Genomic DNA, 71,107 nt, shown 5'->3' with positions numbered 1-71,107 from the left:
ACACCTGAATGTTTCTGTCATTTTGGGCTGCGCTACTTCCAGCCGTTAGTTCCTGCCATGAAGCCACTGAATATGTGGCTGCAAGAGCAGAGGAAGAAATTGTTGTCACTGCTGTGCTTCCCAGTGGAAGAAGCAGTGTATGGCCACCTCCATGGCCTCCAAGTGCTGTGTGTGGCACCACCACACTCTTCTCCCCCAGGCACAGCCCATGAACGGCACAAAAATCCCAGTCTGTGCCAGCCATTGCAGAGTTAATCTTGCACAGTGGTCCTCCTATTTGCACACATGCGCAACAGATCACATCTTGGCTTCAGTGTTTTGCTAAATCCCTTGTGGTCCCTGCACCAGATTCAGACCTCATGTTTTGATGTCAGTTGTGAACCATTGCAAATACATGAGATAATCATCATTAACACTGCCATGGGATCAGAATGTGGATGTATTTATCAGTGCAATACCCTTTTAGCCTATAGTTTTGCACATATAGCAGCACTGGCCTAGCTTCCCCCATTAACCTCTGAATTAATTTATTCAGACCTGACTTTTTTTTTTTTTTTTTTTTTTAATATCCCATCCCATGCAGTAGATTTGATAAATGGAGCAGGGAATATATGTGCATGTACATACCACACTAATTTCCAATAAAGCTGTAACATCAGTGCTCTAGGTCTAACTTCAGATGTCTCATTTTTAGTTGACAAAATATTTAACCTTTTCCCTGTTCGTATATTGTATGCTTTTAAGCCTTTTCATAGGGGCACTTCCAACTGTATGCTGTCCTTTTTGAACACTCTTCATCTTTAAGAAAGTTAGTCTTTCTTTAGTCTTCCACAAAAGTTTGTGCTTAGAAAGCCGGCTCTTGAGTAGAACATAGCAGCTTTTTAGTCAGTAGTATTGATACAAATATATCACCTTAGGATGGTTGAGAACAGAAAATGAAGGCAATTCTCTTGTTTAGCTTACACTGCAAGAGGGAGCTACATCCACACAAGGGAATGCACGTGCTGGATGGTGGTGCCCTCACAGGAATAGTGGAAGCAGCATTCTCCAGATTTTTATGCCTTTGTAAGATCATTACCATGGATTTGAAGTTTGTGGCAGCATCTCTGGAAAATCAGTTCTCGTGCAATACACTATCCTGGGCAACCTAACTGGTTTATTGGGTTGCTGCAGATTAAAAAACATCTGATTCTAAGCTTTGCTGTGAGTTGTTTGAAGCCCTGGTCTTGGGCTTCAGTAATGCATGCTGTGCCTGCTCTTCTGCCATTGGCAGGCTGAGCCAAATGCCAGGGATTGTCACCAGGCACATCCCAGCAAAATACAGCGAATCGGCGCAGTTAGTCTCACTAGGGTGCTAGATTCCTTGTCATGTCCTTGTTTTGTAATGTAAATCTGTTACATGTCATTGTTTGAATTATTTTTTGTTGTGCTGAAACTCAGAATTTTAGTTCACAACCTGACATTTCAATATTTTTGTTTGTCTTAGAATGAAAGGTTTTGGTCAAAAAGGTGTCTAACAATATCCTTTGGAAAAGTTGAAATGATTTTATCACTTCAATGACATATACATCCATTTTAAGGGCTATATTATATTAACAGTGATAATGTTGAAACAGGTTCATTGTAGCCTCATCTCTGGAGGTAGCTGGGAGGAAACCCATAACACACCGAGCTGCCACTGCAACATTTCAGAAAGAAAAAGAATTGTCCCTGGCACATAGCAAAGCCCTGCTAAGCAATCAGCTTAAGCCTTGGAGCATGAAATTTGATTATCTTCATCACAGATGAGTGCTTTTAACCTCCCTTGAAAATGGAAGACAAATATTTCTCTTTAGGGTGCCAGGTCTCTATGCAAAAATGACTTTTTCAAAGGTTCCTTCATGGTAAAGCATCTGTCATATATCTTTCTAGCTTTGCCTGAGCTATAGTTTCCTCCTGGGACAGATTAAAAGCAATGCACAAGGTGGTAGGTAGAGAACTGAGTGAGATTTCTGCTTCCTCACAGAGAGCCCTTTGCACTCCCGTGTGCTGTCAGTGTTGCATGTGGGGTCCCACTTGAACGTCTTCACCCAGCTGGTGACAAAATGCTGTGGGTGCAGAGAAAGAGGGGAGAAGCACCTGGGAATTATTTTTACTTGAAAAACTCTTCCCTATTCCTGTAACTAAAAACAACAAACAAACAAACAAACAAAAAAAACACAATGGATTGGACTGTATATTTGTATTATATTAATAAGATGGATTGTTTTCTATCTTATGATTGAAAAAACATGGCATGAAGTTAAATTCTCGGCTCTGTCCAGCAAAATTTGTTTTCCTGCAGTCTTGGTTTGGTTTGTCCTGCAACGTATTTAATCCATACTGAGGACATGTAGATTTGGTTTTGTATTTGTATCAGCAAAACCATCTTGAGGACACAATAACAGAAGTGGGGAATAGTTTCATTTGTATTTTGCACCCACAACACCTCTGCATATGTAGGAAGAGGATCTGACACGTACAGTGATATCGACTGCTGTGTGTACACTTTCTGGTTGTTTTATTTTATTTTATTTTATTTTTTTCCACTGTGTCCTGCTGCCATGGAGGTGTTGGGACTGCTTGGTGGCTGCTTTGTTCAGGTGAAGTGGGCAATACTTATACTGATCTCTGTTGCATTAGCCCAGCACGGACACTGGAGAGCCTTGGGGACTCCTCTGATCTGTGACCTATGAACCTGGAGCTGAGAAGACTGCTGAATGCTGCATATTCTGATCTAGATACTCATTACTTTGAGATACAAAGGTTCTTCAACCACTCATTTTATACATACTGCAAGTATAGTGATTCAGAAAATGCTCTTTTACATCCCGTGTGGTGGTATCTGCAACATCTCAGATGTGGTGTTTGTTTTTGGTTTGGTTTGGTTTTGTGTGTGTGTGTTGTGTTTTTATTGCCTTTTTTTTTTTTTTTTTTTTTTTTTTTCCAGGTTAATTGCTGCAAATTCAGGGGTGCTGTGAGAGATCAGGGACTATAAAAGTTGGTCTGGGCTGGATAGGACTGCCCAGAGTTTTAGAGGGAACCTTCAGGGGTTAATGAATGTGAAATGCATGACAGTGAAGGCAGTGCAAGATTGTGCAGACTGGGAGGAGAACCTGAATTGCTTGTGCATGCTGCTGGGTTATCGGTCATTTGAAGCAAACCTGAAAAGAGACATTGGAGTCAGTGAACATGCCAATGGTATCTCAGCAGTGATAAAATTGTACACACTTATGTTATAGAAGGTATTGCATAAATGTCATGCAAACACTACAATGGAGATGCAAAACTACCTTTTTGTGTACGTGGATATTCAGTGGTCAGTTTGTATTTTCAGTGACACTGAGCAGCAAAGGCACTTTCCTTCTGTCCTGGAAAAGGGGTCACTATATAATGGAGAGAAGAAGCTCCCCACAGCTACCAGCAAGCAGAGTATTAAACTGGTTCTGTGGCCTGATTGCCACAGGGGGGGAGCCTGAACTGTACCGGTGTTGTTTACAGATGGCAATTTTTGCCAGGTGCAAGATTTTTTGGGGGCTTGAACAGAACTGAAGCATAGAAAACAGAAAGGGCAGGAGAAAGAATTGAAAGGGAATCTGTCTCCTGGGTCAACATTCTTTTTATTTTCATCATTCCTATCCAAAGTTGTGTAATATTTAACTGAAAAACATTTATAATGATAGCAATATTTAACTAAAAGTAAACTGCAGTGTACTTCACTGAGCTGCAGTATATTTGCTCTTGGGGCTAAGATTTTCGCTTTTCCTCACTCAAAATTTTCGAGTTAAACTCAAGCTGACATTAGTTTGCAAGACGAGAACTTGAGTGTCTGGGGAAAAAAAAAAGGTTTAACAAACAATTCCTTGGCCTCTTTAAAGAAGGATTTCCTTATTTACATGGGAAGGATGTTGGAAAAGATTCCCGACAATAAATAGCTAATGAAAACAAAACAAAACAAAACTTAAAGTAAACAACAAATTTAAAAAAAAAAATCAATTTTAGAGCAATGACAATTAGTGTGATTGCAGCCCAATACTTCATTCTGAACAACTCACAGCACTCTTTTTTTTTTTTTTTTTTTTTTTTTTTTTCCAAGTGGGTGTGTAGGGTTGCTGGGTCTTCCTAGAGCTGGAAATCAGAGCTCCTCGGATGATGCCCTCACCTTAGCATAGGCAAGGTTTCTGAGCAGGGGAAAAGTTCATACAATGACTCATATCTATATAGTTGACCTTTATTAAAGCCCAGCTCCTAGAGTTGATAAAGGTCCTTAGATTGTGTAAGGAAATGAAAAAAAATGTTAAACTTTTATTGTTGAGGATGAAAGATTGGAAATGCAGCAAAAGCATGACCTGGAGGTTCAACCATAAACCCAGATATTAAAGGAATTCAGACTTGCCTGTAATATGTTTTGCAATCGTAAAACCATTTCATTTTTTTTTTTTTTTTACTGACTAATGTTGAAAAGTTGTGTTGACAGATTCAGTAGATGAGATTGCCAGGGAGAAGGCTGCAGAGGATGTCTGTGTTCTTATTACAGATACACGGACATACGTACAGAGCTGGAGAAGCACAGCTTGAAGTTGACACTGGCAAGAGCTGAGGCAGCTCTCACAAAAGCCCTGGAGATGTTTTGGTACGTCTGTGGCTGGGCTCAGCCATGGCAAAGCACAAGGTGTCAAAGCACATAGTGCCAAAGGATATGGCAATATTTTGTAGTGTGTGTCAGTGCTATCTGACTGGGTAAAATGTTTCATGTCTTTACTCTCCTCTTCTGGATAATTTTGCACTGTGAATACATACCGGTTAAGCTGGTTAAATATTTGTGGGTCTTGGGGAAAGGAAAAAGTGAAAATGTTGCAACAGAATGGTTCTTTGGAAAATTAAATATAAAAGTAATTTATTTGTAACTAGGAAGAACTATCACAAAATGGCACTTGAAAAATAATTGATGACTGCCATCAGCTAATAAAATAGTTCTCTAGCACAGTTAGATTGTAAAACTACCTCCATGACTGACTTAATTAAAACAATTATCTAAGGGCTTGGCTTGGCTTAAAATATGTTCCTTTCTATGTTCCTTTCTATGACTTCTGGAGGCAGCTGATCTTGCTCCCCTTGGCTTTGATAAGGCTACAGTTCTATAATGTCTTTAGGACAATTAAGTCCTTAATCACATAGAGAAGAAATATCACTAAATAAAAGCGTACCTCTCAGCAGAGAACCATTCACCGTGCAGAAAGAACACAGTATCAATGGAACAGGGTGGCCTCGTGCAAAAGGGAGTGACTGGAGGGCTTAATTTTAAAAAGTGGACCTTAATGTTGCAGGTGAAAAACATTAGGAGACAAAGACACAGCATCACAGAAGTGACTGCTCCCTTACAGCACGCTGCTGTTGGCTTCAGCGGTGGGGGCAGGATGTGATAATCAGGTTTGATATGATACCTACACACGCATACGAAGCATTTTGTTTTGCTTCTGCATATCTGAGAGGGGAAGGAGGTACTCAGCTCTTCCTGTGATGGGGTATCTGCTGGGATGGTTAGACCACATATGGCTACGTTGCTCCATGCCCCTTGGAGAAAAGGGTGCTGGCAATGTGTGTCTATTCAATTCATAGCCTGGCCCCGTGATCTCGAGGTTTACTTTGGATCAGCTCTGGTGCTCAGAGCCAATACAGCTCGTTAACCCAGTGAAAAGCCAGGTAGTTATCTTCTGGGCTAGCAAGGAGATACTGGCTCTGTGAGGAGCTCAGGAAGCCCCAAGGCAATGCAAGGAGAGGTGGGAACCTATGCTAGGGCAAGGAGGAAGAGGCATGGAGTCTTCAGCCTTGCCCGGCAGCGATATGAGCTCAGCTGCTCCTCCACCTGATGGAGTCTGGACTGTCTCCAGGCTCTGGTGTCTTTTAAGTTGATTCTTTTGAGGAGAGAAAAAAAAAAAACAAAAAGAAAAAAAAAAAGAAAAAAAGAAAAAAAGAAAAAAAAAGGGGGGAAGAAAAAGTGTTGAATGGCTCTGTACCATCCCTGTCGAAAATTTTTATTGAGTATTTTTAGGCTGCTAAACATCCTCAAACAGATGAAGGAGGAAGATCTGCCTAATGCTTACCTGTAATGAAATATGCATTTTGAAAGACAACTCCTATTTAGGAGAAATCACAGAATCACAGAACGGCTGAGGTGGGAAGGGATCTCATCTAGTCCAACGCCCCTGCCGAGTAGGATCACCTACAGCACATTACGCAGGATGGCATCCAGGCAGGTTTTGAATATCTCCAGAGATACCTCGCAACCTCTTTGGGCAGCCTGTCCCAGTGCTCTGTCACCCTCACAGTAAAGAAATGCCGTCTCTTATTCAGCTGGAACCTCCAGTGCTTCGGTTTGTGCTCGTTGCCTCTCATCCTCCCGCTGTGCACAACAGAAAAAAGACTGTCTCCATCCTCTTGACACCCTCCCCTCAGGTGTTTACACACATTGATGAAGTCAGCTACTGTTTAGAGTAGTAATTTCCTTCAGAAGGACGTTTTTTGGTTTTGCTTTTGGAAGTTGCTGATTGTTGAATTAAGCAATTGAGCCCACTTTTTGTTTCTGCAGCCAGTTACTACTGGAGGTGCCTCCCAAGGCGCTGGGACGGTGCCCGCTCAGCGGTGCCCTGTGGGGAGGTCTCTGCGGGGTCCAAGCAAGGAGTCAGTCAGACACCGCCCGAGAGCCACCACCAGCGGCCTCTCGGAGGTGGTGGTTTGACCCAACGTGGGCACGGTCCCAGTGGCAGTTCAGTTTACAGCTCCCACGCCTTTCTGACTGGATTTGAAAGCAGTGTTCTTCGGTTCCAGTGACTGTTTTACAGTGTGGTGACATGAAGAGTTTATTTGATGCATTTAAGGGGCAAGGTGGTACTGGGCAGGTCAAGAAGCCTTCATCCATGGCTGCGGCCTGAGTTCCCCTTTTCTTCCTTTCAGGAAGTTTTGGTAAGAGCGTATGTGAGCACATTGTTTTCAAAAACCCCCTTTTCAAGCATGGCTTCCTTCCTGGAAATCAGGCTTTGTGCTCTTTTGAAAGAACTGTGCCTGTTAACCCTCAGAGCGGCCTTCCAGAACCTAAAGGAGGCCTAGGGGAAAGCTGGGAAGGGAGGCTTTACCAGGGAGGGTAGGGATAGGACAAGGGGGAATGGCTTTAAACTAAAAGAGGGGGGAATTTGACTAGATATAAGGCATAAATTCTTTCCTCAGAGAGTGGTGAGGCCCTGGCCCAGGCTCCCCCCAAGAAGTTGGTTTGGATTTCAAGTTTCTTTGCATTGAAAGTGAATCACTTTTCTTCAACGCTGAACTGTTTTGAAGGCAGTGAATTGATGAAGGAATTGTTGTCTTACGCAGAAAAGAACCTGTTGGAAATCAGAGTAGGTTTAATGACTTCTCTCCTGATTTCAAAGAGCCTTGCTTCAATCTGAAGGAGGCAGTGTAGCCAGTCAGCTGGCTGCCAGTGGCTCTGGATTATGGTTCTTAAAATGCAATACAGGAAGTTTCCAGAATTTTATAAATGTTCCCGAGGCGAGATTTGTGGGAAGAGAGTTGTAGGAAAAAACAACATCTTTTGCTTCATTAGCACTTTTAAATCCAAACAGGTGCCTGAAGGGTAATTGCATTCCTCATTTGCCATCTTGGTTTGCTGTCTGTCTGACTTAGACTGTGTCTGATTTGCGCAGCCTCATAACAGTTGTCAATCCAGAGACACGTACGTGAACAAAGCATTTCAAAGTTTGCTCTAAGTGAAAGCATGACTTGCAGGCGTACAAGGAGTGGGAGCTGTGTCTGCAGCCTGACATTCATGCTGTTAGTGCTTGTCTTCAGGGGGACCATCAGGCAGAAGAAATCTCAGCACCCATCTCCCCCACAGGTAGATTATGAAGAATGCAAGCCTGAAAAGCACTTTGTGAGAAGTGAGTTTTAAAACTAGACAAACTATCTAAATATACAGATATTCAAACACCTGCACACAGTCTATGCAATTCCTACCGGTGTACAGTAATCTTGAGTTTTGCTGTATCTAGCAAAATTTTGCTTATTGTGCTTTAAATATTCTGGTTAACATTAATCCCCTGATGGAGTACTACTGTAGTTGAACCAGTTATCTCTTTTGCATATAAGATAGCTGCTATTAAATTTTCTCAGCAAAAATATCTTTTTCAGATTAAAGTCGTTTAGCATTTGGTAAGCATGTAGTTCTCCAAAATTGCCATCAGGTTACTTTGTTGTTTCTGATAGCTTGGAGCAGAGGTTTGATGTATGTTCATTGTGGACTTACATTGATGTGTAGACTTTGCAGTCCTTGCACAATCTATTGTACTCACCTTTTTCTTTTTCTCTCATTCATGTAGCATGGCAGGTAGAAGGCATTCAGGTAGAAGCCATCACATCCATGCCATGTGTCTTCCAAAGCATCTCACTAATTTCTGCTCTCTGGTGGAATCTCAGCAGCTACTGCAGAGAGCAAAAGTCCTGTAAAGGTAAGAAAAACTGAGCAGCGTTTAAATGCTGGGTGATCTTGGCCAAGATACATCTTCTGAACAGAAATGTCAAATGCAGAAAGCATTATCTCAAGATAAAGGCCTTAGGTTGTGTTTTGCTTAAGACCCTGTATTAATCTAACAGTATCAGTGCTGCCAAATTTGTGTAGTTGAAAAAATATCCATGCTTTATCCTGACACAGGCAGCACCAGAAGAAAGGTCAGCTGGTGGTCAGCATCGTGCTTCACTTATTTGTCAGCACAGAGCTGAATGTTTCCAGAAAGTGGACATTTGTACCCTGAGGAGCATTGTTAAGGTATGCGTTTTCTATTTGTGAAATCTGGTTTTCCACAGGCAAAATATTTATTTCTGAAGCTTTAATTCACAGTCATGACAATTTAACATCTCTGCAACTCAGCTCAGTGTTGTGAATGTACTGAGCAGAGGAAACACAGCTTGATACTTGGGCTGTACTGCTGGCAGCTGAAAAAAATCTAGTCATGACTTGCAAACTAAGTGTTATAAAGTCACTAATACTGGATAAACATGGAACATCTGGATTTCATCCCTTATAATACTACCTTTTGACTTTAAAGAAGTACTCACAGTAAAACTAATCCAAACTGAAGATTGTAAACTAAATGTACAAGAGTGTAAAGACGCCTCTGCACTTCTGACATCAGCAGGTAAATGCACAAAGGCCTGGCTGTGTAGACAGTCCCTGCAGAAGTCATGGAACAGATGCAGAGGCATGGTTTGTGCTCAGAGGTGCACCCAGGTAATGGGATTACCTTGAAGCTGGGGAGAAACTTCATGCCCTTTGGGAGCTTGTCTTCAACAAGGGATATATTGAACAAGCACTGTAACCTTAGATTGCAACCTTACACTAATGCATAATCAAAGTAATTTTTATCACTCTCAGCTGCTTGCTCCTACTATTTTCCTTGAACTACCTGTCCTTGCCCTGTGCCAGCTTTATATGCACACACACCAAATAAATTTAGGGGCTTGTTTGCTGGCTGGAATTTCCACAGATGTTTTGCTTTTACTGCTGATGACTTTGGGGTTTGAAATGTGCACAAATGTCTTTGGGACCACGCACTGGATTTGATCCTGCCCTCATTACGGTTAATGGCCAAAGTCACATGAACTGCACCAGGAACAGGCTAGTTTAATGGAAAGAAGCCTGGAAATTCTGTACAAAACACAGTGTAGCTTTCCAAAACTGGATGCGATTGACAACACCACTGTAGTGTTTTGTTAGACTAAACAACCAAATAATCTGTGTAGCAGCCAAATACATGTTTTCTTTATAGTCAGAAAATAAATAAATAAAAATAAAAATCCTCTTGAACAGCTGCCAAGTTTTTGGAACTCAGAACGTGCAGATGCAATAAGGTCAACTGTCTACCAGCATTAAGGGTGAAACTCTCTCAAAAGTAACAGAAATATTTCAGAAAACACCAGCTGAGAACATGACCAGCTACGTTTCAGCTGCTGCCATGCAAAGCCCTAGAGAATTGGGCTCCAAAGCCCCAAACAAACTATGTAAGCTCTGCAGTGCTGCTAAGTAGAAGTACCTATTTACTCTGTCTTCAAACAAAAAGCGCATAGGGCTCAGCTAGATGAGCAGATTGCTCTGCCTCCATGACTGTTAGCAGTTTCAAAGTTATTTGCAGTGGCTGTACTTGTAGATCAAATAGTAGAAAAAACACCTTGGCTTAAAACTCCAAGAAAAATATTTTTTTACTTATTTTACCTTGTGACTCAGATGGATTTAAAAACAAGCTGTGGTAGTGTATTTGTGAGTCTAAATCCATAATCCTAGCCCCAGAGAATTTACACTCCAAATCATTGTTCTCTTGCAGCTCCTTGTGTACACACAAAGTGCTGTGCACCGCCAGTTGAAGTAGTGTGATAGTCCACCTCCACATGAATTTGCTAGGCTGGTGTCTTAAAAAAACAGCTGGGCGTGGATGAGCAAATCTGTTGCTGCCGTTGGGCTTGTAGGAAGGTCTTTCTGTTTTAAACGCCTTTTACTAATTTCTCCTGTAATCAAAGAAGAAGCTTTTATTAATGCAAATTCCCCAGCAATTTCTGACAAACGTAGAGAATAGAAAAATACACCCAGAAAGATGTCTCCATCTGATCCTATTCCTCCTCGATCTGTTTGCTTACAAGCTTTCTCACACTTGTGTGAAATGCTAATGTGGAAGGGGATACTGTGGCTCCAGTCCCTCCTGACCTTTTGAATGCACTTCCCAGGCCTGTTTTTCCATCCTGCAATGTGAAATTAATTTTGGCAAAATCTTGAGAGAATTAAACTGCAACATGGTGATCTCCTTGCTCAACTCATATTTGCTGTCTGCCTGATTTATGTTGAAAAGAGGCACTTGGGCATGCCAATTATCCTGTCTTTTATTTGCCTTGTGCATTGAGCCTTTGGCTACTAGAATTAAACTGGAAAATGCAATTAAAAGCATTAGCTGTAGCAAACATACCACAAAATATCATTATATGCTTGACAATGTTCTCCTTCATATTGTTAATCCCTGCAGATCTACCTGTGCTATTAGATTTCATATATGGATTTTATTTTTCTCAAAAGACTAAATCAATTGGGATGAGCAAGTTGTGTGCCTAATTGCGTAAGGAAAGAAAAGGAAGATGTCACCATACTGGAAAAATCTCACCTGACTTTTCTTGGTGAATATGGTCTCAACTTGAACTTGAATAGGAGATCTAACATTGCTGAAGCTTCAAAACTTTTGTGGGCTCCTAGTTGATATTATGTGTCAGATAAACACATATTTGGCTCAATGCACCATGGAAATTATTGTGTATAAACTAAGTTGTCTTCAGGTGTGATGGCAAGTGCGTGAGGGCTTGGGGTGAGGTGGCAAGTAGGGCTGGCAGAGCGTGTCAGGACTGAATTTTGGGGCCAATTTCCTTCCTTCCCTACGTTCTCCGAGGTGAGGCTTAGGAGATGGCTATCTGGATGGATCCTTCCTATGGTGCAGCAAGGCACCGAAGTGGGGAGCGTGGGCTTTTGAGCCACACTGGTGAGCCACACTCATCTGGGGAGCAAACTTAGATGAGGGGAGAACAACCTTCCTGTGCTCTTCATTCCCAAGTCAAAACAGACCATCAAAGGAAAGCAAAATTCTGACTCAGAATGTAGTTACAGTAAGTTGAAAAGCCAGAAATGCACTGATGTTGAACACAGCACCCACATTCCTGTGGTTATTTCCTTGTGTAACAGTCTGAGAAAACAAAAAAGACCGAGATGATATTAACCATATTAACCCTGCAAAGACAGGTTACTGGCTTTGCCAGTAAGTCTGAGAATCCAGGAGTGCCTGATGCTCATACCACAAAGCCCACTGAGCTTTATGGCCTTCCCTATAGTGAGAATATATAGTAGTCATATGAGTTTCTTGGTGAACACTTTTTAAAGGTATCTCTTGGCCTCTGGTAGAAACACCACTGCAGGAGACGCTGCCTCATTATTGCAAAGACCTCCCCCAAATCCTGTTCACCTTAAGTTTAAACCTTCTCTTTATCTCTGGAAAAAGGAGTTTCCACGGAAAACAAGTGTCAAAAGCATGAAGAAATACATGCAGGAGACAGAAAAGGATAAGAAACAAAGGAATCTGAAGTCAGGCTCAGTGGTGACATAGCTACATCTCCAGCTGTGTGATGACAGATGGGTAAGCTGGCGTCTCTGCAGAGGTTATACAGATCAGGCTAGAAAAAGGCAACTTTCCAACCTTACCTTTTGTGCTGCATGGAAACCTGTTAAATACCAGACCCATAAAAACCTAATGATAATGGAAAACTGGAATTACAGGCATAAAGTCATTTGGCAGAACATTGCTTTCAAGAACAGTAATACCAGGAGCGGTGATATCTCTGACTGCGGGTTGTTGGATTGCAACATTTTCCCTGTTCCGGTTAGTCCTGATAGGAACTGTAAAAGGAGGTGGATGAAACCTGGTGACTTTGCCCTGCTGGACTCATTTCACTTAATGATTATTGCTCAATGTGATCAGAGAGAAAACATAAACGGAACTTTCTTCACTCAGGGGAAATGAAACTTCAGATACATAGGATAATTTAAAGCACCTGTAGGTACTCTTCTGCATAATTGTAAGCTTTCAGCTGGTGAAAACTGGAGACCTCTAGCACACTTTTGCTAGCTAAACACAGTGGATTTGCCTGAGCTGGTACCGTTTCCCAAGGTTTATTTTTCATTACTCTGCAGTAATGGTGCCGATGCCTCATTTGCAGCTGCTCCCGAAGAGCCCAGCTGCCCGGCTGGATGCAGGGAGGATGCTGCGGCCAGCTGCCTTCCTCCTCAGCTGTGAGCACCGGACGTCTTCCATGCTGGAAGCACTGCTTGCTCACTGGTCTCTTCAAGTATTTCAGGGAAGCAAGCCTAGCGATAAGGCCGAGCAGATAAAGGACAGTAGCTCTGTGTTCTTCTGTCCTTCCCTGATTAATTTATTGGTCCTGGGGAAAGCACCAAGCAGGAATGTTTTGTCCTCACCTGCCTGCACTGCAGTGACCTCACCTTCCTGCCTGCTGGGAAGGGTATATGGTAAGATCCCATTTATGTCTGGCTTTTTTTTTTTTTTTTTTTTTTCCCATTTAGCAGACTGTAGATAAGGTCCTAACATGCCAATACCTTTGTCACCTAATTTCTTCCTTTCCAAACAGCAAAGTCCCCTCAGCTGCTGCCAGGGGTATAGTATTTCCAGAGGGTTCCCAACGCTGCCAAGCCTGCAGCGACTTCAGTGTTGTAGGAACAGCCAAGGAAATAAATATCAGGGACAGGAACCTGCTTCGGTAGTGCAAGTGCTGGCTCGCGACAGCGTGTTTATGCATTAAAAGCCCTGCCTGCACAAACGCTGCTGACACTGAGGTGAACGGCTGCCTCGTGTGGTGCCTGGCCTAGGTGGGCTGCAGAAAGCACACCAGGTGAAGCCGCAGCGAGCAGCCGAGTGCCAAGCTGACCCCGCATCCAGCCGTTTCGCTGCTGCCAGTCTGCAGAGCAGCCGAGAGGCTTGTGAGGCTGAAGGCTAGGTGCTTTGTTCAAATATATCACCGCTTCCTGCAAGCCTAGATGAGAAAACGCCCTCATTGTTCTATCAAGATCAAGGAGATTTGGCACTCAGGCAAGAGCTGCTGAGAGAAACTAGAAGTGACGGTGGAATTCCCCAGCCCCGTTTGTGGTAAACAACCTCTCCTTTGCCCGGGCCTGGCACGGCTGGGGGAGAGGCTTGTGCTGCTGCTGCCAGGTCCTGCAGGCAGCAGAGCTCAGCACTGCTGGTCTCCAGCGTTTGCTGCTGTTGTTGCTTTTTAAACTTCCCTTCTTCCCATGCCGTGACGATCCCAGGATCCCAAGACAGACAGCGATGTTACTCACGGGAAGGATTAGGTATTAACAGGAAAAGCACCTTCTGTCTTAACTTGTTTTTCATCTGGAAAACTAAGAAAAAATTGTTACAGATCCTGGTACACATTAGCTTTTAATGATTTCTGTGCCTCACCTTGTTTAGAAAGACAGTTTTGCTCCCAGTTGCAGCTCTGGACGCTGAGTTACACTGGGTCAAGCCGAGGTAGATGCCTGCAAGTGGAGTCCTGCCAACACAGAATTGGAGCTGAGTTAACCCAGTTGCCCTTCATTGATTACAAGTGAGTAAACAAGTCTGCTGTGGAAATCTTAGGAGGAAGAGCATCCAGCTGAGTTGGCTCTTTTGGGTTAATATGCAAATAGTAAATGACTTGGTCTTCACAGCTCAGGAGATAACTGCCTGAGCAGGCAGAAAGCAGAATAATCTCTGCTGAGTACAAAGATGCATTTCAAAGTGACACTGAGAAATAAGTTAAAGTTGGAATTTACATTTGGAAGTGAGGGCTCCAGGAGCTGGGATGAGTGGCTGATGTACGTAAGCATGTGCCTGTGCCTCGAGGTTACGGGTTAACAGATCTTTCAGATCTTGCTTAAACTCAGAAACTCCCTTGGAAACTCAATCAGCCCAAGAAATCAAGAAGTTGGCACTCTTCAAAGTAGAAGGCCTGAGCCAAAATTCACTCCAACAGCATCATTTTAGTCTGAGTAAAAGGAATATTGTAAACCAGGAGACGGCCTGTAATCTTTAATGAAGTGGTTCTAGGTTTGTACCATTGCAACATATGTAGTGCATATATGCATACATAAAAGAACATATGGATATAATTTTTAATAAGTAGTTCCTTACAGTGTTTAAAAGTAATACACTGATTCGAGCTGAAAGCCTCTCTTTCACCAGTGTCCACATCACTCAGCCCTGAAATTGCATAGGTCATTTTCACTTCTGTAGCCTCGTCGTTGGTGTTCAGAACTCTGCTGTGGCATTGGGTAACAACATCCAGTGGAGTCGTGTCTGTGCCCAAAGACAGTCTTTATGTGCACGGTGCCCTGCCTATATGCACTGAGTGTTATCCGATAAATCCACAATGTTCTGATTCATTTTTTCAGCATATTTTTTGGGGGGGCAGGGGGGCAGGAGGGTGAGTGGTGAGAATCCATAGGCAGATGCTGAATGTACGCTGCTGCTTTACAAAGCCATTCCTACGTTGCAGTGCTTTACAACCCACAGCACGTTTGCATGAAGGGAATGGAAATGCTGGAGCAGATGATGTGACAGCTGCAAAAAGAATGCAGTGTGCATGTGGCTGGAAGGTGAAAAACATCAAAGGTAACTCATCTTTTGCTAAAATAACTGGCAGCTGCAGGCGCCAGGGCTGCTTTGGAAGCAGGCTTCTGCTCCAATGTACAGCAGAGGGTGAATGAGGCTAGCAGCCATGGCCTTGTACGTGCAACCAGTTGCCTTATGTAGCATGAAGGAGCAGAAACACAAGGCATGAGAGCAAAAATAGCCCAGTTTCCCCAGCTATTACCCTGGGAGGTTGAAATGCAACCATTTCTGGGGCACTCACATCTCTCCATAGATTTTGGAGATGCTGCTATGCCTCCTTTCCATGCATCTGTCACTGATAAAGACATATATCTGCAGACAACTGCAAGTCCTAAAAGTGCAGCACTATACAACCATGCAGCTGCATCCTTGGAGCAGCAAGGCAGACTCTCCCCTTGGTGCACGCACCTACCCTTTCAGATCTGCAGAATAGGAACACGCACAGGTGGCTACAAAACTGAATGTGAGACCTGCACATGCCCTTACCAGCTTGCAAATCTGAACTAATGGCATTTAGGGCTGAAAAAATCCTTATGGTGTGCCAAAGACTGAAAGTGTATCATGCTGAAATAGAAAAACAAATGGCTCTATGCTTTTGTTTTTGTGTCATGTGTCCTCCCCCCCCAGCAAATCTGAGTAACCTCAGATTAGTGTGAATTTTATGCCTTGTCCGTGTGTGAATTCATAAATAAGGGCCTGGGCTGCCAGGAAACTTTTGGCACAATTCTTGCTATAATGCTTTCATTTCTGTATTTTGTTTTTAAAACAAGCTGGACCTTTTCAAGTCTTTGTTTTAAATGCTCCCTCTGCTGGCGATTGCGTAAATTACATTTTAATTGAAAACGAATAAAACTGCTAAAGAAATTAGTGGGCTAATAGCAAAAATTCATTGTCTTTATTCCTCCACCACACTCTGAATCCAACATCTCAAATCCCATATATTCCACTGAGTATACTGCGCCTATCCTGATGCTGCCACGGTGTTTGTGGGAGAGCTTATTTTCTATGACATCAATTATTATTGCTGTTTTAAATCTCCTGATATAAAATATGCTCTCTCCTTTAATGAACTCCTCCTATACCCCTAGACTATAATTTTAAGTGCTGTGGTTTGTTGAAATTCTGCCTCAAAAAAGAACAATCGGCTGTGATGGAAAGATTTAGTGTTGGCTTATTATATGAAACCAGAAGTAATTAAAAATATAAATCTCTGTAAAAGCAGTTTTAAAGGAGACTGTAAGCTTTTTTTTCTTTCTTTTTTCTTTTTTTTTTTTCCTGTCTTCTTGTTGAATAGCTGATAAACACTTTAAAATGCTGCAGAAAATAATGGTGAAAAATGATTAAATTTACATTAGGAGTAAAAGGTAAGAGATGCTTATGATGTGCTGCCAACTGTTTAAATAACATTTATGAAATAAGTAAATGCCGTTGGACAAGTGCCAGGAGAATAAATAAAAACAAGCAGAAAACACGTGCCTCTCCTGGGGGTGAACAACATAATGCCTGATCCTGCTTGAAAGAGGTGTCTCAGTGTGAAGCAAGGAGCAGAGAGCAGACAGGAAGGATCCAAGTGAAGGGCATGGTCAGTGGGATGCCAAGGGGCTGATTTCCGTGGCAGATTAACTGCATTGGAGCGCGTGGATTGGCCTTGTAAATGCAGCGCTGATATGCATTTCTGTCTTTAGACCACCTCCTGCTGGTTTAAATAGAAGCTTCTAAGTCTCTTGAAGTATTCTTATTTTTTTTTCCCCCAGTACTTTTTTTTCAGCAGGACAAAAGTGTTATGTTCTGTGAAAGTCACAGTACCCTGCTGGACAAAGTGACAAACCTGCACGTTATGACAATTTAAAAGTAACGCTGCTGTGACCATTAATAAATGAGAGAGCAGGGGAAGAAAATAGGTAAGAATTCAGAAAGAAAAAAGTGTGAAAGGAAGGCAAATAGGAATGAGAATGGAACTAGGATGTCCACTGGATAAAACTGATTTCAAACATAAATAATCTGTAAGCATGTAAAAATTATCTTTATAGAGCAGAATGAAGAACATGAGCTCAGCTGTCAGTCTTGAGAGAGAGGAACAGCACTTGTGCAGGCATCGTCCATTTTTCACCATAAGCAAATGTGGTCAGCATTAATCATTTGGGAGCAATCAAGTCAGAGAAGGTCACATTCACAGACCATGGACACACCAGCAAGGTTTCCTGCTTAGAAAACAACCACACTGTATTTGATTCAGCATTTTTTTTACCGGAACTCAGATCTCCCATTTTGTTTCCCCGATCTCCGCTAATTGAAAACTCAAATTAGAAGCGTTGCACATCTGGAAAAAAAGTCAGACATATTTCCACTTTATTTGTTCTTCAATTTGATAGCACGTTTGAACCACACTTGCTACTTAGATCTTACAAGATCCTTCCCCTGTAATGGGAAAGAAGCAAAACAAACAAACAGACAAACAAAAAAACACAGCCAAAAAAGTCACACTTAAATGCATTCACATCACATATGTTGTACTTTGTATTCTTGAACATCATAAATAAGAGAACATTAAACCAGCTTCTTAAAAAAAACAAACATTATTACAGGTCATAGCAGCTTAAAAGGCTTAAGTCAGGTTAATCTACTTCTAATAGTTTTATTTGAAAAAGTTTCTCAAAGTTTATTAAGAGATTAAAAACTGATGCACCTAATCAAAAAATAGAGAGGCCCAAACAGTACAAAACGATGTTTTAAAGATAAATAATTTATTTTTAGTTTGTAGGACTTAAGATCCACAATGGCCTTTCTGCTTTGGCTTGGATGCAATTTTGCAATTACTTAGATGAAGGTCAGGAAATTCTAGTTGCTAGTGATTTTCATGAAACATCTTTAATTTGGTCTGGGTTTTCAGAAACACTCAACTCCCATTCTTTAAGATGTTCTAAGCTAGATAAAAACTTTATTTCTGTCAGTATCAGTCAAAACTACTGGGAAACTGCTAACAAGTTTCCAATGAAATAGGATTCAAATGAGTATAGCTTGTTACGCAGGCTTTTTCTTTCAAGCTTACATTTGAATGCTTTGATATTCTTGCAACGGACAGTGTAAGTGTAATTGTAGGAAGGGGAGGGAAAAAAACAAAACAGCTGTCTTCTAAAAGTAGTTAGCCATACTCATTTAATGAATTTAATGAAAAAGGAAGTAGACCAATTTACTGAGCATCTTCTTTTAGAAGACCAACTTTTCACTCTACGTAGGTGAAGTGCTGTTAGGAGTATTTCTGAATCTGAACATGTAAGGTGCTCTGAACTGCTTTGTGAAATAACTAAGGAATGAAGGTGCTACGTACACCCAAGCAAACACTTTTCAGATGAAGAGTATTTAAAAAAAAAATGAATAAAGCTTTTGTAACATGCATTAATCTTAATCTCTTCCTTGCAGGCCCCAGATCTCTGTAAGGCCTGCTGGCCCTGCTGAGCTGAGCCAGTGCGCTGGGTGAGCTTGCAGCAGTTCAGCTGGAAGCAGTGCTGAACTTCTAGCTCCAGGCACAGTGACCGCCTGCACAGGACAACAAAGTAAAAAGTAAGAGGAAAGATGAGAATGTGACTAATGCTTACTTCATGATTTACACTTACTTTTAATCAAGCATCTTGCGTGGCTACACACCAAAAGGTCTTTCTATAGCTGTAACTCAGACCTCTTTTTGTATGTAATAGGAAATGCCACGTATCTTTGCAGCTATTTTGTACTTAACCATACATCTGCATGATAAAGTAATCATGGTATTTTGATGGAACTAATTAATCCTGTAACATCTCATCCAAGTTGTGCTACCATCTTGGATGTCACATCCAGCTGGTGATGACTTAGTGAATACATTCAATCCAGTTATATGCTTACTACCACTTCTTGTGCCAAGACTTTAATGTGCTTCAGTGCATGAAGGAAATACACAGCCCACTCCAGGAATATATATTCCAGCTCTCCATTTCATTTCAGTGAAAAAAAGGTAGTGATTATATTATAGCTTCATAGCAGATATTTATAAATTAGCTATAAACAAATGCTGATCTAAAGCACTGCAGACAGCTCTTAGGTAACTTAATTATTACAGAACTGATAGGAATAGTAACCATTTTTTACCAGTACTCCAACGACTACCTTTTAATGACTGCAGGCTGAAATAAAATTATACCTTTTCTGACATAGCCTTATTGTAAGGGGGAAAGTCAGGAATAAGCCTATTGTTACAACTCAGCGTAAAAGATATATTTTGACTCAGTCATGGTCTAAAGCCAAGTAATTGCAGCTGTTTGCATACAGTGGATTGAATACGAGTACAGGCCCCTTTTCAAGATCAGTAATTTGTCTTTTTGAATAAACATAACTTTAGTTGATATCTGTTTTAGGTGTAAATTGTATCTACTGGACTTGTGTTTATGGGGGAGGGAAAAAGAGGCTTAAATCTGTAAGAAAGTTAAATTCTTCTGCAGTGTTAATTATATATATTGGCCAAACTTTATCCTGATTTGAACTGACACTTGGCTGCTCTAATTCCACCAAGTCTTTGGAACAATCTAAACGGAAAAAGAATCTGGGCCACTGATGAAAAAGCTTTGGCTTGTGACCTCCATGTGAACCCATGCTCAGAAATTAGTTTTGGCCTGCGTGACTGAGTCTACATCAAGGCCTTGTCTCATTAATACATACAGCCATAATAACAAGCTGGTTTTTTAGTAAGCAATGATTCAGCAAAGCCATTCTCTTTTTTAATTTACATATCAGTGAAAGTGAGCTGTTCTGTATACACCTTAAGTTACAGAACGTAACCTGATTTACTTTTTTTAAAATTAACTTTTCAGAAATAATTAAATTGTCATGATTTCCTACAGCTGAGAACCCTTACCTTACTGTACTTTCACACAAGCCAGGAGATAAATCAGTTACCTTCATAAGGAGACGGAGTGTAGCAGCACCGCCAGCCATGGGGTAGACTGCTCTGAGCCAGCTGTTAAAGACTGATGGAAAGTCAGAAGCCAAGGGATCCGTTCAGTGCACACCAGTCAGTAACATATCCATGTCCTTCACTAACATCTGTGAATGCAGTTTCACAACTCCTTTGTGAGGTAGGAAATGACTACTCCCTGTCTTGCAGAAAGAAGAAAGTGAGGCACAAGGAGATTAAGTTGATCTCCTTGGGTCCTACAGGAAGTCTGCAGTAAAGCTGACGATTAATTTAATCTCCTGGTTTAGTCACGGGACAGCCACCTCTCTTTGCCTAGAAAGGCTGGGCATGACATTTTGGTGCAGCCTTCACCTCTGCAATCAGTAAACATCCTGGAAAGAAGTACGTTTACACTGTTGCAAGTGGTTTCACTTCACTGTCCTGCCTCTCTGAATTTTAAAGAGTGGCTCAAACTGTACAGACGTGCTGCACAATGGCTAGATCACGTTACCTCGCAGTTTTAGGTGCAGTCTACAGGACAAACAAGCTATAGCAGCAAAGCTCCAATGTAAATCTCCAGTATAGACTAGAGCCCACTTCTATTTGTCCAATTCTCTCCTTTGAGGAAGGATGAGATACAACAAATGCCATAAGCACAAAAGAAAATCAATGAACAAAAACTTCTACTATTAATTACAAACTTTAGTGCAAACCACACAGCAGATTATTTTTAGTATGCTCAGTATTTTCTGTAAGGAAGTTATAAACTGAGGCTTTAAATGCTGACTGTCATACTCTTTAGCCATGTAGTCATCTTTGAAGCTCCCATAATGAACCCAGATTCTGCAGGTACGCATTTTATCCTCCATATTTGTATGAATGCTATGATTTTTTTTAAATTGAAAATATTTTGCTCTGTGCATTTATAAATAACTAGAAGACCATAAAGCCAAATTCCAAAGCTGAATTACGTTAGACAAGTCTCTTAGCCAAGCATCATCTTAACTGACTAGATTCTTTTTTTTTTTTTTTTTTTAATATAAGAGCCGTTTGTCTATTTGCCTAAAAGTCACCATCTAAATCCATGCCTGACATCCAAATGCATGGTTCCGCTGTCAAAGGTGAGAGTGCTCACACTTTCTTTCCCACCAGCAAGCATGCAACGCTGTTGAAAATTACTTCTCCCATTTATATATTCAAACATAGATGTAAGCATTCAACTTTATCTGGCATCATTTTACAGTTGTGGCCCTTGTGCCTAATTAAGGTTCAAAGCTTGAAAGTTTCAAAGCTTGAAAGTTTCAGCCAGTTAAGAATGAGCCAGTTAAGAATGCAACAGGAATGCTGATCTCCTTGCTCAACATTTGTTTATGTTAGGCAAATTATCTTAAAAGGAAAAAAATCCTGAAATCTGAAGAAATATTTCACAAAATACTTTGCTGGGCAAGGTCAATTGAGCTAGTAAATGCTACAGCTAGTCTGCCCCCCCCACGGATGCAGCTGAATGGATGAAGTCAGAATTCGGAAAAGTGCACTTTTTCATTCTTTGATCTTTTGCAAGAACAGACACTAGAGTTGAGCACCCCGTATCTTCTAGAGACTCTCTCCTCAGAGGTTTTCATCAAGCCATTTTATATAGCTGTTTCTAGTCTGAATTCCTGCAGAGAAATCAGTAGGCCAGATTGTGAATATCATACAGCCATGAAAGCAGTCATCGAAGTGATCAAGGGTGACTTCCACGCCAGCATTCTCTAACCGCTTGGCATACATCACCCCATCATCTCTCAGGACGTCATTCTCACAAGTCAGGATGTAAGTCTTTGGCTGCAGCTGCAAAGTTTCGTTTTCTGCAAGCAGTGGGACTGCTCGTACATCAAGGAGCGCTGGTATCTCCTGAATTATTTCAGCCTTGCCCGTGGTTTGTATTACAGGCTTGTAGTTCTTCTTGAATGACGAAGGCAGTAGAGATGTCCAGTTCAGACGTCCTCTGTAAGAGAGCGCTTGACCAACATCGAGAGCAGTATGGTTGTTAATCAGCAGTGAGTGAGCCAAGTCATGATTACCATTGAAGTAGTCTATCCAATAGTTGATCATGACGTAACGGGGAAGAACAGGCATATTCATATTCTGCTGATACGAAGGGGTATTGAAGTCAAATGCCTGAAGGACTGGATAAATTAAGGCCTGCAGTTTTGGTCTGACGGTCAAATGCTCATCTTTGCTAAGCTGCAAGAAGAACATAGAATAAAATAAAGATTACAAAGAAAATAAGCATTACAATATCAACCCTGAACTTCACTCAAACAAACTTATAGGCCAAATTCTGTTCTTATGCAATGCCTCTGGCGAAGAATGTTCCTCTTTTGTCTGATATACAGCCTTATCTTTTTATTTTCTTTTAATGATGGTCATTCAGGACAGTTTTAGTACTGTTATCAACAGAAAATCAGCAGCAGGCATTTACTGAAGTGTATGAGGAAAGTGTAAAATGATATTCTCTAACACACCATTTGAACTATTTGCAGATGAAGGACTTGAGTCAATGTAGCTATCCAAGGTTTTAATAGCTTTTCGTGCATTTCTCTTCCACAACTGTAGCTTTTTCTTTGAGCCTTTGCAAACTGTTGGCAACTAGTCTTCTACCAAAGGCTCACTGTGTGCAGATGCACCTTTGTGTTGGACTTGAACCTAACATCTGCATTTGATTTGAGCTTACAAAGTTGGCATTTGGTACCCCGATTCTTTTAGTGAAAGGATCAGTAAACACTTGTTTTGCTTCACCTTCTACTCAAGATACAAAGATCCGTATATCTCATCTTGTCTGTCTCTTTCAGGCTGAAGAATCTTAGTGCATTTAACCTCTCCTGGAAACAGTCCTACATCATTGATTTAACCGTGCATCATGGAAATGAGTTATGAATGCTGTTTCCAAAACAGGGCTCTATCATGTTTATCAGTCCTCAAGATGAAGACTTTTAGTGTAATGGTGCCTTATTAATTTTCCCCCTAATTCAATATTGCAAGGTTGTCATGATAATTAGTTGCCTGGTCAGGGTATGTTCTTTATCATCACCAATGGTTATTGGCAATATAAAAAAGCTAATAATAATATTTCACTCAACCATGAATAATACTATTACTTGCCCCAGGCTGCCTTTAAAATCTTTAGTAGATTAAATTCAGATTATGTTTAAACTAGAGATACACAAAAGAAATTTCCTTAATTGTCTTCCTGGAGCATTTCACAATTTAAAGAAGAGTTAAGCTTCACATATTATATTTTTTGTGCTTCATTAGTATTTGAAAGAAATAGCAATCTATTTTCTACGACAAGCATCTGAAAATAAGCTAAATTGATAACTTATGCATGTAGCTAGTTACCTACTTAGGTAAATAAAGAATTCCTCAGCAAAAGAGTTTTTAAAAAATCATTTAGGCATCTGCTCTTAAACTTAGTCCTGTAACAACTCATAACTTTGCAAGCTACACGCAATATGCAATTGACTCATTTTTCTTCTGTAGTGTGACAAGATGCTTGCTTTCAATACAGAGCTACCACTCTAACACCAGCACATCATCTCATGATGATGCAGCATAAAGAACCTGACAACCTATATGCACCACTGAATTAGGGATTGTTATAGCATAATACATAACAGACACTGGATGTTACCTGCTGACACACAGCAGCAGCCAAATTTCCTCCTGCACTATCACCAGAAATTGCAATTCGATTTGGGTCAACTGAATACTCAGCTAAGACATCAGGCTGCAGAAAATGCTTTGTAGCACGAAGAGCATCATGGAATTGCTCAGGGAAGCACACCTCTGGTACCAGCCTGTATCTACAAAAGACGAAAAGAGGTAAGAGACAATTATTACCATTAATATTCTTCTCTCTCATGATTAATAGATGCTATCTGAATGGCAAATAATTATGTCATTAAGATAAATACTATGGGAAAAAATGAGGTGTGTAGTACTTAATCTTTTAATTAACGCTCTAATTCTGAAAGATTTACAAGAACCTATTAGATATGAATAACACCAAGATGCTATAATATCATGCAGCACTTTCTCGGGATTTCCCAACAGAGCATTTCATCACATTATAAAAATGAATGAATATTAGAACAACCCTTGGTGAGAGAGTCATTACTGTTGGCCTGGTTTTGATCGCAACTCCCCACCTTAACTGCTATGACAGAGTAAGTCACATACGCCCAACAGATTCAGCTGAGACAAGCATCTCAGCAGTTCTGCTTCCCAAATTTCTTGTATGCTCAGGAGAGGATGAACGTTGCTGTACCTCTTAGCTTTGTACCAGCAAGCGAACAATAGCCAGGAAGTGAAGTAATACCAATTTGTGGTAATGCAACAGGTTAAATAATTCATCTCCTTTATCAAGGAGAGAAGCAGGAATATATACATTTCACTGACTGAAGCACACACAGATTAAACAGTCTGCCTACAAACAGACAGCTGCTGAATTCTATTTACTACATTTTCTCAGTTTCTAAATAACAGTGCAGCAGCAGTCAGTTCATAATTTACTCAATCATTTGTAATGTAAGAGTTGTTACCAGGCCTCATGGTGCAAAGAACATCTTTCCACTTGCAGCTTTATGTATCCTTAACAGATTTCACATGTTCTTATTGATTAATAATATTTTGAGAGAATGTTTTTATTGTCAGCTTGACAAGCCTAAATCTTTACATAGGTGTCTTAGCACAAACTGAAGAAAAAGGCTTGACACTGCCAGAAGCATTTTATTTTGCCTTAACTTCTGCCAAACAAAATCCTGTTTTCTGGTTCAAAACATTTTCATTGGAATCTAAGCTAAAAAAATTCTCCATGTAAAATAAATTTTAAGCCTAATTTACATCAATTGTTTCCAACTTCAGATCTGTCCCGTTTTCAGAAAGAAATCTATTTTGCTACATCAGCTACAAAGGAACATGAGAGAGGCCTTTGGGAATGCCTTGCAGAACTGAGTAACACTGTGTATAGATCATGAAAGTGAGATGTGCAATTAAACCAATGAAAAAAATCAAATTAGACTTCACTAATTGAGGATAAATGCCTTGATTGAAAGATATAATGGCTAAGGAGAAGAGACAAACAATAACTGAGAAACAGTCACCAGAAAAGGAATATCAAAGAACTTTTCAATACTGTGATTGTTATTTGTATGCTTTTTTTAAAAAAGTTTTTCTACTAATAAACAAAGAAGTAAAAAGCAACCCCTTAATGTACACTAGAATGAGTATTGAATCAGTAGCACCAACTCCATATAATTAAATCGTAATTAGATCACAGAGCTTGGTACGTAATCAACTGCAAGTCAGAAACCTGAGTAGTTAAATTAAGTGATTGGTTTTGCAATAGAAAATATTGAAATTGACAATAAGGATGGTCAAAGTACCAATCAAGTCGGAGTCATCTAGGTAATGCAGTTAGCTAGTTGAGAGGTTTGTTTACCTTGGAATTGTTCAGCTAGTAAAAAAAAGGCAACCCTGCTTCTGTGTTGGCTGGCACCCTGGCAGTCTCCTGCTCTTGAGTGGAGTACAGTGCTTACACGGGAACAGTGGGCAGTTGAGGGAACAGCAGGAACTGACAGACTTCACTGTGTATTTTGGTTAATGAGCAGTGGTAAATGATCTGCTAATTTTTATGTTGCAGACCCTCACTCAGTGGGACATAGAAAACGTGTTTTATAGACCGAGTTGGTGTTTTTGTTTTTAATGTATTATATACTTTCCATTAAGGATGGAATAATTCACTCTTGCTCTGTGTGGGGTCACAGAGATGTGGTTCAGCCTTCCTTCAGGTATATAACATCTCTACACTGCTTGTCAAAAAAAGAGTAACAGAATTATAATGTATGTCATTTGAGTGATCTTAGGTTTTAGACACACTCCTTACATACAGGTCTATTTGCAAAATGCACTAAAACTTGCACTTTAGTTTCTGTCCAACTCATTAAAACACTACTCTTTTCCCACATTTCTGCCTGCTGAAATGGCTTCTAAAATGATTAGAAATTCAAATGAACTTTTGATACCATTCTCATTTGTTGTCATTCTAAAAGGATAAAATTATCAGCCTGGTAAAGAGAATTATTGTCCAAGTTAAAGCCTTATATACAAGTCAGTAACAAGGGAAAAGGGCAAAGCAAGAACTACATTATGTATTTCTACAAACATTAAAGTTATTTTATTGATTTTAGATTACTCACTCAACTGAAACAACCACAGCATTGAGAGATTCAGCCATGATTCTGCAGAGGTTGTTATAAAGGCTTGTTCCTGGAATGCAAGGACAGCGTTAGGGACATGAAAGTCCATTTATGGCAGTATTTCACAAAGCCATACGTAAGTCTTCCCAGAAAATAAAGATATCATACAAATAGAAGCAAAGTAAATGAGATCAGCTTGCAACAGATGAAGTTCCAAATGCACATTCTAGCAGAAGGAACATAATTCATGCCTTGAAAAGATCTGCAGTCTAATGCTTTCTTTCCCATCTGTTTCTTGGTGACCTGGAGCGCATCCTTTCATCCACCTATCACAATTCTCACAACTGGGCAAAATTCAAGGTACCCAGTGGCTTGCGGGCATTAGCATCCAGAAACAGTTATTACTGTATGAGTCACTGCTTTTTCTTCATGTTATTATACCATCTATTGCTTTGATTCAAATGAGCTGCCCTATTAATGTCTATGAACTACTCATTTAAGGGAGGATTAATCACAGCTATCCTATTTATCAGTGGACTGATTTTCTTTAATTTTATTCCTTTCCAATTATGTAGTCGTTGATTCCTGGTACTATAAAATATACTAGGACACTAAGTGTTTTCTAAAGTATCTAGTCTTAGAATTTAGTATTTGGCTGTGACACTTGTGCCATTAACTTCGGCAACTTGGACTTAAGGATAGCATCTGATATAGCTGAGCTATAGTACCCAAACAAAGCGCCATAACTTAATGCAAACTTTTTGCACAACAAATCTTTTGCAAACTGTTAAAGCACAAATGATTTAGACAGGACTAACAAACATCCCTTAGGCAGGCCTAAGAAAACCCATCTCAAAGCCCAATTCCTCTGTAAGAAGAGGAGCACCATAGGACAGAGACTGGGATTTCCAAAGACATGTGAAAAACAGATTTTAAGATGTATTTAAGACTTTAAATCTCACTTAATTCATCGTCTAAGTGACTTGCATACATAGACCAAATGCACTTGGTGCAATCTTTGCAGCCTGCACTCCCAGGTACGTGCTGTCAGGAGCCAAACATTAGCAATGTTCTTGCATGCAATTTTGTACAGCCCACTCTGTGTAATTTGATTTGTATACTGTATATTTTATCCTCTCATGATGTAACAAAATTAACTTTTTGGTCCTTTGACAGCACATATCCAGATAAAATATATATTTTTGCAGTGTGTCAATGGTGTGTGTCTATAGTATATATAAACATACTTAAATCCTCCTTCCTTACATCTGATCTATCAGAGACAGTTACTATCTGAGTTCAGTCTTTGAAGAATTGTCATCCCTGACAGGAAAAACAGCTTTTGGTTATTCCTTCTGGGAGGAAACCAGAGGAAAATCCCATTTAGTTACTAGCAGACACATACTTGCACTTGCCAAGGCCCAGCCTCCCCCGTGGATGTAAACAACACTGCGCTTGAGCGTTTCATCTTGTTTTCCAGGAGGTTCAAACACTCTGACTTCCACACCGTCGAAAACAGCATCCGTTATGTTAATGTGTTCAGAAGAGACAGACTTCAGCTTGTCAAATGTACAAATCAAATAGTTCAGAACTATCAGGTGATGGCTGAGTCTCAAATAGTGAATCAGGTGACACTGGAAAAAAAAAAAAAAAAAAGAGATTTCTGTTACTTCAGAGCATATCACATTATAATACACTCATGTTTAATGCAACTCTCTTCAGAAGGCAGTTCCTCCATGAAAAACATGTAGGTTCTTAGAATATTCATCAGAAAATGAATCATTACCAAAGACCCGTAATGCTTTTAAAGCTGTATTAAAACAAAACCCCGTCCATAACAGATTCTCTATTGTCATAATAAATCAAACCATGAGCACTATGCAGATCAAGACAAGTGTGAACGAGAACTAAGATCCTTGCCTTTGAAAGACACCCCCGAAAGAAACAGACTTGACCAGCAGATTCCACTGTTGGACTTGTGAAGCTCCTCAGACCAGTGCCAGTAGAGGGCGATACCACACAATGTTTTAGTGGTACAAAAGGTACAAAATAAAGTATTTCTCTTGTTCCACTGCATGACTTAAGTCTTTCCATTTCCAAATAAAGAAAGTTTCCAAATTAAGAAGTATCTCAGTGATTACCAAGGCATTTGAAAACACAAATGATCTCAAACAAATACAGTGCTTATTTACTGACTTGTCCTGTATTTGCCTGATGAATTAGAAAGGATTTGAAATCTCCAAGACGCATGGCAGGTTTGTAATTTCTTCCTCAGAAACTAATGTGTTACTTCTGTTGTGTGGGTACGTAACACACTAAGTAGGGAATGATCTCATCTTTCTGCATGCTTGTGATAGGACAGACAGATTTTCTCTTTGGCTATCCAGGATTTTATTTATTTATTTATTTTAATAAAAACCAACTTTGCCCTTAGTAGACCTGTTCCTCTCAGCAAACAGTACTGGGACCTAAGGCATTCCAGCCTAAATAAACAGCTATGATTTGCTCCCCATGTATAACTTGTGCCTCATTTGCTGTACGTATTTGTTCCCATCCCCTAGGTGGTGCAAGACGGGTTGCAAAGGGCGAGCCAAAGGATTGCTGGGACTGTGATGCAGAGACTGGCCCCTAAAAATAGTAAGTAGCAGGGGTCTTTCCCCTTTTGCAAAGTTATTCTCTACCCTACAGATGAAGAATATAAATTGGCTAATCAGTTAAGCCTCTGTGTCACGGCAATGGAACTGGGAGGTACAATGAATGCATATACTTGATAACAAATGCTTAAAAAAAAGTGTATTGTTAGGAGCCAACAGGCTTGTTTACACACAGCCATTTTACTATTAGTTCTGCTAGTACCACCAGCACAGTGCAAAGCTGCTAGTATGAATTAAAGTCGAACACCAGGGAGAGATCAGTCACCCAGGTACCAGCCTGACCACGTGTGGTGGTTTTACCGTGCTAGGCAGTTGAACACCACAACCGCTCTCTCACTCCCCCTCCTCAGATGAGGAGGGGAAGAAGTAAAGGAAAGAACAACTCACGGGTTGAGATGAGATAAGGATGATTTAATTAAAAAGGGGAAATATATATATATATATAAAATTAAGGAAATATTATTATTAATTAAACAATTCAACTAAAGGGAAAAAAAGGGAAAGGGGAAAAGGGAGGGGGAAAGGGAATAACTAAACAAAACAAGTCAAGGCTATGTGGAAGTGCAGAGGAAAGAAATTACTCTCTACTTCCCACAAATGAGCGATGCTTGACCACGTCCTTGAAGCAGGGCCTCAACGCACGTAGCCGGTGTTCGGGAGGAGGACAGACGTTTTCGCAACGAGAGCCCACCCCTCCCCTCTTCTTCTTTTTTCCACCTTTTATTGCTGAGTGTGACATCGTATGGTATGGAATATCCCTTTGGTTGGTTTAGGTCAGCTGCCCTGCTGATGTTTCTTTCTCACTTTTTGCCCACCCCCTAGGAGGGTCAGAGAGAGTCCTGATGCTGTGCCAGCACTTCTCAGCAGCAGACACAACACTGGTGTGATACCACTGCTGTTCTAGCTACAAGTGCAGAGCACAGCACTGTATGGGCTGCTGCAGGGAAAGTTAACATCCCAGCCAGACCCAGTACACCACGTTCCCATTGCAGAGAATGGGTAGTTGCTTTAGCTTAGCCTGTACAAAAACCAAGTACAAGCCAAGTTAGGTTCCTTGTGACAGACATGATTTTGCAAGTAAGAGTTTTACAGTCTCACTGTACTTCTGGACTACCATTTTCCACAGTCACTTTCAGTGCTAAATCTCTTCTCAAGTAGAAGGGACAGCTAATGGAGGCACATCGCTGCCAGCAACACATCCTCCAGAGGAAAAACAAATTTTGAAGCACTCCCTATCAACCGAGAGGCTTCCTGCCTTCAGCAGTGTCCATGCCAAAGAGAATCTGTTCCCTAGGGTCTACAGTCCCCGTTCTTGTGTTTTCAATCTGCAATAGTTAGTTTCAATGTAAAACAAACAAACAAAAATGAAATATCCTAGCTTTCATCTGGGTCAGAAAGACCCTGCACAACCCCACTTCAACTGCAGATTTGTGTGGAAAGAGACAGACTTTGAAATTTTTCCCAAAAGAGTCTATGACTGCCAATTATGACGGAATGGTATGTGAGTGGGGAGAGGAATCCACTTCCAAAACAAGAATTTAAAGAGATGACTCTCTTTCTGCTTAGCTTGTGGTAAGGTTACCCTGCTGAGAGTTGGATGAGAATCCCAATTTTGAAATGTTAGCTGCTTTATGGATGGGTTGTCATTTCTTCCAACGGCAAGGTTTTTCTCTGGGAAAACAAACAAACAACAAAGTGGGCAGAAACACTGAGTTCCTGAGACTGTCTGTATCTTTGAGTTTCTCATTATGCTTTTCTCCCACTGTTATTTAAAAAATTCCCCACAGGAAAGCACCATTCGAGCTTAAATGGTGAAGAGTGATACACCTATTAATAATTTGACATGCACCTTATTGAACTGCCACTGATTTACCCAACAGATCTGATCCTCTGTGCACCCCGTGGAGGTTCTCAGGGAAGGTAACCACTGGGGAACTATTACAGAAACACTGCCAGGCAAAACAGCACTTCTGTAGATTTTTCAGCCCGAGTGTGCTGCAACAGGCATCCCATTTCAGTTTTCTCCTACTTAAGTTCACGTTCTTTGTAGACAAGATTACCACACGTTCCCTGGAATCGGAAGTGTTTTATTTCCAAGGCTAGTCGCCGCTGTTTACTGACAAGTGTTTTGCCCTGGTTTTTAAGCTGCAGAGCACTGCGGCCCTCTGCAGGTTTATCGGATGCTTTTTTTCCGACAATAGAACACCCTTTCCAAGAACCAAAAAACAAACGGTCTGGAAGAGATACCTCGTCCACCAGGGCGCAAAAGAAACAGCACTATTTTTTTGTTGTTGTTGTTGACACGGGCAGGTTTTTTTGCCAAGCACTTATCAGGCAGATTCTTTGGAAGTATATCTAATCAGTCAGTTTGGTTGTTATTTACAACACATCAGGATTGTGCTTTTTGCTGGCAGAGAGCTAGTCTTATCCAAAGGTCCTACAAACAAAACCCTTATATATATATATATGCCTTTTTTAAACAAATCTCATCATTTTGCAATAAAGCCACTGACAACAGAGGATGTACTTGGTGGTTGGCAAAGCCTTATCGAGGACTGTGTTGCCACCCGAAGGTCAGAGCTGCCCGTCCTGTTGACTGTGCTTCCCCAGCACCTTTCGGTGTTGGCACGAACAAATGCAAAGCCTTGGAGTATCAGCTTGCTGCACCAGCTGACTACAAACCCAGCGAAAACAAACAGCAAACCTCAGCCAGGTCATCGTCACCTTACTGATAACGCAAGGAAGGAAAGAGGGAATGGGGGAAAAGGACACTCGCCCTTTTGGCAGCAGCCCACAGGTGGATTGGCTTAAAACAGTTACAAAGAAATGCATTCAGTCATCTCATGTAAGCAACAACTGGTTTGAACTTTGCTAGTGTTCATAACTTTACCACCTCTCTCGTGATAGAAAGCAGGACTGTTGCAGGCTATCAAATCTAGCACTTGTACGTAAGGAATTACATGTGTGTGAAGTCAAGTGAATACAGAAAAGAGGAACAGGGATTTCTCTGGTAAAAAGGGAAAACAAACAGTGCTGTAAGAAGAGACAGTGAAAAGGAAGAGAAAGAAGAGGAAACTACACAGTTAAGGGATGACACAAAAGAGGAGTTCCTGTGCCAGCCACAGGCATGTGGCTTTGACCCAAACTAAACAATGTCCCAAGTCTTCCCATTTCACGACCATGTCTTTATACATCAGCCTGAATAAACACTTCAGGTATCAGGGAAACATGGCCCGAGGACTTCATGGGGCTGACGGGTGGGCTGACACGCACCCAGCGAGCTCAGCTGCTACGGAGCAGCACAGAAATGCATGGGCAGGGGGACCCTGGGAGAGGACCAGCAGGGCAGATGAGATTTTGCTGCTACTCGAGCTAATTCAGCAAGTAACTACCGTGGGCAGATTGCAGCATGCCTACTGGCAACCTACTGCCCAGTTCTGATTGCAGGTTTTCATTTTGGGGTTGTTGCCTCTCTGATCCACGGCTGCTTTGGTAGTGGTGCGATTTATACTCACACTGTGATGCATCCCAACTCTCCAACAGCTCAGGCAAAGCAGCCTCTTCAGCTACAGTCTCCTCTTTCAGCAGGATGTCCCCATAGCAAGGGTTGAGGTAGGGACAACCCACAGATGCACTAAAGACTAAGCTGTTTAAGATTAACACCTTCCTCTGGGTAAATTCTTTGGCAAGGGTCCAGAAACTGAGAGATTTAACTTGATGCTGGAGAAAACTGTCCAGAAGTGCAGAAGGGAGTTCGGGTTGTGAGAAAAAGCAGATGGAATGAACAAAGACCTGCTCTCGAGAGAGGCACCATTACTTCACCTTTCATCACCAATCGGTCCCTAAATTATTAGGATTCTTCTGTTGGTTCCTCAACTTCAGGAAGAATCCCAGATGATCACTGCAATCATGCTTAGCCCTCCTTCCTTGTATTTTGCATTAGTTACGTACTCTCTAGTACAAAAAATAATGTTTATTTGTGTTGCTAATTTCTGTTGAACTCCAATAGCCCTCCGCACATGAGGATCGTCTGTCCTCGTGACTCTATTAGCTGACGCTGTCCTAAGGACCACGTGAACCATCCAGCTTCGTGCATATCTGACCTTCAGCCTTGAAATTACTGCAACAGCCTGCATTCAGATGGCACACAACGGCAGCGTGCCACCGAAGCCAAGCTGCTTCCTTCACTGTCTTTGCGGTTGGTGAGAGGCCAGGTTCTGCACAGACCTTCCTGGCCTCAGCTGCAATCAGGAACTGGGAGTTGCTGTAGCTGTTTGCATTTTTACAAACAACACTGCTGAGGACTACGCCAAACCTCACTCGTGACTCACCGAGTAATGATGCTGACAGTGGACGACTGAACTTTTTAAGACTTAGCTTCCTACCTTTAAAAGTTTTATCTGCTCCTGAATGACACTATCCTCAATTCAGCCATCACTTGGCAAAGCGCACTGCTGTAACATTTGAGTTCAAAATGCCAACTACAATAGCTGTAGATAGCAAAAGACTAGCAAAAAAGATAAACAGGCTCATTTCCCCATTTTACTGTGTGCAGAACGTATTGTTCCGACTGCATTTTAGGCAGCTTATCCCATGTAAAGGCTGCACTCTATTTTATTTTGCAGAACCATTTCTTAGTGCAGGTGCATGACTACACAGTATAGAATGTGTACTATGCCACTGGAATTTTCAGCAACCTCAAATAAGGCACTCCATCTCCTCCCATCTCCCCTGAAGTAAGATTAGCGTGCTGGTCCCCTTTTGAAGTACATTTTGAAACCTACTTACGGAAACTGCCGTGTAAGCATTACATGTTTTTAGCCATGTGATAATACATAAACACTCATGGAAGGGTTTTGCTCTGATCCAGGGCACTGAGTCAGTCCCAAGCCTGTAAAAACAATTTATTAGCTGACTGGGACAAAACTCTACATAATGATAAGGTTTTGCGTTTAATATACTGAAAAGCAGTGGCAGCCTTACTATGTTTTAGTGGCAGTGATTATTAAAGTGAGAAAACAAACACACTGTTATCCCTAACAAGAAGCTGTCATGCTCAATTGTCAGAGTCAGCACAAATCTAGTTCAGAATAAGGAGACAATTGTATTTGAAGCACGTGAAGTTTGCTTCATGCTCTTGGAAGAAAGGATTACAGTACACTTCAGAGATTATTTTAAAATAAAAGCCACTTAGTAATGTACTTCTGTCTGCTATCAAACCTACAAAGGAAAGTAATAAATAGCAAGCTGAAAATACATTCTGAAGTAGGTGAAAGTTCAACAATCGCATTGACAGCAGTGTTAAAGCATTTGGTCTTGCAACCTCCGGTAGATAAAGAAAAGGGAAGCTCAGCTCTACAGCAGGACACGCTTGATTTTATATACACACACTAGAGCTGTCTGACGGAGTAAGTGCTCAAGCTTAACTTTTACAATCCTAGCCTGAGCTCACACAGCTCATTCTTAATGGCAGTCACTTATTCCTAACTTCATGCTACCTCTCAGCGTTGGAAAGACTTCTGAGCGCTTAGAAAGCACCTTCTCCTTCTCTCTGGAAAGAAACGCCCCAAGGTTTACTCGTTGTGTGGTTCAGGGCACCACTAATGCCTCACTGCTGCTTTATGCCTCTGTGCAAAATCCACTTGTTCCTCCTTGTGAACTCCATATGGCAGGGACCGTTACTTGTTTAGTGATTTTTGCTACCTGAGCTCACCTTTCTGAGGCCAGAGATGTACGTGGTTGTCTAAGAAGTTACCACTTCCTCCTACCAGAGGTTGGGACAGCTGTGCACACCTCAGCACTGTCTGCCGCCAGGCCCAGCTCTATTCCAGCACCTCCTCTTGGGACGACAGTCTCCCGGATATCCCGGAGGGGTTGCCATGCCCTCCAGCCACCAAGCTAGAGACACCGGAATCCATCTCACTACGCCCCACATACCACAAACAAGCAGAACATGTACATAAGCCAACAGCAATATACAAATATATAGTCCGTCATATGATTTCCTAAAGATAGCTCTCCTTCAGCTAGAGGTTATGGACTTGGTTCAGGTGTTCCTGGCAGACACTATGACGTGCTCCACGGGCAGCACACTGTGGCCATCACTGCCCTTCAAAGAACCCCCTTGAGCTTCTGGTTTAATGGTTACGTTTTTAAAATACCAGCACAGAGCAAATGAAGGGCAAACAACAGCTTTTTAACAGAAACCTTAGGCTATTGCAGGACATGCCTACGTAGTTTCCATGGCACATGAGTATCATATCTTGAAGGGAAGGTATGCAAGCAAGAAGTTTTATTCTTTCATCCCAGAAGCATGCTTTGATTCAGCGGTATGTTCTGACAAGAACACGTCCCAGGGGCTCAGATGAGAGGTCCATTGAGCCCGCAAAAGCAGCGACCAGAAAAGCTGTCCAGGGAGAGAACACAAGTCTGGACATCGTCCTTTCACTTCCACAGTTATTGTATTAGGAATGCGGGAGGTACATCCCCACCTTTCGGCATCTATTCATGGGCCCTCCGCCCATGAATTCATTTAATGCCTTTCTGAAGCTGACGATACTCCATCCACCCAATGGAGAAGTTTTTGGACATTTTATGCACAACTTAAACTGCCGCTAGGGATAAAAAAAAATAAAATACTTCAACACACGCACTACCTTCCATCAGGCCTGACCATGATTGACTCACATCACGACCACCCTAGCAGGGGATCCAGCTCACAGCTCAGGAAGTTTGCGATTACTGATCTGCGTCAGGTCAGCATACAAACACCGGCAGCAAGGGAGAAACCACAAAGTGGCAAAACTGTCACGCATGTCCTTCGATATCTGACAGAAATCCCCCACATCTTCTTTCCCTTGATGCACTAGCTGACGCATGGAAGTAAAAGCCATTAATTTATTTTTACCCACAGGATGGAAACCAGCCTGCAGCACGCCCCACAAGCCCCCCAGGAGGCTCCCGGCAGGCGGGGTGCCAGCCCCAGCCCTACCCAAGGAGCTCCCACGACCACCGGGGCCAGCCCCGCGGCTCACCGCCTGCCCCCCGCCGCCCCCGGGGCCCACCCCGGCAGCATCCCCGGGGCTCGCCTCACCGTCTGCTGCACGGCGCGGAAGGTGGCGTCCAGCAGCATCAGCTTCCACGCGTCCGACACGGTGCCGGGCAGCGGCAGGTAGATGTAGTAGGCGGACAGGGCGGCCAGCGCCGGCAGCAGCACCCACGAGGCCCGCATGGCCGCGGAGCCGGCCGGCCGGCCTCCCCCGGCGCTCCCGTGCCCAACCCCGGCCCGGCTCGGTCCCCTTCGGCCCGGCTCGGCCCCGGTGCCTGTGTGCCCGCCCCGCGGGCTGCCGCCGGCCTTTGCTCCGCGCCCGCGCAGCCGCCGCCGCCCCGCCCGGCGCCCGCCCGCCGGGGGAGGCCGCTCGGAGCCGCTCCGAGGGCCGGGGCCGCCCCCCTGCCGCCACCGCCGGGGCGTTAGGCTGAAGGGACCGTACTGCTGGCCATGTAGTGAGTCACCACGGAGCTCCGGAAGGCAGATTTTTAACGTTTGTTCCGTATTTTGTTTTGGACTGGGATTTTCTTTCCCTAGGTCAACTGCAAGCTTTGGTTTAACGCACAGAACCATTGGTACTTACCTCACGTTTGTACCCAGCACAAGGACGGTTTCTAATCTGGGCTTTGTCGCCCCATAAGCGCTTTCCCCTCAGATAAAAACCCTCTCTTTGCAACATGCAGGGAACAAATACCACAGAGCTCGGTCCATATACAAATTAAATGACTTCTCAAAACTTCCTCACAGAGCCATCTCCAGTAAATTAAAGTATTTATTTAAATAGCTAAAATCACATATGTTATGGACCTGATAAAAAAGAATCAACATTAATTTTAACAGTAACAATGCTGTTAAAATTAATTTGTAATACTAAAAAGCCACATAGAAATTTAAATTCCTGGAAATACAGAAATATAGAGTCCTGGAAAGGACAAACTGCCTTTAAAATGTGGCATTTGGAGAGGTAATAAAAGGAAAATATCTTCCAAAGAAGTAAAAGGCCAGCTTCTAAGCCAGCTATCCTGGAACAAAAGTAGAACCTCCCAGATACTAAAGGTAGGAGAAGACAGTTTCTGGACTTTGTGAGGAAATAAGAGTCTCGAGCATCTTTAACCTTTTCCCCTAACAACAGCAGACCGAGTTCCTATAATTTTCAGAGCCAGCTTTAAGCAGGCTGTGGATGTGAAAGGGCTGTTAAGAAAGCAAGCTTTGTCAACAAAGCAGCATAAGGTGGGATTCCTGAGGTGTCAAGCTGTGAGCCATTCTTGTCTGTATTATTTTGTGCTCATGCTTTCTCTTTTATCTTGTGTCCTCCTCCCCTGCCTCCCTTGCCTTGCATACTCCCATCCCCTTGCTTTCCAAAGCATCTGCCCCCAAACTCCACATCCAGGATCCTATAATTTGTACCTGTCTTTTTCAACAGATACCACTGTTTGCAAACCCAGGCCTAGTCCCACTGCTCTCACCTACTTATCTCTTACAAAAAGAGATAAAAAGGCTGGCTGGATTCTTTTCTCTGGTTTCTCATGCTCCCACTGACCCCCACATACATCTTTGCTTGATCTCCCTCCTGTCCCACTTTCCGAAAGCTACTGCTCTTGCTAAATGGAATAAAGAGCTCTCGAGGAATCCATTCCTTCCAGGAGTTCATCGCAGTTGGCTGAAAAAATAAAAACTTTAGTTCTTTAAGAACAACATCATCAAATCAGATAAAGTTAAAACCCAAAACAAATGCTTGCAGTTTATCTATGGGACAAGCAGTAAGCTACACAAATTCACACCCTGAAGCCAAGAAACTCGGAGGCCGTTGCTACACAGACAATTGGCAGAGACAACACAGGGCACCGACGTTCCCTTCAGGCCTCTTGGGGTTACATCAGATTTTCCTATGTAGCCTCATTGTTTTTTCTACATGGTATTAGATCCCATGAAGATAATGTGATAGGACTCACTGAATGATTGAGTCTCCTGGAATTTTCTCCCCATGGGTGTTACTGCAAGACGAAACTATTAACTAAGTGTTATACTCAGGGTTATTGGTACTTAGATAACTGGAAGGAACAGCAAGTTTCAACTACATGCTAACTTGTATGCAACAGAAATAAAAGGTGTCTGTATTTCAGAGCCTTTTATAAGAAAAGCACTTAGATTTTTAAATGGCAGATATATAAAGAATAGTAATTATTTTCTGTCATCAGGTCTGATCTAAATTTTGGTGGGAAAAAATGTTCTTTATAAAAGCAATTAACAACTTTTCTTAAGTAATTACTACCTAAAATTTGTCCATGTTCTCTCAGTCCCAGGAAAAGGGAAGGATAACTTAAGATGTTTAATTACAATAATTCTAGTTTTATAAACCTATTCAAAAAATGGGTAATGCCCCAGCCACTCTGTGCATTGTATATCGCTATTTATCTATGAAAGTTTATACTTCATTTTTATTATATTTAAAAGTTTGACAAAGAAGTGATGCATCTACCACCCATTAATCCTAAACCTTGATAAATACGCTTTTCCTGTCTTTGCAGGTGAATTTTATACAGCTCCTTTGAGTTTCTAGAGGTCAAGTGGCAATGAATGTACAATTGCCCACATACTCTCCAGAACCTCAGAACCTCAGAACAACAGAACCTCAGTTCTCTTTCTACCACAGAAATGATGAGTCCAATAAAGCAGAACTTGTTCCAAACCTATGACAGACCTGGCCCAATGGCTCAGAGAGTGAGGGAACCTAAAGACCTGGCTGACGATGCCACAAAAGGAGGGAATGGGAAAAAAACAGTGAGGGTTGGCCTCTGTCAGTTGGAACTCTGACAGTTGGAACTGTCGAATTGTAATGAGCCTTCAGGGTCACAGAAGGACTTCAGGTTAGGCTTTACTCTAAGTTGCTGTTGCCATTGCTCTATATGAAGTGCAGTTTCCACTTATGACTAATAATTGGCTGACTGAGGTGTCAAAATTGAAATGACCGCTTTGATTTTCAGACTCTATTCTGATACCTTTTCCTCAAGAATATAATCCTAATTTATGTGTACCTCACCAGCAAATCTTCACACAAACAACACCTGCTAGGTCTTTATTAATACCTGCTTGCTATTTATTTTCCTTTTTTACTTTCTTCCAAATCATAAAAAGTCGATAGACTGTTACTGACACTAATGGCTGCTGGATCACTCATGAAAATACCTGAACTAATCAAAATCTGTAATATAAAAATAAAATGAATAAGAGCAAAGAACTCAAATTGGCATATAAGAATTTAGCATATAATAGGAAAACGTGCAAAACTACTTTTTATATTTCTCGTTCTTTTTACGTTGAGTCTGAGGCACTACGTTAACTCAGGTTTCAGAGTTGCTGGGCACATACAAATGAATGCCTTTCCAGTTCAGCTTTGGTAGGAAAGAAGATTAGAGAAAAAATGAGGGAAAAGCAGTAGGTGTCATCATTTTTGGCTGGTGCCACCGAGTCTTCTGGTTGGCTTGCACCTTGGCCACTTTCACCTCAGCTCTTTTCCCGTCGTTTGCCAGAAATTGATTGTAACAAAACTCAGCAGAATGTTTGCACACCCACACCCTCAGAAAGGCAGACGCGACTCAATTATTAACATTTTAATGATGAACAATTATTTATTAACAACATTAACACTTTAATGATGGACAGTTATTTATCGCCCCTCCAAGGTCGCCCAGAGGTGGCGAGGCGGGCAAAAGGGACGAGACAGGGCAGGGAGAAAGGCGGAGCGACAGCCACCTCCACCCTGAGGCACCACCCGCCCTCCTCTGCCCGCCTCAGGGCGGCCCCAGCCGTTGGTAGCGTTCGAACGGCGGCAGCAGCCAATCAGCGCACGCTGAGCCCCGCCCGCTCAGCAACCTGCTCTCGGGTACGGCCGCGAGGCCCTTTCCTCTCCCACCGCCAATAGGAGGCCGCCTGGCGGAGAGCGGCAGGAAGATCAGCCAATCCGAGAGGGCGTGCGCCGAACCCCTTTCCACAAGACGGTAAGGGGGAGGGCGGGACATCTGGGAGCGAAGCCGAATGAGGAGGCGGCTTACAGGCGGCCGCGGGGACGGGCAGCCAATGGGCGGCGCGCTTAGTGCGGCGGCTCGCTTTTTGAATCTGCGGCGGCGGCCGCTGCTGGCCTGGCCTGGCCTGGCGGTGAGGGGCGTCTGGGGACCGGGGCGTCTGGGGGGCATCGGGCACGGCCCGAGGGGTCCGCGGCCTCTGGGGGCTGCTGGGGACGGGAACGGGCATTGGAAGCGTTGCGGAGCCGCCCCAGGCTCTGGGGGAGGCGTTCTGCGGGCTTTGGTTTCTGCAGAGCTGCTGTGGGGGGTCCTGGGAGCGCTGCTGGGCCTGCGGGGAGCTGGCGGTGGTGGGGTGCGGCCTGCTGCCGCTGTCGTGTGAGGGAAAGGTCCTCTGTCCGTGGGCTCTGCCTGGGCTGGGCGCTGTCAGCATCAATAATCCTGGTGGCTAGGGTTGTTATGGTACTGGTTAACCTCTGGCCAGTGTAATTATGGCACTGGTTAACGTGTGAATATTATGACAGGATTAAGAAATAAATCTGAAGAAAATTCCACAAATAAACTGGGAAAGCCATAGTGAAAGTTGATGCCTAGCCCAAACTATAGGCTTCATAATAAGCTACAGAGTTCTCTGAAAGTGCATGCTCATAGATGTGTTATTAGGTATAATATCAGCAATATGACAGGAATCGCATCAGTGATTTTTCTCTGATTCTTTTTCTATTTTTTAATCTGTAGGATTTTAAAGCAATTTTGTCTCTTACAGGATACTTTTTTTTTTTGGTCTAACTTTGCAAACAACAACAAAAAATATCTATCTTTCCTATTTTGTTGTCATGCCAAAACATACTTAATTTTCTGTCTTCTGGCTTTATTTTTCTCCATAACTGGATGGGCACTGCACAACTTGCAGAACTGTATGTGCTGCTCTCCTCGAGTTTTATTACCTCACAACATTTCAGACAGTGCTTTAATGTGTTATTTGGGTAGCTGCTGTTTGAAATGGGCAGCTACAGTCATGAGGAGAATTTCTTCAGTTTAAATGATACAGGGGGTTTCTAGAGTACAGCAGTTCAGATACACTCGTCATTCTAGGTAGTTTTTGGTATCATGGTGTAAATATTTAACGTGACTGATGAATCACAGGAAATGCATGCTTTGTGTGCAGAAGAAAATGTGCTGCATCTTGGGCAGGTGGCTTAGAACATATTTGCTGGTACAAGGTTCAGGTAGTTAGCTACCAGTGCCAAATATGAAAGGATCAAGGATTCTGCCCTTCCAGTTTGCAGCAAATTTCCTTGATAAGCAAGGAGGGCACAGATATATTCTATCTGTGAGAAGAAGAAAGCCTCTTCCACCACTGGTGGATACTTCTGTGTTATAGTTGATGTAGCACAATAGATGACAGCATATGGATAGATCTGTATATGCTTGTTAGCTTTGTAGAGACTTTGATTCACTTTGAGAAACCTGATTTTAATTTGTGTAAGTACTGCCAGTTCCACTCCCTGGGTGCTTGTTTTCATGTAACCAAAGTAATTTTAGCCTGAAAATTCAGCTTTCTATCCTGTTCACACAAAATCCCAAATTTTGTCAAGATGCTTTGTGTACCCGGATTTTTCTGCTAATGTTTTATGTTAATAATGCTAATTCTGATCTTAACTCTAGCTCACGGTAGTTTATTACTGAAGCACATGAGTGCATTTAGTTTGTCAGTATTCTGTCATGACTTTTGTTTAAATGAGCTCTAAACTTAGTGCTTCCCTGCTGCTCAGAGTTCAGGTATCCCCTCTGCAGCTTTCTGTGCAAAGGAATGATGATGCCTGTGGTAAGCAGTCTGCTCAAAAACATTTCTGTAATAGTTTTGTTGTCAGTCCTTCCACCAGTTGTGTGAATCTTTCAGAACTGTTCCATCAGTGTGAGTGGGATTTTAATGAGTCTGAAGTTATTTCTGATTTCTGACAGCCTTAGTCACATTAATGAGCTCTTGCAACTAACTTAAACCAGTGCATCTGTCTTCTAGCTGTTGAAGAAAGAAAGGAGACATAATCATGGCTGACAACAGTACGCTGATGTCCGAAACCGGGAGGAGCCTCTTGGCTGATTCTTCTGTTCTTGATTCAAAAATTATAGAAACCTCCAAAGAGAATGTATTTCCTGGATCTGTACTGGATGCTGAAGGTGACGTGAGAAGTTTATTTTAAGAAGAAGGTTTGGAAAACTGAAAATGCTTTGCTGAACCACAGAATTGTATATAGCATAGCCAAACAGGTGTTGGTTTGGTATCTTTCCACCAGCAAAGGAGCTGTCTGAATTTTAAACTCATCTTGATATCAAAATTTTGGGTTACAGCCATGGAATCTGAGTCTTCTGACTAATATATAGAAAGCTATCAGTTCCCTTTTATGCATCTTCTGTGGAATAGATCACTAAGTGATATTTTGATACCAGTGTTTGGAAACTACAGTTGCTCTGTTGTATAGGATTACAGGTAACCCTTGAAACGATGAATAGTCTTGAGCTTGAAATGATTTGATTTAATAACTAATCTTAAGATTAAAAAAAGGCAACAAAAAAGTATTTTTGCCTGAAATAGCCAAAATCCAGTAGCAGTCTTCTGGAAACAATGACTGTTGGATGCAGCACTTGCCCCTTCTTCCTTGGATTAATAGGCTTTCAAAATACGTGGAGAAGAACAGGATATCCAATTTAATTTCTGATGTTCCCTTGTGAAACTGAGTGAAACTGAAATTTTGTTTTGACTGTAAGGTACGCGGCCATAAATAGCAGAATCTTGTTTTACAATAAAACTTAGGCTGCATGTCCAGCGAGGTATGTCTTAATGAAAGTGCAGGCTTCTTGAAGCAATGCTTATTTTTAGGGTTGTCCCTGGTAAATGAGGTATCTTGAGAAGGATACAGTCTGCCTATACTAGGCATTGCTCAATTTAGAACTAACACAGATTTTTCTATTGAAATATGGTTATTGTATTTGTTTCTCTATAAACAGAAGAAATGCCTCAAATAGAAACAAGAGTGGTTTTGGTTCAGGAAGCAGGGAAACGTGAGGAGCTTCTGAAAGCCTTGGAGGTATGTGTGTCTAAGGTAACAGTCACTGGAATGAGGTGGTATGGTGTTAGACTTCTGATAACTTTGGTTCTGTACTCTTCTGCAGACCATTAAGATAATGGAAGTGCCAGTTATAAAGATAAAGGAAACTAGCCCTGGTAAATCGGAAGAAAAACTAATAAAAAGTATTGTTCATATGGTATGTCATGCAATTAAGCACCTGTAATTGCATGCAGCATGTTGCACTTCACTGGGACTGAAACGTGCAAATGCTTTCGATGTTAACTGGGGTACTGGTCACAAGATATGCTAATGCTGCTGAGGGTGTCACTTAAATCTCTTCAGTTTCTCAATTTTCTTGAACTTCTTTCAAACAATTTCTCAAATAAGGAAGTAATATCTGCAGCTCTTAATTAGCCGTGTTCTCTAACAAGGGAATAGGAATACCAATGGAGATACCAATTGCATGCTTATTCAGTCAACACATAAGTTTTGCTATGAACTGACTTTAATTGGTTAGCTGACCTCTTTTGATGGAAAGCTGCATTTAAACTTAAGCGTAAGAATGGGTTCCCTTTTTAATGATGTGAAAAACCTAGAAAATACAATTTGGAGCTAGTGACTGAAACTGGGACGAACCAAGTTTTTAAGCGTTTAGAAATATCAAGCAATGAACTCAATTGACTTCTGTTCTTTAGATGATATGCAGCATGAGGCTTGCTGTTGCAAGCTGGGTGCTACTTTTTAATAGCACCTGGGAGTACCTTAAGGTCTTCTGACAGTCTGAAGGGAGAAATTTCATTTCCCTTATGTGCTTATTTTTTTATTATCTGTACTTATTTGCTGATACTATGTTGTCAGTGTGAACTGATGTGTAAACTACTCTAAATAATTAGAGTTCTTATTCTTCAGAAGCAGGAATTACTTTAAAAAAATTTTAGGTGCAGTTCATAGCTATTCTTATGCCATATCTCACCCAGCTTTCTCCAGTCCTTCTGAGAATATGTATGTTGATCATTCTCCTCATGGTCAAAAGAGGTTGAATTTTGAATAATCCTTCTCTTTGCCCTCCTCCCTAGGAAATTAAAGTGCCCTACATAAAGACAGATACGATAGAAGAGCTTGGAGATTCTGACTCCCCAGAATTTGAGACAGTTTTTGTTGTAACAGACTTTCAAGATTCCATCTTTAACAGTCTCTGCAAGGCAGATTGTCGTGTCGTTGGCCCGCCACTGGTACTGCATTGTGCACGAAAAGGAGAGGTATGTGCAGCTGAGTGGTTCTCTCATGCAATGAGTTCTGCATAATGCGTTCAAAACAAAATCTCCTTGGCTTTGTCAATCACAAATATTGGCAGCAAGATAAGTTTGAGGAAAAGCAAGTTTCTTGTACTGTGTTAGAACAGTTACAGTGACTGCATGTGATGGGAAAGCCACGGGTAGCGGTGAGATCACAGCTACTGCAGTAGTTGAGGGAGTTTGTGCCATTAGGAAAGGCAGCATACAAATGATGTGCTAACAGACACTATATATCCAAAAGCCCTCACGTAGAGGGGAGTGGATTGGGAAGGAGAATACATGCAGAGCATTGTCTTTGGGACTCAGTTACTTCATCAGAACATGGATGGGTCTGAAGCTGAGGCATAACTGAAAACACAGGCTTGGACTGTTGTCTAATATATTTTAATACTAGGAATAAGACTGTATTAAATATTTAATAGAAGTAGTGTTTTTAACATTATTATTTTGACTAATAAGCCAACTACCTTTCTTTTCAGCCTTTACCTTTCTCATGTCGTCCGCTGTACTGTGCAAGTATGTTGAACTTGGTACTCTGCTTTACGGGATTCAGAAAGAAAGATGAATTAGTAAGACTCTACTTTTTTTCACTTCCCCCCTTGGATGGGAAAAGCAGCGTTAAGCATATTTTTCAAAATATTCTTCTCTTCTGTCACTCATAAGATTTAACCATGTGTAGACCTTGTATCACAGAAGTGACTTGCTTTGTTTGTTCTTTTGTTGTATTGCATGTACTAAGGCAGTGATGTTTAAGGATGGTAAGAAAACTGTTTCTTTGCCCAAGAGAAACAAGTAAAACTCTGCAGTTTTATTCAGGGCACTTGCTTCTATCATGCTATCAGGACTTCAGTCTTTACATATCCAAGCGTTAAGTGGTCTTATACCTTAGCACTTTGCTGTTCTGTTTTGGTGATGCAGTTGGCACCCAATTTTCCTATTGGATGTCTGGGAAAATCAATGAGATGGCACCACATCTTCGTTAGGACAAAATAAAAATATATGAAGCCTTTACCCAGTGTTAGGGTTATATTTGATAGTTTGGATTCAAACTGGACATCTTGCAGTCTCCTATGTAAATTCTGGCAACTGTCCCTTCGGGCTGAATTGCCAAATCAGTGAGGATAATACATCTCAAATTTATTCAGTGTGAAATGGTGAAGGCACTGGATACGATGTTGACCATGAGAATACCAGTGTTTTGGGCAGCCTTACTCAAGGTGTATAAAATGTTTGTTTTTTTTTTTAAAAAAAGGGGCGGGCTTATAGTTCTCCTGTTGTATCAGCTGTTTAACACGACCTCTTATCACTTGCTTTGTAAACTGTTCTTGAACTATTCTTGTACCTCTCTTGCTCCACACTATATTTCAAAATATATACTTTAAACTTTTGTCTTTATTTTGTAGGTTAAGCTAGTGACCTTAGTTCATCATATGGGTGGAATTATTCGAAGAGACTTCAGCTCTAAAGTTACGCATCTGGTCGCTAACTCAACGCATGGGGACAAATTCAGAGTATGTAAGCTTCAATTTGTACTTCATGGAAACTTCCAGAATTTACATCTTGTAAACTGAGTCCTTAAGTTATTTTTCATCTTGTTAAGTTTACTGGCTTTTTTTTCTCTACCACCGGCAACGGCTTCAATGGCTTCTCATTGCAAATTCATCTCCATCTGATGTTGAGCTTTGACTTTTGTTTGTCTCTTAGAGATATAAATAACTTTAATTCCCTAAATCCAAAAATACCCTTTTGTGCCAGCTCACAGGGGAAAAAGCTGAAAAACTTTGTAGTATCTCTCAAGTAGTCATGGAAGTTACCTTTTGGAATAGTTGCTTCCTCTCTGGTAAAAGCAGGCTGGGATTTTAATCTTTGTACAATTTATAGAAAGCAGAAAAGATTGCATATTCCACTGGAACTGGAATTTGTTTTTATGTAACAAAATAGCGCACTTCTGAGTAAATGTCAAAATAACTATTGGTCCAACCTTCTAGACAGTGAAGAGTTAATACATTTTAACTTCTAGGTTCTGCAGTAAAAGATGATTCTTAAAGGAATATGTTTGCTTTTTGGCAATATATATCTTGAAAAATAAAAAGCTATGTTAAATTTTTTCTTGGCATGAAAGAGACTTAAACAGAAAATTTGCTTGTTACAATTTATGCTCTTCCTATTTTGTAGATTGCTGTAAGCCTTGGTACTCCTATCATGAAAGCTGAGTGGATTTATAAGGCTTGGGAGAAAAGGAATGAAATGTAGGTGTTTACTTTCCTCCAATCCTGAACTTACATCCTGTTCACTTGTAGTGTTTTGACCGTAAGTTTAAATAGTGACGTAGCACTGATTTAGTAACTTTTTAAAATCTTTTCTCTCTCCAGCGACTTCTGTGCAGTTGATGATGACTTCAGAAATCAGTTCAAGGTTCCCCCTTTCCAGGATTGCATGTTAAGTTTCCTTGGATTCTCTGATGAAGAGAAAGCTAACATGGAAGAAATGACAGAAATGCAAGGTTATTGTTTATCAATGCTGACCTGCGAAAAGAATGGGGGTTATAGCTGATAAATGTTTTATTGGTACTAATATTTCACTGAAGCTGAGATGCTGGGTCATGAATCCTAAAAGCATTATTGAAGAGCCTTCAACTTGGAAAACTGGAAATTCATTTTTTGGATGTCATAAGTTCTTGTAGCTATTGAAGACTTGTTGAAACTTCCTAGGCTGATTGAAATCAGGCAGTTTAAAAAGATAATTCCAGGATGCTTGAAGGTGTCATGGAAAGCTTCAACTTCGATATGAGGCATTGCTGGTGAAACTCTTGATTGGAGGTTTTTGATTATCTGTTAGTGTAGTATGATATTAAGACCTGCATAGACAGTCATGATATAACAGATAACTTACTGTCTCCAGCCTTGTATTGCTAGAGCATGCATGTTAGAGAAATGGGAACGGAGCAAGCTTGTAACACCAAGTCATCCTCAAAACAGATGGAAGCTGGCTAATTTTGCCTGCTTTCTCACTCCCTGACCTTTTTACCTGAAGCTATTTTTAAAATTGTGATATATGCAGGTTCTAGCTTGGGGATGTAGAGTTCTTTGAAGAAACAAGACATTTTTCCAAATAATATATTTATTGCTAGACATGCTTTAATGTCCTCTGAACTGTAGGTTCTCTTGACTCTTTGAATGTGTACTTTGCTACTGTATGCTGTATCTTATTTCTTAAAAGCTGTCCACTGGTAATATATGGGGTGTTATGTAAGTTCCTCTCTCCTTGTCTCTTCTGTCATAAAGCTAAGTGTTATAAAACTATCTAGTGAACTAATTTTTAACAATATTCTTCTGTCTTGCTGTTTTACCTCTTTCTATTTTTTTTTTTTTTTTTACCTAGGAGGACATTATTTACCAGTTGGTGATGAAAGGTGTACACACTTAGTGGTTGAAGAAAGTACAGTAAAAGATCTTCCATTTGAACCTTTAAAGAAACTTTATGTTGTAAAGCAAGAGGTTAGTGCTTAAAAGTCCTTGGAAGAATATTTTGTTTATACTACCCCACATGTGAGTTGCTTTTTTTCAAATTAAGCCCCATGTTTGCATTTGGTGTGCGAATCATGTTAGTGCTATGTATATTTCGAATACTTTTAACTTTGTGACTTTAATGTGTTTCTTTTTCCTTTAGTGGTTCTGGGGAAGTATTCAAATGGATGCCAGAGCTGGCGAGTCCATGTATTTATTTGAAAAGGTATGTTGAACTCTTTCATGTAAGACACAGCTTGTATTTCAGGGTAAAGTTAGCACGTGCAATAGTATGTGTGGGGCCAGAAATAAATTTTTTAAAGTACCATTTAAATTCAAGACAATCTGTTATAAATTTAATATCTAGAATATTAATTTGGAAAAGCCTTTTCTGATTTCCTGAAGGTTGAACTTATTTTCAGTCCAAACAGCAACAACAAAAAAATAGTGTGGTTTCAAATTTTTAAAAATAAAAAAAAGGCTTTGTCTGGTTTCTCTGAGAAAAGTTGTTTCGTGTGTTCATCTGACTTACCTTTGCACTGAGTTGATCTGGAAACAGCAAGTAAAAACACTAAACTGAACTTTCTCTTATTACAGGCAGAGAGTCCTGGCCTCAAAAAGTCTGTGTCACAGCTTTCTCTGAATACTCCAAACAGCAACCGTAAAAGGCGTCGTTTGAAAGAGACTCTTGCACAACTGACTAGAGAAACAGACATGTCACCGTTCCCTCCTCGCAAACGCCCATCAGCTGAACATTCGCTTTCTATTGGGTCCTTGCTGGATATCTCTAACACTCCAGAGTCAAGCACTACCAATGGAGGTAGAGTGGAAATCTTCACTCAGTCACACTGCAATGTTTAAGAGCTCTCTGCATACGAGGGATAATGACAGTGACGGGGAAGTCTTACAGGTTTTGCTACAGGTTTCCTGAGTAATTCCAGGTTTTCTCTTTGAAGTGTGTAGGATGCAGAATTGAAGAGTTCAGACACAGAGGCTGTGCTGCCTCTTGTCATCACCGTAAGCATATTCAATGGCATATACAGAGGGGAGGTATCTGGAGTTACGCTGCTCTTTTAAAACAAAAGCTTGCATACAATTCTTAGACTGTACGAGTACTATATATAATATATAATACTTGTATATGAGGGGTAATGGTTTTAAACTAAGAGTAGATTTAGATTAGGTATTAAGAAGAAATCCCTCAATATGAGGGTGATGAGATACTGGAACAGGTTGCCCAGAGAAGTTGTGGTTGTCCTGCCCTGGAGGTGTTCAATGTCAGGGTAGATGGGCTTTGGGCAACCTGGTCTAGTGGGAGGTGTCCCAGCCAATGGTGGGGAATGGAGTTAGATGACTTTTAAGGTCTTTTCCAACCCAAACCATTCTGTGACTTTTAAGCCACAAAGTAATCTCAGAGGCACAGCTTGTAAGTGATAATTCAGAAGGAATATAGGAAGGATTCAGCTGATTCTAAAATTAGCTTTCTTAGATTGTGCTGTAACTCTTGTAACACCTGCTATGGAAGCTGCTTCTGTGTAACATCAACAAACAGTTTCAGGAAGTGCTACTCTGAAAACAACAGATTGGTACTTAACTTTGTAGTAATTGTGACTGTAACTTTATTAAAGATAACACCTCAGGACAAGTGTGTAGAGGTCTCTGCTGTCCAGTACATGTGCAAGGACTTAAAATTAATGGACTGTTCTAGGTCCACCTCAGCTTTAAGAAAAATGACCGTCTCTTCTTCCGCATTGCTCCTACACCAGTTACCTGCTTATGATGAAATATTGTAAATTTTTGCATGTGAAGACTTATCTCAATAAATGGTTTTGGGTAATGTATCTAATGTAAGATGAGGCAGCTGGAAGACTTGCTTACGTGGCAAAGTGAACTTAGAAAAATGATGTGCATTGTATACATATGTTCAGCACCTAACCCTTATTTTCTACTAAACATAGAGTTAAGTTGTTGACCTTCCCTTTAATGGTTTACTACCTAATAGTTTAGGACTAATTTTGAGAAATGTTGTGTTAGTGTTATTCTATAATAAGGTGGTAATAGTCATTTTCTAGAACGAACTCTGATAACTAATGAAGAAAAGCCTTTTTTTTTTTTTTTAAAAAAAAAGACTTCTTGAATTCTCAAGGTTTTTGTCTTGGAGGGTGAATTTTTTGGAGCTTGGAATTGTAATACAACTATTTTCTTTCGGAAATTTCTCCATCAGAAACACCAAAATCCTGCGCAAGGCCTTCGAAAAACTCAACGCCTCTTCCACTAAAGCAGTCTGCAAGATGGCAAGTTGCAAAGGAGTTATATCAGACAGAAAGTAACTATGTTGATATTCTTACAACAATTATTCAGGTAAGCAGGTATTAAAGTGAGAATGGTTCACTTGTAGTATGACGCCTAGTATTTAGATAACTGTCTTCAGTCTGTGATCTTGAGCTTTTTAATGGTTTGGGTCATGAAAGGTTGGTGAAAGATGATGTATACATTCTCATGTCATTTTCCTGGCATATAAAATTGTTAATCATAAAGGCTGGAAATTTCAAATTCTAATCTGGGAGCTGCAGTGGGTCTGTAGTTCGTATGAAAACCCAAAGCTTTGAGAAAATAGGATCTTCATGACTTAGATTTTTAAGATATTTGTGCATAGAGAAATGGAGGAACAAAGAAACCACAAACTTACTATTTCAAGAACAGTCTGCCAAAGAACTTCCTAGAAGTAAAGCTCTTCCTGTAAGTTTTTCACTTTGTTGCAGCTTATCTACCTAAAGAACGAGCAAGGTGTGACTAGAAGAGTAGATAAAGGGGGATTATGCTCTAGTAATGTTGCTGAACTGAGTGTTAACATCTCAAAACCACTCTTCTATAACACGTTCTTGCCAAGTATCTTGCCAAATAGGAACAGAAAGTCTCGAGATTGTGACTGCAGAAAAGTATGATCTAGGAGGCAAACACCATTGCTTTCATCACTATTTCTAATACAACGTGTGGAGGGTGAATGCTTTTTTTTTATTGTCCAATTCATCAGTTATTTCAAGTTCCCTTGGAAAAGGAAGGCCAACTTGGAGGACCAATACTTGCACAGGAAGAGATTAAGACTATATTTGGCAGCATTCCAGATATTCTTGACGTACACACTAAAATCAAGGTAAGCTGTAACTTTGCCACACATGGGAAACTATGATGCAGGCTTTAAATATTTTCTACTTGTGTTACATTCATCCTGGTGAATTAAATTTACTGTTTAACCTTTAAGTTTTAACTTATGAATAAGTATCTGAAATCTAAGTATTGTACATGACATGTACAAAAAAATGTACTGCCATTCATGAGCTGGCTTATTCTTTTCCCATTTTAATCTTTCTTCAAGTAAGAGGTCTTCCTTAACTGATACAAAATTGGTCAAAAGGGCCAGTGGTGCCAAATGATAGCTTAGGTCTCAGGAGTTCTTACAACATACATGTTTCTTTTAACATGGTAAGCAAGGACTCTTGGAAGAATAGCTAAAGCTATCAAATTTGTTTTCTTGATGCTTTGTTTGCTATATTTTGGTCTGGGTTGCAAGCTCTCTGCAGCTAGAAACCATCTATGAGTCTCACTGCAGATTATAATGCAAATCTTCATCAAATGTAGTCATAAAATTTCCTACAAATAACGGTTTGTCTGTCTGTGTCTCACAGGCTTTTAAAATAGATGAATGTTCAGAATATCTTTTAGTTGTGGGGATCCCATCTAGTTAATCACTAACAGATGCTGATGTGGACCTACCATGATTAGGAGAGGAAAGTAGAGTGTGCATGTCCAGGTGGCTGCTAGGATTCACCTGTTGCACAAAGTCACTTATGTGTAGTGTGGCTCTGCTTTCTTTCATCTTTGGTGTAATAAAGATGAGAGAAGTGGCAGAAACATGCTAAGAATACTAGTGGTGAAACCTTTCAACTTAAAGGGAATCCTCAACTTCAGCTGTGCCTTCCTATCCTCCTTATTAGCTGACAGTAAATAAGCTTGATCCTTATCAAGTCAATAAAGGCTTAACAGCTTGCTCTCACTTTTCTTGACCCCTGGTGCACTGAGTGAGGGAAACCTATGCATGTTCTATTTGAATCCCATCTTCTGTTATGGACTTAGAGTCCTGTATTAATTTGTCACTTAGTGACAGTTGGTTTAACTGTCCTGTTTGCACTTTAATAATTGTTTGGGGTATGCTCAGAAGGGTGGTGGATGCAGATCTGTTTTGTTGCAGAGTTGACTAGTGCTGACACACTGCTAGATTGAGTGCATGGTTTCAAAGCTGTGTATTTGGTAAGCCAGAGGTATTTTGCTATCGCTTCTTAATAGACTTAAGAGGGTTAACGTGGAGTTGTACAGCTCTTAGGATCGCCTGTTCTATTGTCTGTTTCTTTAACTGTTTGACACAATAGTGGTCCCATCTACAGCTTTATGCAGCTCACATTTTTTTTTCTCCCAATCCTTGCATGTCATGTAGGAAGACCTGGAAGATCTTATGATAAATTGGACTGAAAACAAAAGTATTGGTGATATCTTTCTTACATATGTAAGTTTTTCTTTTTTATGCATTAGAACTACTATGAGCTATTGTTTTACTGTATGAATAATTCACTTGTAGGAGCTAGCAAGCACACAAGCAAAGCACTGCTGAGTGAGGAAGAATGCTAACTTGTATCATTGAATTTTCTGTGTAGACTTGTTAGTTGAGTTAGTCTTGACATGGATTACTTATGCATCACGTAACTCAACTAGTAAATCTGTGTATGCATGAGGGAGTAAAACTGCAGTAGGTGTGGCCTGAAAGCTTTTAATTCACAACACTATAGACATACTTTCTAGTCAAATGTTAGAAGGGACTCTTATTGTAATCTTGGTTATCTTCTGCCTCCTTTCAATAGTGAGGAACTAAAAAAAACAGCTTTTTGCGGGAACTTCCTGCATTCTCTCTTGAAGAGTTGAAATGTGTGATGTTTTCACAAGTACATAACGTGCAGAACAGGAAGACGAGGTCTGGGACTGCAGTGCTTTTTAACATAATAAGTCTGCTACATATCTTATGCTTTTGCTGACTTGATCGTGCTGAGGCAAATAGTATTCGGCATTCAAACACTTTCTGTCTGAGGTACTGCTTCTTGTGGTGTGCTTTTTTTTTTTTAAAAGGCAATTGCATGCACTGGAGAAGACACCAGTCTGAAATTTCCAAAACTTTCACCAAAAGTATCTTGCTAGATGAGAATCTGCCTTCTACTTTGAGAGCTGTTCAGCAGGTTCTAAGACTGTCACATATGTGCTTGTTTCTGAGATTGGTCAATTTCATCAGTGGTGTTGCATCTTGAACATCTGGCATGCAAAAGCATTTATTCATGTTCATGTAACAAGTTGGGTTTGAAACACTTTTATTCTTTATTAAAATTTGCCTTTGAGCAGCTTCATATGGCTCAGGGCATACAGACATATGCACAATGCTACATAATATGTAAAGCAGAGCTATAACTTTTTATTTTTCAGTCAAAAGACTTGTTGAAAACGTACCCTCCATTTGTGAATTTCTTTGAAATGAGCAAGGAGACTATTACTAGATGTGAAAAACAGAAGCCAAGGTTTCATGCCTTCTTGAAGGTGAGTGTCTGCAGAAATAAGTCTTTGAGCGGAACTTGGAGGCCATCACCAATTATATTATTTAATGCACTCGATGAAAGAATGTGAGATTGTGGAAGCTTGGAGGAATGTTGAACATCTCTTGGTGAGACAGAAATAGGAAGGATTTGAACTTCAATCCCTTAAGCTCCTCATAAGACCGTTTTGTAAGAGGTTGAAGTTGCTCTTTTGTTACAGCTTCCAAGCTAGTTTGAGTATATGTATTCATTGCTGAAAGAGTGCATTCTGATTGTAGTTTTGCAAATACATGCCTTCTCATTCTCTTTATTGGTCCCTCCCCCTGTGCTTAAGACTTGTATTTCTGAAATAGCTTTTAACTCCCTTTTGGCAGCTGTGAAGCTCCAGGGAGGTAAGATGATATCTCAATGTTCTTGTGACTAGCGAATGGGAGCATAACTGTGGAGATTTAAGGGAGAGACTGTCTTCAAAGAACAAATTGTCTGAAGAAGAGTCTTTATACTTGGGAGATTCCAGATAAACACTTATAGTTAAAGTTACACTGCCCTAGTAGTTAACTCCTCCTCTTCTGTATCCAATAAGCATCTCTCAAAAAAGGAGTAATCAGACTAACAGATTTCACTTCTTGTTTTGAGGTGCCAGGAGTTATATCTATATACTGATACTTAAAAGATGGAGAAAAGGCATAAGAACACAGCCTGATGTCCTCTGTCTCGCCACTTAGTTTTAGCATCCAAAACAAGGACTTAGAGGTTGATTATATGGACAGATTAAAACTAATCATTCTGAGCATGTAAATCAAGTGTAGATTGTCTGATTGTCTTAACATGTCTTTTAATGATTATCTGCAATAAATGATTCTGGAAAACTTCTACTACAATGCTAGTTTTAAGGAAGACAACTTTTCTCCTGTTTAATGGGGGAAAAATAAGAATCTTTCTCCCCTTTCTCCCCTTTTCCACCAGATAAACCAGGCTAAACCAGAATGTGGCCGCCAAAGCCTAGCTGAACTCCTTATCCGTCCTGTTCAAAGGTTGCCTAGTGTTGCTCTACTACTAAATGGTAACTAGTGTTGTTGGTTTTCCTTATTAGTTTGTCCATGAAGGTGTTAAAACCAAGACGGGCCACTTTTGGCATGATTAAGAGTGGCTTCTCACATGAAATATACCCATTTCAGGGAGTTGATGATGCTTGCTGGCAGTCAGCAAGACAGCCCTTTTAAAATTGGCCAAAAACTGTAGTAATGTAAGCATAACATCCAGTTAAACTAGCATTTGGAAGCTGCAACCAGAAAGTGCTCTGTGTCACTTTAAACACAGGTGTGTGTAAGCTGAACATTTGAAGACTCTAAGGTGACTTTTAGTGGGCTGTAGTGGTAGTTGATGGGGATGCAATAGATATGAAATTGTTTTACCTTACAAGCAAACTGGGAAACCAAGAGTTAGGAAGACAGATTCTCAAGATCCTTAGGTTTCTAAGGGTATAAAAATCGTAATATTTTTAATTGTAGATCTGAAGAAGCATACAGCAGAAGAGAACCCAGATAAAATCACTCTAGAAAGAGCTATTGAATCGCTAAAGGAAGTGATGACGTAAGTATTACTCATTCTGTGAAACTGTTAAATGTTTAGTTCTATTTGTTCCTTCAAAATTGCTGTAACTGAGAGTATGTTGTTACTGTATACTTAGTCTCTATGTAAGCATACATAATCCTATATATTCTTCAGAGGGTGGTGACTGCCATGACTGCCAAAGGATTCCCCACCTGAAGAATGGGTGGAGGGGAAACAATATCAAAAGCTTCAAAAACGTGTGGTTTTCCAGATTGGTCTCCATTCTGCTGCTGCCATCTTTCTGTACCAGAGCCCTTGTAGGAGTCTGTGGTGGTGATAGAGTGTTCCTACCTGAGGGGCTGCTGACTCCCTGCCCCTGTATGAGGCTGAATGTTTTGAGTTCTCTGTTTTGTTCCAGTTCTTATTTCTGTCCCCTACAGAGTGGAAGAGATGCATTTATCTTTCAATCTTACATATATGCATGTTTCTATTGAAAGGACATGTTATTGGTGGGAGATTAGTTTGTCTTGTGATCCCATATTAGCTATTCTTGGCACCATTTCACAAGTTAATTAGCTTAAAGCTGAAGCTGTTCAGATTATAAGGCTCAGCTCTTTTGAAATGTAGCATATGTCTCCAGCAATGAAGCCTCCTGTATTACTTGAGCAAAAGTTTCTTATTTTAACAACAGTTTGTAATCTGTAACTCTTGTTGTATTCGCTTCCTGGTGAAGTGCATGCTTGACCTGGAGGGGGGAGAGAACTGTAAAATGTGCTATGGGAAAACTGAATTGGACTGGGGTCTAGCTCAAAATCTCCTGGGTGAGGGGGGAAATTATGTATTATGTAATGGTATGCCTGCTAGTGATGACATGACAAGAATATTCTAGTTCTGAAGTTTCCTATACTTAGCATATGGCGCTTAATGAGCGAATGTACTTGCTTCTTGTTTTTTCTAATGCTGCCGTGCAAGCTCTGAATGTTCAGCTTCATTATTTTTGTGAGACTTAAATGCAGTGTAATCACTTATAGTTGCTTGATACTGAAGATAAATATAATGTGCTTCCCTCAGACATATTAATGAAGACAAGAGAAAAACAGAGGCACAAAGGCAGTTCTTTGATGTTGTCTATGAAGTTGACGGATGTCCAGTAAGTAACTTCTCTGAAGCTGCAGACCTGTAAAAATGACTGCTCACTTGTATTGCTCCATCTGCAAAAGTATGTGTAGTTAAAATGCAGTGGTGCTGTTTTAAATAGATTTCCAGTGTTAAGTTGTAAGCAAGTAGTAATCCAGTCCTCGAATTAAATGCTTAATGAGCTTTTTCCTTCTATCACATAGGCCAATCTCCTGTCTTCTCACCGAAGCTTAGTTCAGCGTTTGGAAACTGTTGCTCTTAGTGATGACCTCTGTGACAGGGGAGAACAGGTCACACTCTTCCTCTTCAATGATTGCTTAGAGGTAAGATTACTGTGTGAATACTTCTCGGGAATTGAGTTATAAAATGCTTGATGCAGGATGTAAATATAAACAAGAAAAAAAATTAAACTTTGAAGCAGAATTAAGGATGCTCAACACATCCCAATGTGTTGCTTATACAGTAGCTACTAGAAAGGTGACAAGTAACTGGTCAGTTTTGGATGGTCTTGCAGCCAGATCAAAAAGCTGATACTGAGGAGCAGTGAAAGGCATTCTTGCCTTGGCAAGGGAACTAATGCTGTTTTATGGAAATAAGACCAATATCTCTAAGATATTATAAAAATTGGCACCATAAATGACTGATTGTCTTGTCACTAAACTTTGTTAGTATACGCAGGAATCTCAGATAATGATTAAAATAGCACTTCTGCATTGTATGCCAATGTCTGTTCTCCTCTGAGCAATGAACTATATTTTTTTTCCCTCTGTTTAAAGGAGAACATCTAATTCTCAACATACTCAATTACTTATCTGCATAACACTTTGAATGGTATCAATAGATGAAAAAGCACTGGAGTCCCTGGCTCAGCAGGCTGTTGTTGAAGTTTAATTGTATTTAATGTGAGTAAATAGTGGACCTCTGAGATAGGGATGTATGTGCTTTGGCTACCAAAGAAAATGAAAGTCCACGTATCAAGTGTGTAGAGTAACAGTGTGTTAGGAAGGTCCAGAAGGAAAAGTAATCTGTGTTTTGGAGATTTATGTGGAGAAACTGAGGTTGTAAGTGACTGTCTCTGGAATTCCCTGTTACTATCTGTGGCAGCAAAGAACATCGGGTAGGCGCTCTTCTTCTTCGTAGAAGACCAGGTTTAAAATAATCCAAAAGCAGTGGTTTTGTCTCCCATCACTGGGAGACAAAAGCTTGCACTTGTAACTAGTGATGAGCTCTTCCTGAGAGTAAAGTTTGGAAGGTGTTGAAGCCAAGTTAAGGAAGGAAAGGAAAACAATTCCAATAAAGCTTCTTGACTTCTGTAATACAGAAGCTACTGACAATGCCCTACTTAAAACACCTAAGATACCTATGTTATAATGTAAAATAGAACTGACAATCCTCCTCTGTAAAACCTTCTCCATGCCTGTATGCATGAGCAACAGAACATACCACAGACTAAATTAATTCATTAGTATAGATGTTGTCTTCTCCGTTTAAGTCTAGACTGCTTTATTGTAGGTAGGTTTTTGAGTGTCTTTGCTTGTTCTGCCAGGTAGAATTGAGGTTTGTAATGCAAAATTGCTGTCCCTCTCATTTTTTCAGAGGTGAGGGTACTGCTGCTAAGTAACAAGTATTGCTGTGCCACTTGAACTGTTGATGAGGAACTTTTAACCCAAGATTCATTAAAGATTTCTGTCAGAGTAATGTAGCTCTGTAAAATACTCTTCAGATTCTTTTCCTGTAACAAGGCTTTCTGTGCATCCCTGTATTCTAGAAGGTAAAAGTATAGAAGGCAAACTAAACAGTGGTGGTAGGCTTTCTAACTTTAACTTGTCTTCTATTTAACTGCAGATTGCAAGGAAACGTCATAAAGTTATTGGTGGTTTCAAGAGTCCCCATGGCCATACGAGGCCTCCTGCATCTCTCAAGCATGTTGTTCTGATGCCTCTCTCCCAGATCAAAAAAGTCCTAGACATCAGGGAGACAGAAGGTCTGTATGTTTTAAAATGCCATGATATCTAATGAAAACTCTTGTTCTAGGTGTAAAGGATGAAGGTTTGCCATCATGGGACAGAATGCCAGGGTATATTTATTGTATGGTGTGTTAGGTATGAGACTTTAGTATGAGCTGTTCAAAGCTCTCTATGAGCTTCAGAATTCCTTGTACAAGGCTGAAGGCAGGCTGCTGAATTTGACAGGGCTATTAGATGGCATTAGTTAGCATAAGCCAGCCAAATGGCAGTATGAATTAAAGAAGGTATGAATTGAAGAAGTATACTTCACAGCTCTGAAATTACCAAAAAAAAAACAAACCATCACAAACAACAAAAACAAACAAAAATCAAACTAAAACAAAACAAAAGCCCCGAACTTTAGTCCAAAGTGTTAGGCTGACCAGCTACAAGAACTGTTGCTGTGAAGCTAAATCTTTGTACCTGATGATAATGACGCTCAGGAGGAGCTATACTTAGCTATTTAGGAGGAAGATTTAAATGACCTTAATTTCAATGTCTGCTTTTCAGTACTGAGAGGCCTTAAGGGTTTCACTGAAGTAATGCATTGCTAGACCGGTTGAACTGATGCTGCAATACTCTTCCAACCTCTCTATTGACTTCTAGTCAGACTAGTTTCTACATCTAGAAAGATTTGGTATTTCACTTCAGGTGATAGTATGCACATCACACTTGTTCTGCTTATGTTCTTTAAAGCAGAATGTTATGTCCGTTTATGTTCTTTAAATGTCCTCTAATGTAGGAGCCCAATAAAAAATAGAAATGGAAAAGCAGATAGGTGTAGCTTCCCTGCATTTTTAAAAGATAACTTTGGGTTTCTCTTTAAAAATTCATCTTAATTTATGGTATAGCGCTTATGTTTACTTAGTGACATGGGTGATGGAAGTCATTTATAAACATTCTGTTCAGTATTTCCAAAGAACTTTAGTACACAAATCTTGGGAGAGGTCAGCTACTCTGACTTACAGGACTGCTTTTCCAGTGCTGCTTTTCTGAATTGGTGATATTTTTTTTCCCTAACTGTTCATAGCTGCATCTCCTATAAAGTTTCAGAAAAAGATTAATTTTCTGCTATCAAGTGAGCGGTGTTCATCAAGTTTAAACAATAGAACTTCTGTAACCTGAACACTTGAATGTCATATTTAGTACTGATATCTTTTGTTGTTATTTCCTGCCTTACAAAATAGGGTAAATGTTTTCTTTGTTCTATGTCAACTAAAAGAATGATCTGTTCAACATCTCACAAGTTTAAGAATGAGATTGATATTTACTGCTGTCTCCAGTAAAGGTTGAGTAGTCTGCAGACTACTGCGTACGAACTATTTGGTGAATGAACAACTGACTGCAACCTCCTTGATGAAGGATGCAGACAGAACTCGTAGTGCAACTGCAAGTGATAGAAAACCTATTGTGCAGTAAGTCCATGCACTAAGTCATGTTTCCTCTAAAAGCTCCAGGTAGATGGAAGGTTAACTCTAGAAGATTACCCCCATAATCCTCGGGTATGGCAAAGCATATGAAATAAAACTTTTGTCTTGTTTTTTCATTAATTTGTAGATTGCCACAAAGCTTTTGCCTTGGTTGTGCGGCCACCTACAGAAAACAACAACAAGCTACTCAGTTTCCAGATGACAACTGAAGAACCTCCTAAAGAAGATTGGTTGAAAATGTTGTGTCGGCAGGTGGCTAACACAATTTGTAAAGCAGATGCAGTAAGTTCTCTGGAGTCATGATGTTGACTGGAAATATTTTGCTCTGTTTGGCTTGAAGTACAGGAGGCTAAAGAACTTGTTAATGTTCTAGGTGAAGTAGAGCAGAAAATGTTTGTGCTAGTATATCTGCAAGTGAGTGGTTTAAAAAGTGGAAGAGGAAGCAGCCTGGAAGTTAGTCTGCAGAAGTTAATAAGTACTTAAAATCAAGACTCACACCCTTCCACCATCATAGATTAATGATTTATAATTTAAACTCTGCACTGCAGATCTTCAGTAGGGGCAGGTCTAAATCACATTATTTTTCAGCTTGCTTTCACTGTATCTTAGTTCCGCTTTGTAACTTCATCTAGGGACACAGGAATATGAAACTTGACTTTGATTTTTTTTTTTCTTCCAAGTGTTGAGTGGGAAAAGTACTGATTCAGAAGTTTTAATTTACTTTAATCAATATCAGTCACGTGTCTTCACTCTCTTGATTCTGATAAGTATAACACAAAGGGATGGAAAGGTGTCTTTCAATAGAAATTCAATCTGTGCAACAAGCATTTAATCCTTGCGCAGGACATTCAGAATCATGCTGACAAATTGCAACCTACTGTGCTCAATTCTGTTTACTGTAACTTCTATAGTTATTGCTTTGTAGCAACTAAGACCTTTTTCTTGCTGATTTAAGTGTAAAGTTGAACTTTAGGTTTAGCATGCTTCTGTTCTTCCCTGGTTTTCAAGAACTGTGTGTGAGAATGAGATGGCATAGCCTTGCCACATGGTGGCAGTAAAACCTTTAACTCCTTCTTTGTTAGGCACTAGGACTAGCCATACAGCTTGCTATTTGGTGTACTTAGGAGTTCTCAAAGCGTTTTTACGTAAACGGTCTTTTCCCCAAATAAAGAAACAAAAGCCAAAAATCCCAGCAACCTTGTACTCCCATGACATACAATCTCCCCTCAAGTTTTCCTTTAAGTAGCTATTCAGAGATTTGCTTTTCACTCTGACTTTGCAATCAGAGATTGATCTGCACATGCTAAAATTTGAGTGAGGCATGGAAGGCAAAAAGCAAAGGCTATTCTGAAACATCTATTGGGCTTAAGTTGAAAGGTTTAGCCTTAATGTTTGACAGCTGGAGCTGTTTAGATTTCACTTATGATGAGTCTTAAGTGCTAGTGAACCAGGAGTTTATGTAGTTAGTGACTGTGCTAGTAGTCAGTCTCATGGAACACCATCAATGCAAGGGGAATATGGTGATTAAAAACATCTTAATTTGACCTCATGAACTAAAAATGCCATTTTAATTGCTGATGTGTATCAACCATTAAGACTACTTTTTGTCTATAGGAAAACCTTATTTATACTGCTGATCCTGATTCAGTTGAAGTAAATACTAAAGATATGGACAGTACTTTAAGCAGAGCATCTAGAGCAATAAAGAAAACATCAAAGAAGGTAAGATGAGTTTTACTGTAAAGCACTATCTTTGTAGAATTTTACTCAGGGAATTGTGCTAGTATTCCTGTTTTCAGTTGTTTTGTAGTACTTATGGCAGTCACAAGAAAAACTTAATCTGAATTAAAACTTCAGTATAAGTTCCTTAAAGACAGAAGGTGGGAGTTTGTGTTTTGAACTGCCTAGTTTTGGAGTATTTTAAGTATTGTTGTCATAAATCCTATGTAATCTTTGTATTTCTGAGTCTGTTATGGATTTATGGAACTTAGTTTAGTATTTTTTAACGTTTTAAATACAGAAAAACAGACCTCAGCTGTAACTTTTAGTATATTGAATGGCACCTTAAAGCTGCATGTATTTATCAAAATTTGAGTACCTTTAAAAGCATAAAAGCAGGGTGGGTATGGAGTGTGCATGTGCTATTAATAAAATAGACTTTGAGAATGTAAGAAGTCTTGAAGGCTGATCTCTGCCTGTATATGTTTGCCTTTGTGTATGGCTTAGCTGCTCTTAACTAATTTAAGTGTACCCTGTTTTGCTAGAGGACCCATCTAGGAGGCAGGAGGAAGGCTGCATGTCTACCCTCATGTTGGCTGTGCTCTGGGCTTGGCTCTAGTAGGGCTTGCGGAATGTGAGAGGGGGGTGATGCAAGATGAAGCAAGGAGGAATCTGTTCTCCAATTCTTCTCAGCAGCCTTTAAGCTGTCTTTCTGTGTTCAAGATAATACAGTTTTCTAGAAAAACTATAGAAGCTACTGTAGTGTGGAAGCTGATAAGGACAGCTGAGAGCAATTTAAAGGAGGGAGGCCTGACTTTGCAAAATGCAAGATGTGGGGAATCCTAGTAGACTAGACCTTATTTTGACTTCTCCCTTAATTTTCTTCTTAAAACTTTGATCATTTCCAAACAGAACTAAGAAGAGGAGGTGTAGTGGGGAACCTTAACCTTGTGGACTTGCTTGTGGACTTTTTATTTGCTTTTGATGTGGTCATATTAAGGAAGAGCTACCATACATTTTTTGACTCAGAGCCTGTCCTACAAAGGTTCAAAACTTGAATGGAATCATATTGTAATGGTTATTACAGCCTGGTTTTTGTGAGCATCTAACAGTGTTTGTCAAACTCCCCAGGTTACGAGAGCATTTTCCTTCTCAAAAACACCGAAGAGAGCTCTTCGAAGGGCTTTAATGTCACACAGTGCAACGGAAGGAAGAAGTCCCAGTTTGGCTAATGAGAATTATATAGGCAGCCGTCTGACCAGTACATCGTCATTAGCGGTAAGTGATTTGGCTGTGCAGGCCAAATAAGTAACCTCCTTAAGACCACAGTTATTCTAATATCTGGTGTTGATCTTACTCTTAACAGTTTCAGTGATCCATGGTGGAAAAAAGCTTAACTACATTGCTCAGAAAGTAACACATCTGTGAAAGTTCTTTAATAAGAAGGCTTTGCTGAAAATGCAGAAAAATCTGCTGTATGTACTAGAAACTAGGATTTGCCTTGTGCGTTTAAGCTGGGGGGAAAAAAGCTCTTTTGGTGGAGATAGAATGTGTATCATCTTCTGAGCAAGCAAGAAACTGAATACATTGTAGGTTGGTTCATAACTTTAGTTCTGGACAAAATTTGCAAGTGTGGTGTTGACCCCTGAATAGTGTCATGAAATTATCAATTGAAGCAGTGAGATGATAGACATCCTGTGAAACCAATTGGGAAGGAAGAGAGCTATAGCTGTACAGCCTGAGAGCTTTTGAAATGGCAAGTGAACTATTTTCTTATACATGTTTAAGAAGACTTGGTAAAATGAATTTTACTTTAGATGCTGCAACTCTTCTCTGTATGGCTACCTATTGAAGCTCTCTTCTGCTACATTAGCTCAAACCCCCAAACCCAATTTTCTAGTACAGTCTAGTATATCTGATTTAATTAGAGGATTTTTTTCCTCCTATTCTAGTGTTTGAGTAGACATCCTTGAAGTCTGTAGAACAGAAAGCAAGAAAGACTTCCAAAAGGATTTCCAGTGTATCTTGCTACTAGTGCCTAATATCTGTGCATCTTAATACAGAGATAATTCAGTGGCCTTTAAATTGTACAACAGATCTATATTTCCATAATCTTTCCCCCATGAAATAGGCAGAGAAATACCACAGAGGAAATGAACTTCTTTGGTTTTGGGAGGGTGGCAAGATTTATAGATCAGAAGAGCCATACCCCAGTTCTCTGTAGAGATTTTCTTCATTAATTATGATTGTTCCAGCAGTTATTTTTGATTTCTGATACTCTGTACTCATTTTGATAGAACACATCTATTTTTTTGTGAAAATGCAAGTCATGCATTTTTCTCTCTGCCTCTCTGTACATTCTTTCGTCTCCATAATGGCAGGAATTTTGAAGTAGTAAACTATTTTCCAATTCCAACTTTTTTCCATAATTTTTGGACCTCTGAGAGTAAGTTGCAGCTTGGCAGCAGAGTATATGTGGTTAAAAACACCACCTAACATGAAATACAGATCTCCCACGCTACAGAATTTGCATAAAGCCCTTTTGATTGAATCATAAGGTTGGGTTGGAGTAGAAATACATCTTGCATTAGTTTTTGTTTTAACATTAGTTTTGTATTACATACAGCATAATAAACAAGAAATGAGGATGGACTTTAGTGTAATGAACAGTTATTAAAGATGGAAAAATGAGATTTTGATTCTGACACCTCAAGTTGAGTAGCAGTGTAGTTCCTGAGTAGCAAACTAAAGCTGTAGGAAACCTGAGTCAGCTTAGCAAGCAAAAGCTGTTGTTTGAACATTGTTTTATTTAAGTAAATTCCTGTCACTGTGCTCTTTTTTTCACAGAAAAAAATATGGAGTAAAAGATAATCAAACTTATATTCCTGGGTGTTTTCTTCTTTGGACTAACTCTTGAACCTCTTCCTAATTGTAGATCCCTCGTTCATCTTCTACATGCAGCCTAAACGGATCTGTCAAATGCGTTAATGTTCATCGCTCCAATTCTGTTGATCGGAGCTCTCAAAATTCCAGGCCTCGACCCGTGATGTGTCCTGGCTCTTCAAATAGTCATCTGACAAATCTTGTAGAAGAAAAAACCTCTTCCAACCTGGGAAAACTAAATGGTCATGCCCCAGATAGATCACGTCCTATCCCTATTATCACTACCACTTACAGTGGTGCTGGAGATGATAACCAGTGTGATGCTGAAAAATCCTGTATGTCAGTTCCTGACTGTTAATGCCTACCTTGCTGGACGTGAGCATCCCATCCTGATTCCTATAAATTATATGGAATGGTACAACTAGGTTTGTGCCATCATAGTACCACAAAGTGGGTTAAACGGTGTTGGGTTTTAGTTTTGTCTCATTCTAATGCACTCTGGGTTGGAGTCAACACACACGCATGGTCTAGCGCTATTTCTAGGTCTGAATGCAAAGTTAATTCTTTAAGAAGTTGTTTTAACTTTTAATTAAAGGAAAATCATAAATTTGCTTTAAATTGAACTGCTTCTTGTTTCAATTCAGTTGTGTCCAAGCAGCAGTGTAGCTCACTGACCAGAGTTCTCAGAACTAACATCTTCACTGCAGGGCGGTGGTCTTGAACAGCTGATTTCACCTGTGGTTTTAGCTTTTTGTTCCTGTCTGTAAATGGAAAAAATATTATGTACCAAAGTTGGATAGGGACTGCTATTTAAAGAGGAACATAGGATTTAACTTTCAAATATTGCCTGTGACTGCAAATAGAAGAGATGCTATAAACAGACATTAGATTTCGTAGTGAAATGGCATGTCCTTATCTGCTTAATCTACTTAAAATGTTGCTATTTGAAAGATTCTTGAAGCATGCGGCTACAGCAAGTTACCTAACTACCATGACCACATTGAAAAGCTTGTCTGTGGTATAAAGAGCAACGGAAGATTGCTTGTGAAAGTATTTTAATGACTAATGTAGAAACATAAAATCTGAGCTGATACACAGAGGTTAACTTTTAGTACTGGATATTGATGCGTGGGAGTTGGTCACTACAGTCTTAAGTCCCAGGAGCAGCCTGTGTTCCTACTACTGGAAAAGTCGGCTTTCTGCCTAGCTTGTGTATAAACAGGTGTATTTAAAGCAAGCTTTGACAAGTCATTGAGATATAGTCTATTGTTCTCTGTAGCCAAGAAGGTATGTGTTCATCTAATTTGGGGCTCAAAGCTAGTAAGAATACAGAAAGCTGTAGGGTATGAGGGGAGCCCTGTTTCTCTAAAATTACTGTAATGCATCTCTTAAATTTGGAAAGATTATTGCATAAAGGGTGATGCAAGGTGCACATTAATAATTAACTCAAAACACACAACACATTTGTAAGTTCTGAATCTCTGGTCTGGTAACAAGAAAAGTCTGTCTTCCAGTTTTTATAATCTTTGGATTCTACTTGTTTGGTTTAACTTTGCTATTCAGATTTCAGAAATGTAGAACCATTAATTTCAAAAGCTGCCAATCCCAAACATCTTTTGTACAGATAGGTTCCTTATGCTCCGTATCAAAGTTGGAAAAAGACTACTGCAATACTGACATTGATTAGTAAATGACCAAATGTTTGTTTTTTCCTTCTCAACAGGGTATTCCTTCTCCTTCCTTGGTCAGCCTTCCCTCAATATTTGAGAAGAGGAGTCATACGTTAAGTCGATCGACAACCCACTTGATATGAAGGAGGCTTAAAATGCGATGCCGTATCGTGGTGACTGACAAACAGCTGGCTGTTCGAATGACCTGTTGCTGACGTTAATGGTACCTTAGTCATTAGCACTTAGCAATGATTAGCAAAATGTTAGTTAACACTAAGTTAATCACAAAGGTGTTTTTAGTTGTATTGATGCAGATCATCTAATCAGTGGAATAAGTAACTTGGTCTTCAGCTAAGACCCGGAATTCCCTTGCACAAGTTTATTTTTTCACTGACATAATTGGAATCACTTTCTTTTACGGAAACTGGCTCCTCTAAGCAATAAACTAGTTTACCAGCTTTTGAAGTGAGGATGTTGATCACAATTTACCGCTAGTTTGGATGACTCTCGTGCTCACCAGACTTCATCAATTGGCTGAAGGCTCTGATGTTCAAGCTGTTGATTTCTTAAATGGAGATACATTATGAAGTATCTGACCTTTAAAGTATGACAGTTAACCTGTTGTACAGCTGCTTACTCCAGATATTTTATTATTCCAGATATTTTTATAAACATAGCTGTTTGTGAAGAAATAGAATTGAGTTTCTCTGACTATGGTCATCTGCAGCCTCACTGTAACACAGTGGTATGCTACGTACTTTAATTTGAACAGTAAGCTTAAAGGGTATGGCTAGCTTTGTCCACAACAAGTGATTAAGAAAAAAGACATTTGAGATGTAAGCTCAAGAAAAGTAATTACATTCTCTTGCATTACTAAGGGCTGTTTAAAAATAAACAACAATAAAAAAGAAACAATCAACTTCTAAATACTTGGTTAACAGCTCACTGCTAATGCATGAGATATTGGTGTGACCTTGTAATTTAAGGGCCCGGTTTTGGTGTGTTAAATTTCAGGTGTACTCCTACGGCTTTTATCTGGCTTTCTCATGTATCTGTGTTGTCCTTCATAACTACATCTCCTCTCAAGAGTATGATTCAATGCTATCTCAGGAACCATCTAAATATGTATATTTCTGCATTTCTTTAACGGTTTAACTGTCTGTCTATATTAGCAGGAGTTTTAAACTTCTGGTATCTTCTCAACCACCAGTGTCCTGTCTTATGTCTATATGTAATTAGTGATGTTTCTGAATCTGTCAGACTGTAAACAGTTTTTTATATCTTTTTTTGCCAATCCAAGTGATGTAAATAAACTGGTTAAAATAACACTTCTTATGGCTTTGCTGAAGAGGATTTTATGAAAGTCTGCTGTCTTTTTGCTTAAAAAAAATGTGTTGAGTTCCAGCCTACAAATGTACTCTAATAAAGTATATAGCTATTTTTAATAAGGTATACAGCTTGGTAGGCCTGAATCTGCCAAGCTGAACCTTTTATTTTCTTAATGTGTTTGCTATTCTACCTTTCACTGGATGTATATCCATGGGTGTTTTTGTCTTCATCCATTCAAAGCAAACATCTGAACTAAATATGCACTGACACTTATGTAATGAAATATCTCTAGGGAAGAAACCATTCAATAAATACTATGCTAAAATATCAACAACCAGTTTTGGTTTCTTGTTGTTTGGAAGGGCATCTTCAGCCTGGTGAATTCCAGATAAACAAGTTCTTGCAGAATTTCCGTTCTCTGGCTCATGCAACTGTTTTTGATCTTCTCTTTAATTGTAGATGCAGCTTTTACTTTTCACCATAGAACTTTAGTGTGTGACCATAAGAGGTTTCACAAACTAGCAGCAGCACTATAATCCTCATTCTCTCCGGACTTAAGGTGAAGAACAAGTCACATTCAGGGTGACTCTACCCTCTTGCATTTTGCAAGCATCCTTACCTTAATGTGTTATGTCAAGCCTCAGCTTCAGATTGAGATGACTTTTAAAAATATATATCTATAAAATCTTCTGTTAGGACTTAGAAAATAATGGCAGCTTAGTCTCACCCCCATTAAGTGAGGTAATTTAAAACAAAGTATTCATTAGCTCTGTCTACTGCTTTTTGACTGTACTCCAAGGTGATGCCTCTCCAAGGTGATGCAGCAGTTATTTGAAGGCACGTTTGCTCCCAAATTTGTGAGTGTAGACACTGATGTAGTGGTCACCAGGTTTGTGTGGAAACCCCTTAACTGCTTTTTGGATATTGGCTCTTAAGAGGACCAGCAGTTTTTCAGTGAGACAGAAGTGAAAACTGAGATTTTTGTTTAAAAATAACAAGATAATAATGCATGTGCTTGTTGATTTGACCGCTTTTTTCTCATTATTTTCTCAATCTGATTACCTAGAGCAGTATAACAAGCCTTCTGAATACAATAGGAAAAAGAAGGAATTATCTGGTCAAACTTAGCAAGGGATGGTCATGCTGACAGAATTAGAAGTTCGCTAGCAGAGGGGGAACTACTACTGAGTGAATGCCTCTACACATCCGATAACAAACCTCATCAGTATCTGCTGTAGTCATAGTTAGTGGGGTTCCGCAGAGGTCTGCTCAGTGCTTCTGATGACAAAGTGGGTAGTAAAGTGGAGTGTGTGCTTATTAGCGTCACAGCTGTCACAGAGCAGCAAGAACCTTTGGGTTCAAAACAGAACAGGATGTAGAGTTGGAAGTGAGCTTTCTGTGTTACAGGAGCGTTCCAGAGTCATAGAAAAAAGCTGTTGAGTGGGTGTTGTTAGGGGGGATGTCTCGCTGTTCGGAGCTATTCATCCAAACTCACAAAGTGAATACAGCTCTCTAGCAGTGTGCTCGCTCCACTGTTGGCACGTGTATCTTGAAGTTCTGGGTAGTGGTGCTTCCAGAAGAAAACTCCTTTGAATAGCGTGTTACGTGCACATTGCCTTGGAGTTTATCTAAGTAGGCTTTTCAGCATTTTGAGAAAATCATGGACTGTGTTGTCAGCCTACCCTTGTTACGAGCTGGAATTTGGAATAGTGCTCAGAAGTTGTTTGCATTTTGTAAGCCGTGTTTAAGAAGCCTGTATTGCTGTTGTAGCAATACCAGTGGTAGTTTGGAGGCAGTACATAGACCAGAGCTTGTACGCAGGCGGGGTGATATATAAGGAGGAAACAGCCTGCTGGAAGGCTGGAACCAAACTCTTCTGTTGATATCTGAATCATGGGGACTTCCTCGCTTAGCTTAGCCTGGGCTTGTGCAAGCCCAGCCTTTCACAAATCTGTACCTATAACTCATAAACACACTGGAAGCTATTAAAGCATTTATGGACTGAGATAATTAATCTTTTATGGGTTTTTGTTCAAAGAGAAAAGGTAGAGAGATTACAGCTGCTTGAGAGCACCTGTTTGTGAATGTGTTGTAGATTCTACAGGATGGCTTGACCTGTATTTTGCAGAAAAATAGTTGCTGCTTCAAAAATAGGAACTGAAAACTCCACTGTGAGATGGATGTTTACAACCTCTGAAAGCCAGCCATCAGAGACAAAACAGGGGCTAGCTAGAACGTACTTTAAAAACACAAAAGCTGTTGAGAGCTTAAAATGTTGGCTGAATGCTCCATGCAGCTGACATTGGAAGGGTGGAGGCAAACTGATGCCATGTTCTTTGCCTTGGGACTGGTTCTGAAGCGCCGAGCCAGAAACCTGCTCTCCCATCAGTATACGAACGCTGAAATGGAAATGAGAACACCATGAAAACAAACTAATTAAACGTCTAGTGAAATAGATTTAACACTGTCAGACGTTAGGCAAACAAAAGTCATTTTTAGATAAGAACATTACCACTATTTAGGGCTGAATTTTCAGCTGGCACAGACTATTCTATGAGAGCCTCTATACAAATGCAACCATGCATTTGTATGCCCAATTTAGGCAGTTAGAAGTGCAATTACTGCTCTACCTGCAAATTGTAATTAGTTTAAGTTGTCTTGGTGCTTTTATCAGCTGTTTCGTATGCTGACTCTCTAATTTTAGAGACTATAGTGGGACTGTAGTGGGAGCTACCCTCTGATGTTGAAAAAAAAATAATTACAAAAAGATGTGAAGCATTCTTTTGTTTTTACTCTATATGGGGACAGTATATTCGGGAAATCAAGCAGTTAAGGTTCTGATATTAATATCAATATCACTAGAAAGAGAAGAACCTTCATACCTCTCATTTGCCCCTCTCCCTCAGGCACCTCAATTTCTTGGAGGGCTGGGGAAGAAGGAGGTGGCTTTTGGCCTAATGATGGAGAATCAGAGAGCCCAGCTTTGCTGCTCAGCTCACCGAGAGGTCTGCAGAGCCCATCCCCTGTTCAGGGGAGAATAACGCCTTGTGCCCATCAAAGCCCAGGAGCGGGCTGTGTTCTGCTGCACCAGCAAAGGCAGCTTATGTTTTTCTGGTACCTGTGAAGATCAGATCAAGGATGTCTTGCATCCCTTCCAGCACCACCTTCCCATTCCGGAGATCGAGGAAAGCACAACAGCCTAGTAAGCATGCCATCAATCTATTTATGGATTCTTTGGGATCGACTGGAGTATAAATTGTACTACCTGAGCTCTTGAAGATTTTGTTTCATGTACACTTTAAATGGCAATGTTTGTTTGTCAGTGTTTGGAGATACTGACTACCTCTCAGCGCTGATGCACTCATAAATATTCAACTTCTGTCTTTACCCAAACAGTCGGTAATTTATTGGCTATCTCGGATTGTAAGCTCCTACATGCTTTCTGCTGCTCTTTGACGGCAAAGATGATATTTCAGTAGTTCCTCCAGTGTTTCAGCCTGGAGGGAATGTAAATATAAGCATAACGGATTTTGGAAACGTGTCTTTTTCCTGTGTTTCAATGGCTCATGCATTAGAGTTGGTATGGCTGGCAAATCAGCACTGATTGCTAATTAAAAAGCTGAATATATTAAGGAGTTTCACACATCCATTTCTTTCTCAGACTGAAACCCTTGCTGTATGAGCAAGTGCTAGTGAAGCTCTAATGGATACAGTCTAATTACTTGCCATTTCT

The 71,107-nt window shown here is 40.4% G+C and overlaps 2 protein-coding genes and 1 long non-coding RNA gene across 7 annotated transcripts in view; 2 read left to right on the top strand and 1 right to left on the bottom strand.

The window, feature by feature from the left end:
- The window catches only part of LOC118171529, a 19,887-nt gene extending 5,679 nt beyond the window's left edge, over window positions 1–14,208 (top strand). For all 3 annotated transcript variants that reach the window (XR_004753251.1, XR_004753253.1, XR_004753254.1), the window contains exons 2-3: window positions 8,720–8,833; window positions 12,093–14,208. This is a non-coding gene — a long non-coding RNA (uncharacterized LOC118171529). The remainder of the gene's footprint in view (window positions 1–8,719; window positions 8,834–12,092) is intronic.
- Window positions 14,209–21,352: 7,144 nt separating this feature from the next.
- Window positions 21,353–36,448, bottom strand: NCEH1 (neutral cholesterol ester hydrolase 1). Its single transcript, XM_035334451.1, has 6 exons — window positions 36,388–36,448; window positions 36,171–36,346; window positions 27,829–28,057; window positions 26,424–26,493; window positions 23,858–24,029; window positions 21,353–22,410 (listed from the first exon to the last, which is right to left on the bottom strand). The coding sequence occupies exons 2-6, from the start codon at window positions 36,306–36,308 to the stop codon at window positions 21,793–21,795; spliced, it is 1,227 nt and encodes a 408-aa protein (XP_035190342.1). The 5' UTR covers window positions 36,309–36,346; window positions 36,388–36,448; the 3' UTR covers window positions 21,353–21,792.
- Window positions 36,449–40,157: 3,709 nt separating this feature from the next.
- ECT2 (epithelial cell transforming 2) lies at window positions 40,158–67,705 on the top strand. Of its 3 annotated transcripts, none has more exons than XM_035334984.1 (25): window positions 40,158–40,274; window positions 42,167–42,325; window positions 43,154–43,233; window positions 43,319–43,411; window positions 44,292–44,474; window positions 44,990–45,079; window positions 45,914–46,021; window positions 46,686–46,759; window positions 46,883–47,013; window positions 47,892–48,007; window positions 48,180–48,242; window positions 48,614–48,836; window positions 50,241–50,377; window positions 51,051–51,170; window positions 52,509–52,577; window positions 53,540–53,650; window positions 54,613–54,709; window positions 55,158–55,239; window positions 56,272–56,350; window positions 56,541–56,660; window positions 58,183–58,321; window positions 59,901–60,055; window positions 61,388–61,495; window positions 62,624–62,770; window positions 66,099–67,705. In XM_035334984.1, exons 2-25 carry the CDS (start codon window positions 42,196–42,198, stop codon window positions 66,186–66,188), a joined length of 2,745 nt encoding a protein of 914 aa, XP_035190875.1. In that variant the 5' UTR covers window positions 40,158–40,274; window positions 42,167–42,195; the 3' UTR covers window positions 66,189–67,705. The 3 variants fall into 3 exon arrangements, with proteins under 3 accessions (XP_035190875.1, XP_035190878.1, XP_035190877.1); XM_035334986.1 differs by having other exon boundaries at window positions 40,215–40,280; window positions 42,168–42,325; XM_035334987.1 differs by lacking the exon at window positions 43,319–43,411.
- Window positions 67,706–71,107: the final 3,402 nt, after the last annotated feature.

The sequence above is a fragment of the Oxyura jamaicensis genome, chromosome 9 (genome assembly GCF_011077185.1).
Source record: "Oxyura jamaicensis isolate SHBP4307 breed ruddy duck chromosome 9, BPBGC_Ojam_1.0, whole genome shotgun sequence".
NCBI lineage: Eukaryota > Metazoa > Chordata > Aves > Anseriformes > Anatidae > Oxyura > Oxyura jamaicensis.
Note: the sequence above shows the minus strand (reverse complement) of the source record. Positions and strands in the feature narration are given on the sequence as shown.

Bases quoted from the DNA above. Each gene is read 5' to 3' on its own strand.
- NCEH1 (XM_035334451.1), bottom strand. From the start codon at position 36,308: ATGCGGGCCTCGTGGGTGCTGCTGCCGGCGCTGGCCGCCCTGTCCGCC. The intron at 26,494-27,828 runs GTATGTGTCTGC...CTTGCATTCCAG, and splicing joins CTGGGCCTTGGCAAGTGCAA to GAACAAGCCTTTATAACAAC. The intron at 24,030-26,423 runs GTGAGTAATCTA...CGTCTTTTGTAG, and splicing joins GCTGTGGTTGTTTCAGTTGA to ATACAGGCTGGTACCAGAGG.
- ECT2 (XM_035334984.1), top strand. From the start codon at position 42,196: ATGGCTGACAACAGTACGCTGATGTCCGAAACCGGGAGGAGCCTCTTG. The intron at 52,578-53,539 runs GTAAGTTTTTCT...TTTATTTTTCAG, and splicing joins GTGATATCTTTCTTACATAT to TCAAAAGACTTGTTGAAAAC. The intron at 60,056-61,387 runs GTAAGTTCTCTG...TTTTGTCTATAG, and splicing joins CAATTTGTAAAGCAGATGCA to GAAAACCTTATTTATACTGC.